The following is a 60948-nucleotide window of genomic DNA, read 5'->3' on the forward strand; positions in this document are numbered from 1 at the left end:
CAATTATATTCTTGGTTTTCTGAGACTCTCTCCTAAGATGGGGAGGGAACTCTCCCCTCCACTCCATTCCCTCTCAGAGGCAGCTGGTAGTAGAGTAGATAGAGCACTGAAGCTGGAATCAGGAAGACCCTTGTTCAAATCCAGTTTCAGACGCTTACTGTCTGAGCCTGGAAAAATCACTTAGCCTCTGTTTGTCTTAGTTTCCTCAAATATAAAATGGGGATAATAGTAGCAAGGTGTGTTGTAAGGATCAAGTGAGATAATATACATAAAAGTACAGTATGCTTTGTATATAGTAGATGCAATATAAATACTTATTCCTTTCCTCTTCTTCTTCCTCTTCCCTTTGTAAGGGAGAAAAATAAGTTAAATGAAAGCCAACAATACAGCATCGTGCCCATTCTGCGTTACCTTCTCTCCCCACCAACTCATGCTTGCAGATTGGGTCTCCAAGAAGGTGATTATCCCCAGTTCAAAGTACTCTCTAGGTCAGCACTTTGAAAACTAGTTCCCCAGCCCAAACAGAAGTGCTTATCTTTAATAGTCAGCCAGTAGATATAATAACTCAAAGTGAAGGCATTTACTGTGATGGTTTCCAAAGAACAACAGTAACAAACCATCCTTCCCATAAGCTTGCACTATTATCCCACAACTATACACAGTGTGAGTGGAATGTCTCTGCTGGGCACACCACTCAATTGGGCTCCCTGGGCTTCCTCCTCTCTGTAGTTTAATTCCAATGGCCAGCCCTGGCTCTCTTCAATTCACAGAGGACACATTCCTCAAAACTGTCTCCTGCCTGGACTTTCCACTGACCTACTTCTTTTTTTCCCCATTACTCATTTGATTTTTAATTAATTTTTGGTCATTACACATTCAGAAACCTTTTACTGTTGCCGAATTTTCCATGACTCCATATAGGGTCTCAACCCACAATTTAAGAAGTGCTGGGCTAGAGGACCTCTTCAAAGTACCTCGTAGTTGAGACTCTAGGATCTTAGACCTATCCAAAGTCTTGTCCTTTGTTTCCAGTGCCTATAACAAGGGCTCTTAACGAGTGTGGTCAGAGAGGAAGCGTCAGGTAAGAACAACTGAGACTTGGGTATGTACAGACCTTGGGAAAGGTCCTTTAGACCCCTGCCTAAAGGCCTCGACCTTCGAAGGTTGTCAAGGGCATTCTGGGTCCTCAACAGCTCTCTGTAATCTTGGGCATTCTGTTTAGAAGCAGAATCTACTGCTGAAACTACTAAAAATGCATATATTTTTAAAAATATTTAAAGAATATAAAAATTATACCTAAGAAAGCAGTGACCACCGATGAGAAATACTCAGTTCTATCAGTTCTAGACAAAGCCATAGAAGCCATGCCATGTAAGGGGCCTGGCCCATGTTTTTCACCCCCAAACACATTCTAACTGGTATGAGAATGGTCCTGTCTGGGAGGACTGGGAAGGGTCTGCCTGAGACCCCATCAGAGACTTGCACTTTACGTTTGACAAGCTGGACTTGTCACACATCTGAACTAGGCAAGAGGTCACACAAATGCCAACAATGTCTGAGCTGATGGAAATATCTCTGGGTCCCTGGAGCTGGGACCCAAAAGATACACAAGAAACCACTCCTTTTAAATGCACAATTTTCAGGGAATGAGAAGCATGTCTAGACAGGGATGTAAATGGCACATATGTCTTCAGACTTTCCCCAGCATGGTCTGGCCACACAGGTGGAAGTTAAAACAAGCTCATACCCATCCAATTCTGGCCTTTCCCTTAATGGCCCACTCTCAACTCCTTGGCTCCCAGGACCATTTTCAACTTTCTGCTCTCAACTGCAAAGGGGAATAAGGATGTACAGGCATTTGGATCAGGCATTTGGCAAGGGTTAGTCAGGGAAGAAGGCCCTAGTCAAAATCTCTAGTCTTAGGATTCCTTGTGGATCAGCCAAGGAGGTCGCCCTAGGCTGGGCTCAGTTCAGATCTCCCAGATGCCACCAGTTACTTCAATTTCCCTAGTGAAACTGGGGAGTGAGGTACAGTCCAGCATTGTGTACTTTGAAGGTGCCATCATGGCGACATCAGGGGACAGTTCAGGTTCTAACTGGGTAGCAGCCATTGTCCTGTAGGGTCTGGTGCCAACACCATCAATTCTGAGCTCCAAGTTGGGAAGGTGATGGGGGCCTGCCTCTGGAGCAGGGTTTGTGGCCTCCTCCATTGGCTCTTCTCTTCACAGAGGCTGGACCCATTCCAGAGATGACACATTCTTCACCATATACAGAATATGCCAGAGCCTCCTCCTCCTTGATAGCACAAGATGGTGGGCTGCTGACATTGAAGTGAGAAAGGTCTCCCCTGGTCTTCCATCTCCCTGTGAAGGAATTAACTTCCTGCTCCAGAGCACTGGGGTCACTAGGCCAAGGTGAAACACTTCCTTTCCTGGGGCACAACATTGGGGGCTTCCAGGGAGCTCCAATTTGAAGAGGGATGAGGCATGCTGGGGTAGAGGAGAGCTCAAAGATACCTCTCTCACTGTGCCTCCAGCTGTTCTTTGTTACTTTGTAGTTCACTGCACAGAGGTGACTAAGGCCAGTCCATGTCCACAAGGTGAGTCAGAAGCAATAGACATAATAATTTTCTACAGGATCTGGGGCCACACACTCTTCTTCCTGGCACCTGGGGGGTTCGGGGAATGGAGGGCAAGATATGTGAGCAGGCCAGGTTGCCCTCTGTTCTCATCATCTTTATGATTGAGGAGCATATCTGAGGTCCAGACAAACCCTTGACTTTGAAGCAGATGTCATGGTGATTGCAGCTGAGCTCCCAGAGTTCCACTGGACAACAGCCATGGCCTTTGATGATCATGAGGACCACCGTCAAAATCTGGTAGAAATGAGGTGAGTGAAATGTCAAGATTCTTCACTGCTTTCAAAGAGAGATCTGGAGAGTGCTGCTCAGGGAAAGCCCAGGTCAAAATCTGTTCAGGTTATATAGGAGTGATCCAAGGACATCAGCCTAGACTGGGGCCAGGACTCATGCCCTGTAACTTCAGGTGTCTGGTGTTGGGGGGACTTGGAACAATCCAGGGTTCAGCCACCTTGAAGCCGGCATCGTGGGGACTTCAGAGGACAGCTCAGAGCCTGGCCGGGCAGAGGCCATTGTCCTGTAGGGCCTCGTGACAACACCACCAAGCCTGAGTTCCTAGTTGAGGTGACTGGGCCTCACCTCTGGCCCAAGGGTTATGGCCTCCTCCACTGGCCCTCCTCTTGTCAGGGACTGGGCCCATTCCAGAGATGACACACTCTGTGTGAACACCAGTATGTGGGAACACCAAAACCAAAAAGCACCTAAGGTGAAACAGATATCAAGGGCAAGGCAGGGATATAGAGGGAGGGCCCAAGTCTTCCTCCCTGTGCTGGCCTCATGAAGGATGGAAAGTCTTTGTCTTCGTAACCTTTCACCCATTTTCTGCTTGGAAGGAAAGAGGGTGAATCTGAAAGTGACAACGAAAGTTGTAGATGAGTCCAAGTCTCTGTCCTTTTTTTTTTCTGTCTCTGTCCCATATCAACCATGGGGTAGGATCCAGGAGGCTGAACTCTCTGTTCTCTCCTAAAAGGGGGAATGGGAGAGATTCAGGGCTTATGATCAGCCATCCTGGAGACAACAGGCATTTGGAAAGGGTTGATCAGGAAAGAAGGCCCTGGTTAAAAAAAAAAATCCCTGTTCTCAGGATTCCTTAGGGATCAGCCAAGGAGGTCAGTCCAGGCTGGGCTCAGCACAGATCTCCCAGATGCCACCAGTTACTTTAATTTCCTTAGTGAAACTGGGAGGTGAGGCACAGTCCAGCATTATGTACTTTGAAGCTGCCATCATAGTGACATCAGGGGACAGTTCAGGTTCTAACTGGGCAGCAACCATTGTCCTGTAGGGTCTGCTGCCAACACCATCAATTCTGAGCTCCAAGTTGGGAAGGTGATGGGGGCCTGCCTCTGGCGCAGTCTTGTGGCCTCCTCTTCTGTCCCTTCTCTTGCTGGAGGCTGGACCCATTCCAGAAATGACACACTCTAACTGTTCCAGGTGCATCACCCTCCTGGGGCCCTGGGGAATGCAGGGCTCTACTCAGGCTATATCCCCCAAGGGCCTGGTGTAAATGGGCCAGGAGAGGGAGGGTGAAGTGGGGCGGCCCTCGAGGGCAGGGCCTCTGCGCTTGGGCTGATCTCCCCCACACCCCATTTCAGGACAGCCAGAAGAATCCATTGACCTACTTCTCGCTGGATATTGTGCCACCTATTTGTCAAATAGTGCCACTACAAGAAGCCCTAGCCAATGATACAGGTGCTAAGGGAAGGCAAAATAGAACAGAGCAAGATCCCCTCCTCACTTTGCGCACAGTAGATATTTAACAAATATTTGATGATGAAGATAATCGAATGGCTCCTAGTAAAACCCCAAGGAAACAGAAAAGACCAAAAGGTAAAGGGTATATGTAGATATAATTTAATTCAAGTTTTTTTAACCAGTTTTTTTTGTCATCTACTTGCTTAAAATATTAAAAGATTTAATATTGTGTAATAAGATGTGTCAGAGGCAAATAGTTCAATGATTCGCAAGACAAAGAGAGTTCTATCGGACAGGGGTGTCATTTATTTTCCTTAATGCCTCAAAATCAACTTCACTACCAAGTACCACCTCCGAACAATCCTAGTAATGAATTAGCGCACTAAATCCTTCATAAGCCCAAAGGATATGTAGACAGAAATGAAGGAAAAAGAGGAAACATATGGTAGAGTGAGGAAAATCATATCCCCAAATCTGTGATTAATAATCTACTCCAACTTTCATCACATTTCCCTGTTAAGTGGGAGTCCTTCGAAGAAAATCACATTTACTTTGATATTAGAAGTATTCAAAAACCTCTGAAGTCAATCAGTACATATTTATTGAGCCCCTACAACGAGCCCAACATGGATGATCATTATAATTATAAAGTTGATCAGAATATTAAACAGAGGCAAGATAGTCTGTTATTAGAAGTTATGTACAGCAAAGGCGGAAATATGGAATAGCATGAAGATTGATAGCTCTGTGGGCTCACCTAGACATTCTGTTCTTCCTCCTAAGTTTATTTGATGCCAATTCAGGAGCATTATGGGAACTGAGTAGGGCCACATTGTCCCAATCTTCCCACAGCTACTGTGGGATTTTTTGGGACAAGTTCCTGAAACACATTTGGGAATTCGGATTGATAATCAGTATTTAACAGACATTAAAAGGAATTTTTAGAGCCTAAATCAGATAGCTGACTTGCGCCAGGGACTTCGAATTGACATTAAAAAAAGGCAATCAAAACAGTAAATTTAATCTTGGTCTAAAGGCTTTGGGGAGCTCATTTAATTAGTTGCCTGCTTTATAATCCTGGGCTAGGCACCGATAGAGCTTTAGCCCCTACCTTGCCAGGCTTAATAGCTGCTATACCCTAGCACATTGTATCGGAGAACAGCAAATGGACCTGAAGAGGTTCGATAGCTAAAGTCAAACAGATGGTAGCAGAAAGCAGGTAAGTGAAATAGAGTCAGATGCATTTAGGGTTAGAGTTGGAGGCACATTTAGGGTTAGGGTTAGGAGTTTACTGGCTAGATTTCTTTTTCAAAGACCAACCCTTAAATTCAATTAAACCCAATGTACTAGGTACCTGCCCAAGCATAACTTAATGGTTATTTTTTGTGCTCTCCTGGCTCAAAGTGAATGTCAATAGTAACTATTTCTCTTTTGGCCAGCAACTCTGGGAGTCTTTCCTTCCCAGTTTGATTTTTTTTTTATTAAAGGGGCCATCCCTTGATTCATTTCTTAAAGAGGCCTATTCACTGAATGAGTGTTAACTCACTCAAAGTGAGAACTTGAAAAGACCTAAGTTTAAAATGGCCATGGTCTCCCACTGCATCCTGGGCCACCTCCAGTTATCCTGATTGATATCTAGTCACTGGACCCAGATGGCTCTGGAGGAGAAAGTGAGGCTGATGACTTTGCACAGCCCTCTTTCACTCAAATCCAATTCAATTGCAAGTCATGTCATCATCTCCCTGATGTCATGGTCCTCTTCAAGAATGAAGGACAAACCACAACCACAACTACAAGTGAAATAACTGAGGAAACAAAGGTTTGAGCTTCTGAGCATATAGATTTACTAAGCAATGCATGCCAATTGCAGAACAAATCGGGACCAACACTTCTCAGCTTGGCACTAGACCCCAAATACAGGGGGAAGACGGATTTTTATGCATTAAAAAGAAAGCAATTAACAGGTTATAAACCAGGATACAAGATTAGGTAATCTGATTTCTAATTGGAGTAAAAGTTAGGAACTTTCCCTATTGGGATGGGGAGAGAAAACAGGTGAAATTCCCTAAAATAAGAAAAAGAGGGTCCCCACTTCCCTCCAGGTGTCTGTATTCAATCAAAGGAACATGGAAACAGTAACTTACTGACCAGTACAGGGTCAGTTTTCAGATAAGACATTTGGGTTGCTTGAGATGTATAATTGTGAGAAAACTCCTCACACAGCCATCCTTGGATCTGACTGGGTTTCTGGTCAGCATGACCTAGGTCCTTAGTTATGGCTCTCTAAGTAGCAGGCAGAGGTGGTCCAGTTTCCCAGCCATGCAAGGCTAAGTTCAAACAATGCAATAAAGTTTTCTCACAGTTCCTATAATTGAATAGAATTTTCTCACAAGGCAGAAATTGGACTAGACCTATAATTGAATGGAAAGGAAAATAAGCTAGCTTCAGAACTGAGTCAGAAGATGGAGTCAGTGTGGTTCACTCCATTCTGACAGAAGTGACAATGAGAGTGGAACACAGTAAACTTTTGATAAATGCTTGTTGCCTGAATGACTATGGTTGGAAGGAAGGGGCATGCTTCGTCACCGCAGCTGTTGTCTACCACTCCAACCCACCACCCAGATCATCTTTCTCAAGTTGAAGTACCTAACTGGTCTTCCTCTTCTTCTTAATCCTAGTCCTTTAAGCTAGGACACTTTATATGCTGATGCTCCCTAACCACCTTAACATACCAGTTTCTTAATCTCTTCAAATCCCAACTCCCATTCCTCCATTCCACCTCAGTCACAGAGATCTCACAGTTACCCAGAAGTATTCCATTGATCACTCCTTGATCAAAAATTCAAACACTCCTCTATGACCATAACCTTCTATCATTACTTCTCTTCCTATGTTTCATCCCTCTTACATCTATTCCTCACTTTTATTGCAACCTCCAATTCCCCTATGCTTCAATATTTTCTCATATTTACTCCTGTCCTGACTTCATTTTCTTCTCTTTCCCATCTCCACAGTATAGTTAATCAATTCAAGTCCACACTATTCTCTACTCTCAAATCATTGGACTCTTCATCTCTTGCTCAGCTCTGACCTTGGATTACTCCTACTGTCTCCTTCCCTCCTATCATTTGCTGCTCTTCAGAGCTGGGGAAAATCACACAATTGAGCTGACTGGGTTCATTATAAATTTATGCTATCTAACCTCAACAGGGCCCTCTGTAGAAAGTACAGTAAATCCTCTTATCCCTCCCTAATTGATTCTCTATCTACCTCTCCATAGAAGCTATTCCAGACCTTCTCTCCACAAACTTCTACAAATTCTCTTCTCTCCACCCTCTCAACTGAGGTTCTTGTCTCTAATTTTACTGAGAAAATCGATGCAAACTCCCTCTTCTGACTTCACTTCAAAACCCTCTGACACCATGCCCTACTCTTTCCTTCTTTCCTCCACTGTCTGAAAATGAGAAGGTACTTCTCACTGAGGAGGCCAATTCCTTTACATAGGCCCTTGATTCCATCCTTTTTATCCTTCTCCAGTAGATTTTCCCTTTAAAGATCTCCCACCTCTAATCTCCAATCAAATCTCTGGCATCCACTTGTTCAATTTCCACCACTTTCAAATATGTTCAAGTCTCTCCCATCCTTAAAACCTTCACTAGACCCCACCACTCCTTTCATTATCTTCCTATATTTCTTTTCCCTTTCTTATCCAGAAAAGCCCTTAATTGTCAAATCTAATGTTCTTTTCTCATTCTTCATCCTTCTTCACCTCTGCTACATGATACTTTGTCTCCTCTCTGTGTTTTCATGACACTGCTTTCTCCTGGCTCTCTTCCTAACTTAGACCACTACTCAGTATCTTTTATTGGCTCATCGTTCAGATAACAATCTGGCAGTGTTCCCCCAGACTCTGTCCTGGGTCCTACTGTCTTCTCTCTCTCCAATCTCTTGGTGACCTCATGAAGTTCCATTGGTTTAAATATTTAGTTGTGCAAATGCTTCACAGATCCATATATCTATCCGCAGATGCTATCTTGAGCTTCAGTCCTACATCACCAACTGGACATTTCAAACCGCATGTCCCAGAGACATTTCACCATGTTCAAAAACAGAACTTATCCTTCGTCTCAAACCCACCCATTTATGCTGAAGGCATTTCAGGTGCATTCTTCCAGGCATCTATATTTATAATCTTAGCATTATCCTCAACAGCTCATCCTCCCACACAGCAAATATTCAGTCAGTTGACAAAACTTGGAGTTTTTACCTCCACAACATCTCTTATATGGGACCCTTTCAATATCCTCACACAACCACAGTTCAGGCTCTCATCACCTCTTGCCTGGACTTGCCTACTCCAAAATCTTCTTCATGCAGCTTGCAAAGTGATTTTTCTTAAGCACAGATCTGACCAAGACACTCCTCTATTCAATAAACTCCAGTGGCTCCCTATTACTTCTAAGATAAAACAGAAACTTATTTTTCAGGCTTTTAAAGTCTTTCACAACTGGCCCCAAACTATCTTTCCAGTCTCATCAAAAATTACTCCTCTTCCCACATTCTATGTGGGAAGTACATTGGGCCTCTCTGTTCCTGACACAGAGAACTCCATCTCAAATCTCCCTGCCTTTATACTGGCTATCCCTCATACCTGTAATGTACTTCCTCTTCACTTCTGCATCATATTTCTGTCTTCCCATGAAGACGCAGCTCAAGCATCATCTTCCACTTGAAGCCTTTCCTGATCTCCCTACTACTAGCACCCTCTTCTACCTTATAAATAACTATATTTTCTATCTACTGCATTATATACTTAAATATATAATATATATGCACAAATATGTGTATGTATCTAGAATTCCATGTGTACTTGTGTATACATGTACGTACACATGCACATATACATGTATACATGCAGATGCATCATGCATTCATATATGGGGTCCCAAAAGTTTTAATGCAGTCTTAAGCATGAATAGTCCAGGCATGAGGTGATTAGGACAAGGACGTGCTGTAGTGACTATGTCAGAGAAGGGGACTTACATGAGATATATTGAGAAGATAAAAATGGCAGGATTTGGCAATAAATTAGATATGTTCAATAAATGAGAATGAGGAAGCCAAAATATCCTCTAGGTTGCAAACTAAGTGACTTTGAATACGGTGAGTACCTCAATAGCAAAGTTCTAAAGAGGGAAGAATTTTGGGGAAAAGATAATGAATTCAGTTTTAGACATGTTAAATTTAAGAGGTACATAGAACATCCAGTTCTAGATGTCTAATAGGTAATTGAGATGTGAGACTGGAAGTCAGGAGAGAGGTTAGAGCTGGATAAAAAAAATTGAGGATCATCAGCAGAGATGATAATCAAATCCATGAAAGCTGATGAAATCACCAAGTGAGAGAATATAGAGGGAGAAGAGATGATCGCCTAGGACAGAGACTTGTGGGATACCCAATGTTAGCAGGCATGACCTGGCTGAACATCAGCAAAGGAAACAGAGAAGGAATAGTGAGAAAGAACCAAAGGAAGATCTCTGGAACATTGGGTAAATCTTCCATTGAGTATTTATTTGTAGAGAGAAATGGACAAGAATTGCCCCAACATGAAAAAGCATTGGTGTCTGATATCTTCAGCACTAGAAGAGGCCCACAATGGTGAGATCATGAAACCATCAAATGATAGCAATAATAATTAACATTGGAGAAAATACTGCAAGCAGCCAGAAAGAAACAATTTGAGTATTGTGGAAACACAATCAGAATAACTCAAGATCTAGCAGCTTCTACATTAAGAGATCGAAGGGCTTGGAATATGATATTCCGGAGGTCAATGGAGCGAGGATTAAAACCAAGAATCACCTACCCAGCAAAACTGAGTATCATGCTCCAAGGCAAAATATGGATTTTCAATAAAATAGAGGACTTTCAAACTTTCTCAGTGAAAAGACCAGAACTGAATAGAAAATTTGACTTTCAAACACAAGAATCAAGAGAAGCAAGAAATGGTAATCAAGAAAAAGAACAAGAAAAAGAAATCACAAGGGACTTAATAAAGTTGAACTGTTTTGTTTACATTCCTACATGGAAAGATGATGTGTATGATTCATGAGACCTCAGTATTAGGGTAGCTGAAGGGAAGATGCATATATATATATATGTGTGTGTGTGTGTGTGTGTGTGTATGTGTGTATATATATATATATATGTGTATGTGTATATATATATATATATATAGAGAGAGAGAGAGAGAGAGAGAGAGAGGGCATAGGGTGAGTTGAAGATGAAGGCATGATATCTAAAAGAAATAAAATCAAATTAAGGGATGAGAGGGGAATATATTGAGAGAGGGAGAAAGGGAAAGATAGAATGGGGTAAATTATCTCGCATAAAAGTGGCAAGAAAAAGTGATTCTGTAGGAAGAAAAGAGAAGACAGGTGAGGGGGAATGAGTGAATCTTGCTGTCATCAGATTTGACCTGAGGAGGGAATACCATACACACTCAATTGGGTATCTTAGCCCACAGGAAAGAAGGAGGAAGAAGATAAAAAAGGGGGGATGATAGAAGGGAGGGCAGATGGGGGAGGAGGTAATCAAATACAAACACTTTCGAAAAGGGACAGGGTCAAGGGAGAAAATTGGATAAAGGCGGATAGGTTAGGAAGGAGCAAAATATAGTTAGTCTTTCACAACATGAGTATTGTGGAAGGGTTATACATAATGATACGAATGTGGCCTATGATGAATTGCTTGACTTCTTAGGGAGGGTGGGTGAGAAGGGAAGAGGGGAGAGAATTTGGAACTCAAAGTTTTAAAAACAGATGTTCAAAAACAAACAAAAAAAAGTTTTTGCATGCAACTAGAAAATAAGATACAAAGGCAATGGGGCGTAGAAATTTATCTTGTCCTACAAGAAAGGAAGGGAAAAGGGGATGGGAGGGGAATGGGGTGACAGAAAGGAGGGCTGACTGGGGAACAGGGCAACCAGAATATACACCATCTTGGAGTGGGGGGAAGGTAGAAATGGGGAGAAAATTTATAATTCAAACTTTTGTGAAAATCAATGCTGAAAACTAAATATATTAAATAAATTAAATTAAAGCATATTTTTCTTTGAAAAAAAAATAACAACAAAAAATAACAATTATCATTTACAGTTTGTAGACATATGAGATTTACAAAATGCTTTCCATGCATTATCTCAGGTCCTTATGACATGCCTGGGAGGTAATTCCCCCTTTGAGGGAATTAACCTCAACTCAAACTCTATACAAATTTTTAGGTGTCTCAATTTTTTCCCTAAATTATAATAACTTTTGAATACTTTTTTTGGCTTTAAATGAAAAAAATAATAACAATGAGGAAATTTTACTAATATTAATCTTAAATAGAAATTTAAAGTCTTACATAACTGAATTCAATTGGAGCTGAGCAAACACAACATCAATCTATTAAAAAAATAAAAAATACAGATCATGGGACCAACAAGTGCTAACCTGATGATCCCTAACTCAACACTAAATCCAGTAATATTGTTGGTGAATCCTTGCCTTCTCGTAAGAGGGAAGTTCTAGAGTTGGAGTTCCTTGTGATTCCACTCCTGAGAAAGAGGCAGGCCCCTTCTCAGGGACTATATAGCCATCCCCTTTATCACTTTTGGGAAAGGATGAAGTGAAATATGTGGTGGTACTCTGAAAAACTTAAAGCCATCAAAAAACACAAGACATATTAACATTGGAATCAGAAGACCTAGGTTCAAGTACTGGGCCTACTGCCTAATAGCTTTGTGACCCCAGATTATTTAATCTCAGTCTGTTTAACCTATAAAATGGGGATAACAAGAATTATGCTATCTTCTTAAAGGGCTATCTGGAGGATCAAGTAAAATAATGTACCTATTAGCATTTTGCAAACTATATACACTAAACAAATATAAGATATTATGATTTTAGGCAGCTGTGGGGAAAATGTCATTAATACACTGCTATAAATTATGGGAAAAGTATCATTCTCCATTGGTAGAGAGAGTTTCTTCACCAGGAGTTCCCTATGCTAGTAATTCACTAGCATAGGTTGTTTTTATCCCTATAAATCCTCACATGTTCTATGCACATCATGAACTCTAAGGTCCCTCCAACTTAAACTAAAGATATCTTTTTAAGCAGGATAAAAACCCTATGAGGTTGGCCCTATAGATATTATGTCCATTTTGGAGATGAGGAAACTGAGGCTCAAAGAGGTTAAGTGACTTGCCTTAGTTAAGAATAGTATATTTGTAGTTGGGTTCAAGTTCTGTTTCTGCCACTTAATAGATGTGACTTCTTAACTTGTAAATGAAGGAAATGAGAAGGAAATGGCAAACTACTCCAGTATCTTTGCTACGAATGTGACCCAAATGGGGTCACAGAGTCGGACATGACACAAACTGCTGAACAACTCGAGATCGCTGACTGTGAGGTACAGCTGCAAAGGAGGATGCTAGCTACTAGGTACTAGCTAAGTTGTTCTGAGGATCAAAAATGTGAACGTGTTTCTAAATTCTAGGGATAGATTCCTCAGGTGGGAAAAGCTTGGATGACATGGATGACAACTATTCACTAATATGTTTAGTCTAAGAGAATTACTCAAGATTTAGTGACTCGTCCAGGGTAACACAGCTAGCATGTGTCAGTGGTGGGACTCAACCCAGATCTTCCTGGCTCAGAAGCCAGCTTGATCATTGTTATGCCATGCAGCCTCTTGGAATCTGACGCCCCCCACCCCCAACTACTTAGTATGTTTTTATTTATTAACTTTATATTTATGCTGTATATGGTTTTTATACGTATTTGTCTCTCTCATTAGGATTTAAGTTCTTTGGGCATAATTTCATTCTTTTTATTTGTATTGCCAGCACCTACCACAGTGCCTGGCACAGAGGAGGTACTTAATAAATAATTGATTGTTCTGAGTTCAAATCCCAGCTACCGACCTAATTTAGGCTGGTTTTGGGGGGAGAGACTCAGGTTCTTTTTCAGTTACTAGAAACCTGCCTTGGAAAGCCCTGGCAGAGATATTGTCCTAGAAAATCTAGGGTGAATTCAGTCACCTAGCCACCACCAGAGATGACTTGGTTCAGTGGGCCAAGGAGGATGTGTGAAGCCCAGCTCTACAGAAGGACTGGAATGGTTAGACACGAGGCAGGGAGACTGACGAGGAAGCTTTTGCCACAATCTAGAGGACAGCTGATGAGCCTCAACTTAAAGTAATAGAGAGAAGAGGGTCAGAAGGGAATAGTGAGGTTGCTGGAATTGATTTGATATATGGGGTGAGGGGTCGTGAAAAGTAGAGGATAATGATAAGACCAAGAACCTGACTCAGTAAAAGAATGTTGGGTTGTTTTGGTTTGGTTTTCTGGAGAGAATTTTTCTTCAAAAGAAACAGGGATGTCTGGAGAAGGGGAAGGTTTAATGGAAAGGACGAGGATTTTAGTTTTGGACCCGCTGAGCTTGAGAGGTCTACCAACATCCAATTCCAGTGTAGAAGTTATCCATAAAAGTAATGGCATTATTAACGCGCACTTATTTTTCTGGGTCACCGCGTCCTATTAGACTGTAAGCTTACTGGCCAGAGGGGATTTGTCTTCACTTTCGACCTGTTCAATGCTGAGATAACTCACTGGCCTATGAGTCTGTTTTCTCACCTGTAAAATGGGAAGAAGGGTGGTCATTCACCTCAGAGGAGGCAGCTTAGGGTCCCCGGAGACAAGGGTTCAAGCTTTCCCTGTTTGGCCATGGGCTATGCCCTTGACCCCTCGGTGACCTGGAAAATTCCCTAGAGGCTCTAGATTCCAGGTGAAATGTCCACTTTACATCAAGGGAGGCAGTTTTCACCCGGGGCATTTTCTCACACCAGGAAAATCCCAACTCAGGACAAAAAAAATCACCTTATGAGGTTATCCTAAGGAAAGCGCTTTGGAGAACACGTGTCCGAAACATTATGACGATAATTACTGTTCTCTTGGCCTGAGCTCTCTTACTATTTTAAATGCGTTGGGAAGGATAACTGCAGACTAAAGAGCGACCTTCCCAGCTCCAAACCCCCGGAGAAGTACCCACTACCGCCCTTTCCCGTTCCTTTTCCTGCCCAAAGCACCCACGTGGTTGGACAGCCTTTCACACCCCACCCCCGCCTCTCCCCTTTCTCACACTCCAACCGCCAAAAGCCAAATCCCCGCCCCTTGCCTCTAACGCATGCGCAGTCGGACAGTCCCGGCGCAGGCTCTTTTTGCTCGCTCCTCCCCCGCCCCAGAACCAGGATCTAGCTTCTCGCGACCGGACTCCGGGAACGCCGCTCCTCCCCCTCAAGGGCTTACAACAAAAGAAAGAAGAGAGGGATTGGAGGGACAACCAGACCAGAGAAAAGAACCAATAGACTTCTTTTCCTTTGCGCATGCTTGTTGGGAAGGACCAGGGCTGAACGGGAGATTAAATCCAGTTCTCCATAGTTTAGCGGTGGCTGAGACCATCGCTAAAATAGAACCGCTCAGGAAAACGAACGCGAAGAAAGGGCGGCCTGGGGCTGGGCTAAAAAGCTGCTGATAAAATACGGAAAGATGGAGCCAGCCTCTGGAGGCGATGGCGCGGCTTTGGACATGCGCAGTAGGCTTTCGACGGGTTCGGGTCCCGGGGTCGGAGGGTCGGGCAGCGAGTCCAAGGGACTCGCTTGCTCCAGTGTCATGTCGTCCCTAGGGGACTGTGAGTTCCTAGTGCAGCGAGCCCGGGAGCTGGTGCAGCAAGACCTGTGGGCGGCCAAGGCCTGGCTGATCACCGCGCGCAGCCTCTACCCGGCCGACTTCAATATCCAGGTCAGGGCCCGGCGTGCGCGCGCGTGCTTGTGTTTGGGAACCGGACGTGCGTGGCGGGGGCGCGCGCTCGCGTGTGTCGGTGCGGCTGTGGGGCTGTCCCTGCGTGCGCACGTCTGGGGGTGGGGAGCAGTCTGTGTATTTTTTTTGGGGGGGGGGGAGGGCGTGTGCGTAAAGTACGTGTGTATTTAGTGCCTGTGTGTGTATATGTCAGTAGTGTGCGTATACGTATGTAGGGTGCATGCGTATGTAGTGAGTGTGTATAGTGTGAGTACATCGTGTGCTATAGTGTGTATTTGGCGTACGTGTGTATATATATGTATACGTGTGTATTTGCATACGTGTACAGAGAGAGGGAGAGGCTATATATATGTGTCCAAGCAGAAGTGAAGATGTCAAGTTCTAGAGCATGGGTTCTTAACCTGTAGTCCCTGAGCTTGCCTTTAGTAGGCAACGGGGTGGCTCATTGGAGCGGGGGAGACCTGAGTCCAAATCCTGCTTCAGACACTCCGTAACTCTGTGGCCTTGGGCGAGTCACTTAACTCCTCTCAAATAGCGCCTCTATTTTGGGGTGTTTCAAGGATTAAATGAGATAATATTTGTAAAGTGCTTTGCAAACCTTAAGACATCATACAAATGCTGGTCATTTTTATGTTATTATTATTAAAAGGGGATAATAATGGCACCTACCTTCTAGGGTTATGGTGAGCAATAATTTTTGTAAAGTACTGAGCTATATAAATTCTATTTATTATTGTTATTATCATTAGTATTACAACAGGAGTATCTGAAGTAATTCCTAGTGGCATCCTGTGGCTCTTCACACACTTCTTTTTCATATCCTGTTGTTTCTTTAGTTTTCTTCTCTAGCTGTCCTCTTCTATTTTAGGCAATGGTGTTCTCTCCTTCCCCAAATTATCAGGTCCTGACTTTGTCCCAGATTACCTGTAGAACTTTGGGCAAGTTATTTCTTTCTGGGCCTCAGTTTCCTCATCTGTAAAATGAATAGATTGAATTAGACGAACTCTAAGGCCCTTTCCAGGTCTAAGTCTGTACGACATTGTGTCTGCTTTTCAATTTGCATGTTGTTTCTTCCTGTAGAATGTAATCTCCTTGAGGACAGGAGACTATTTTTCATTTTTGTCTTTGACTCTCTGATGTATAGCATATATAGCAGGCATCTTAAATTGAAATTGAATCCTACTCCCTACTTCTCTCCCTGCCCCCTCTTCTACTTTTACAATAGCACACATTGCTAAACTCCTCCAGTGAATGGCGGGTCTAAAGGGGCTGCTCACCCATCCACACATTCTATTTCTTTTTAACCACATGTAGTATTTTGTTAAATTCATTATCACTACAGAAAAAAAATCATTCTCAACACTTATGTTTTGTTGACATAAAATGTCATGAGTTCTCCATGTTAACTGACGGTGATAGTTTACACTAAGAGTCATATTGGGAATGAAGCAATGAGGTTAGAAATTAGCTATTGCTGGCCCAGAAACAGTGGATAATGCCAAATGTGAATGGTCTTTGTTTCAGTATGAGATGTATATCATTGAACGGAATGCAGAGCGGACGGCTTCAGCTGGAAGGCTCCTGTATGACATGTGAGTGAAGACAGCTCTTACCCCTGCTTGACTTGACATATTTTCTTCACTGAATTTCTACATGAGGCTTTGCATCTGGGTATGGAACTAGGAGTGCAAGGGTTATCTGTGAGCTTACCCAGGGCACTAGGGTTTATTGTTGTAGGAGAGCTGTTTGTCAGTGTGGGTAACATTTCTTAAAAAACTAAACATAGACTCAGTGTCCATTCCAAGCCATCCTTCCCACACATAACCTCCTCTGCATACGGCATTAAAAACCCTTCACAGTCTGGCTCCAGCCTAAGTTTCTAGGCCTATTGCATATTACTCCCCTTCATGCAGTCTGTGACATTTCTTGACACTGGCTTACATGTGTATAGAAGACAGTCCGTCTCTCCCACCTCCTTGCTCTTTCTCAGGCTGCACCACCTGCCTGGAGATCATTCACTTCTCACTTCAGCCTCTTAAAATTCCTGTTTTCCTTCGGCTCAAGAACCACCTTCTACTGGATGCCTATCTTGTTTGCTTGATAGTGCCACACCCTCCTCCTCCTGTTACTTTGTGTTTACTTTCTTTGTGTGTTTTATATTGGCAGCATGATAGAGTTGTTAAAAGTCCTGCACCAAAGCCTGGAAGGCCTGAGCTTACATCCCACCTCTGCCTGTTGTGACCAGGGGCAAGTCACTTAACTCTGTTCTCTTAGAGAAGACCTGCATTGGTAATGGGAGTTTCCTCACCTGGGAATTCCATGAAATCACAGGTTTATGTACCCCCTTCATATTTCATATTGAGAAGCAGCATAATAACTCAGTATATACGGCCAGCCTCAGAGTCTGGAAGAACCTGGTTCACATCCCACCTCTGACCCCCTGGCAAGGCATCTCAGTGTCCCAGACAACTCTCTATGATTGAAAGTTTCAGGAAAGTTGTTGGCCTGCATTGGCAGAGGGGCTTTCTTCATCGCCTGAGCTTCTTGATACCAATCAAATCACAGGTTCAGACCAAAACATTTTGTCTATTTAGCTAGGCACATGTTGTCTCTTCTGTTCTCCTCTCCCCTCACTCCCATTAGAATGGAAGCTTCTTGAAGGCTTGGGCAGTTCTTTGGTGTTATCTTTTGGCACTTAATAAATGCTTATTGAATGAATAAATGTAAGGCGTAGACAAGTATCCTGAGCTTCATGTGCCTTGGCCTTCTTCAGCTTTCTCTTAAGCAGCCTTGTTTTTTCTTACCAGTCAGTTTCCATTTCTCATTTCTCTTTGAGTCTATTGGTATAGACCTTTCTTCACTTAGAAGAAAGAGAAGTGGTAGGTTTTGTTTTAATCAAAATTATTTTGAGTGCTAATGGTTTTTATAGGCAGATTTCCATCTGAAAGTTTAGAATTCGGGGTGGGGGAGGGTGTGTGTGTGTGTGTGTGTGTGTGTGTGTGTGTGTATAAAAACGTAGGTGTCCCAAAAGTCTTACTGCAGTTTCAAGCTTTAATAACTTCAGAAGTATGTCACAAACTTGCAAAAAAATAACATTTCAAAGGTTAATTCGGTAATATTTTAGACATTGGCATGTTTCTTATTAAAATTCAACATAACTACCATCTTGTGTTATACATTGTTCTAGTAAATTTTTGATCTTTGTAAAAGTTTTCATCAGTAGCTACTCAGTGACTGAAAAGATAACATTTGTCATCCTAGCTTTAAGATCATCCAAAGAACAGGGTTTTGATGCATGCACTGACATGACCCCACAATAAAAAGTCTGATGGAAATAGATCAGGTGAACAAGATAGCCAGGAAAAGGACCTCCTCTTCTGATCCACCAGAATCCAGAAACTATCATATACACAATGCATGATGACAAGATACCTTGTCTTGTTAAAATTAAAATTGCAGATATATTATTCAAAATTCATAAAACTAAGTTTAAAAGACACTTAAATAATTAAACTTTCAAATGATGTTTTTTTATAAATTTGTAACATTTACATTTTTGAAATTCTTAAAACTTTTCTGCTCAAGACTTTTGGGACGTCCTCTATGTGTATACTTTATTTTTAAAGTGTTCTTTTTTTTTTTTTTTAAGGTTTGTGAATTTCCCAGACCAACCAGTGGTATGGAGAGAAATAAGTGTCATCACTTCTGCATTAAGGAATGATTCCCAGGATAAACAAACTCAATTTTTAAGAGGTAAACCGTGGCAATCCTGCATATTACAAAGTAAACTTTCCTGAACTTCAGATTTTCTCAGCAATAAAAATTAATGTTTTTGACCCTTGTTTCTAACTATAGGCATTGTTCCTGGAATCTTAATTTGTTTAGGTGTTGTCAGGCAATCCCATGAGCATTTTCTTGAAGCCCCTTAGCATCCTTGGAGAGAAATGAATTTATCATGTTCCTAAAGAAACATTAGAAGTTAAAGTAGGCTACTACTCAAGTGCCTAAAAGTAAACAAATCACAGAGATGAAGACTGTTTCTTAAGAATTTTCTTTGTAAAGTGTCACTTTTGAAGTGAATGGAAAAAAAGACTATCAGATTGGCAGATTTCTTGTAAAGGTAGTTGAAATGTGGAGGAAAAAAGGTTTAGGTTATTTTGTTTTGTTTGTCTATTTCACCTAGAGGAAGAAAACCTATGGATGTCCAGTAAAAGAAGCCCAAATGATTTTAGGTCCTCATGGAAAAAAAAAAAGTGAGGTTATCTGCCTTATTCCGCTACTATGTGCCAGGCAGTGTGCTAAGTGCAGGGGAGACAGAGAAGGGCAAAAAACAATACCTCACAATCTAATGAGGGGAGACAACAAGCAAACAACTATGAACAGATAAACTATATGCCAAACAAATAAGTAATCAATAGAAGAAAGCCACTAGAATTAAGAAGGATAGGTAAGGCTTCCTATAGGAGATAGTAGTTTAGTTGCCACTTGAAGGAAGTCAGGAAAACCAGGAGGCAGAGACGAGGAGGATGCGTGAGGAACAGCCAGGGAAGAAACCCAGGTCCGGAGACGACATGTCTCATTCCAAGAACAATAAGGAAGCCAGAGTCCCTGGTCTCTATATGAGTATATATGAGGGAAATGTAAAGGATAAGAAGACTGGAAAGGTGAGGGAAGCCCAGGGGCGGGGCAGGGTGGTGGGGCGCGCATTACAAAAGGCTTTAAATGCTGTCTGATTTTATATTTGATCTTAGATGTGTTAGGAAATCACTGGAGTTAGGGGGAGGGTGGGGACTGGGTGGCATGGTCAGACCTACACTTAAGGAAAATCACTTTGACAGCCCTGCTTGTGACCCTAGCAATAGAGAATTTCTATCTTTAGGCTGCTGTTGGCAAGAAATAATAAAAAGTAACACAATAGAATATTCATTTTGTGCTGACTGGTCCGAACTTTAACAAATCTTACATGTTTGCCTCTCTGTCTCTTCTCATTTTCCAAAAATAAGAAAAAAAATTTACTTTGTACAGGTCTGTTTGAAACCCTTCCTGGTCGGGTACAATGTGAGATGTTACTAAAGGCCACAGAACAATGCTTTAATACATTGGAGCGAGCAGAAATGTTACTTCTGCTTTTGAGGCGTTTCCCTGAAACAGTTGTACAACATGGGGTAAGAGAAGATTCGACACAATTGTACCTTAATTAAGGTTCCCATTCAGTTGATAATACTTGCTTTTCTTAGAGCGGAAGTGGAACTGATAGCCAACCAAGTAATTTAAAATATTTTCAGTGTTGACTTTTACCTATAAAAACAGTGTGGTGAATACTAATAATCTGGATTTTAAACTGAGAACCTTAGAAATTTGACATATTGATTGTAAGATGCTAAACTTTGCTTTCTCATGCTAGGGAAACAGTGACTGAACTACGATAATAATATGTGCAAGCAGTGGCTATACAAATTTTATATTACTTGGGACTAAAAAATGTATAAATTCTTAATTTTGGTGTGTTTTGGGAATGGGCTGACAATTATGTTTCAACAGCCTCCATTTGCTTCTGACTCAATCTCCTCTTTGGCCATGTTCTTTCCTTCTGTCTCATTTTACCCTTTGTTCTCTTGACTCTAGCAGGTCAATTCTGTTTTTCCCCTGGCCTGTTTCCTGGCTTGCTGACCAGACTGGCCTATTCTGTACTCCCTCCAGTATTTCTTTTGATTTTAGCTTTTCCTGTTCTGCAGCATATTACTTTCTTTCACCACTGCCATGGTCCAGTGCTTTGTTAAAATGTGTAACCTTTATAGACGTGGGCAAGGTTACTTTTAAGGGCCCATTCAGCTTGAAGCTCCTATAACATTCACTGGGAGCATCAGAACAACACAGGTGTCTTTATAATTTTAAAGGAATTCCATCTGTCCCAGTGTCTTCAGTGCTTGCCTTTCAGAGCTCTTTAGCATTGACTTTTGTGACTATAAGAGCAAATGCTGGTACATTTACTTGTCCCCTACAGAGGAGAGTTTCCCTTCTCTGTGTACTTCTATGCAGTTGTAATGCTCTTCAAGCTCCACGTCTGATGCTTTCTATTAATTTCTCTAGTGATGTTACCAGTTTCTCAGTTTTCCCACCTAAAATAATAGAAATAAATAACAGAAACAGAATGGTCTGATGATCTATTTGGGATTTTCTTCCTGGCTTTGCCATGGATGTCCCATTTTGTTTGTGCTTGCTTTAGAAATAAAAAAGAATTCATCTTTTAATAGGTAACATAAGTATATAAAGACAAAATGTTATTCTGTTTCCTTTATAGGCTCTCAATGTCAAACCTTACTCAATCTGCATTTGACTTTACATTTATTTACATTTTAAAACAGGTTGGCCTTGGGGAAACATTGTTGGAAGCTGAAAATATTGATGAACAAGAATCCCCTGTCAACTGCTTTAGAAAATTATTTGGTAAGAACAGTTTCCTTATTTCAGGCCAAGAAACATCCAGAGGGTTGGTGGGCAGGAAGGCCATGTTATGTATGCCAACTAGTATGTCAGGAGACACACTAGATTAATGTAACCATTTGTATTATGGAATTTTGATGTAGTTGCCCCATTTTCAGTAAACTTTTACATTTTACTTGCCCAGGAAAGTGTTTGCCACAGTTTTCTTCTTAAATAAAAAGCTTGGATTAGTAAATTTCCAGTGAACTTTTATTTTGCTGGTATTCTGGTGGGGAAAATAAACAACCAATTTTTTTTTTCTTTCAACAGTTTGTGATGTCCTTCCTCTAATAATTAATAACCCTGATGTTAGGTTACCTGCCAGCTTATTATATAAATATTTGAACAAAGCAGCTGAATTTTATATTAATTATGTCACTAGGTCTACCCAGACAGAAAATCAGCATCAAGGTAAGTGAACTAGCCTGAAATTGTATTGTTAAGTTAAAAACTGAAGAATGTGTTTTGAGGAATTTAATGTAATGGTGTTATATCTAATAAGCTTAAAAGTTTTAAATATTTTTTTTTGTTTTTTTCTTTTTAAAGAAAAATAATGGAGGGCTTTACTCTTTTTGGTGGGGAGAGAAAGGTGGCACAAATTACAGAGTATGTTTCCAATCAGCCTGTCTTTCCTGTTTGACGTATTAATAAACAAATACTTAATAAAACCTCTCCTCTGTACTAGACATTGACAATATAAAGACAAAAACAAAACAACCACTGCCCTTTGGGAGCTTACATTCTATCAGAGGAGCCATGTACACATAGAAATATATACAAGATAACTTCAAAGGGATAACCTAGCATCTGGAGGAAAGAGGCAGGGTCAGTAGGAAGTGACATTTGAACTTTGAAGGGAATCAGACACCCTAAGAGGCAAGAACAGAGTACATTCTAGGCATGGACAGCAGCCAGGACAAAAGGTGGGAGATGGGGTGTCGTGGGTAAGCAGCAGCAAGGAGTCAGTCTGATCAGACCATCAGATTTGGAGAAGTGTGGAGCCAACTTGTGCAGGGCCTAACATGGCAAACAGAAGAGTTTGTATTTGACCCCAAAGGTAACAGGGACCTTCTAGAGTTTAGGGAGCAAGGGAATGATTATCAAACCTCTGCTTAAGTAGTATCACTCTGGCAGCTGGGTACAAGGTGGGCTGTGAAGGAAAGATCCTCCAAGATAGGTCTGGAAAGGACCATAGAGGCCATCAAGTTCAACCCTATCATTTTACAGATGAAGAAACTGAGACACAGGAAGATTAAGTGACTTGGCTGGACACACAGCTAGTAAGTCTCTGAAGCAGGATTTGAACTCAAGTCTTCCCTATTCCAAGGCCACTGCCCTATCCACTATACTATGCTGCCCCTCAAGAGCTGAGGCAGGGAAACCAGTTAGAATACTATTGCAGTCATTTAGGTGAGAGATGATAGTGGCCTGAAATAGGGTAGTGGCCTTATGAAATGACAAGATGTGGTAACTGATGGAATGTGTGGTATTAGGGACAGTGAAGAATCAAGGATGACTCTGAGGATGCAAATTTGGGTGACGTGAAGAATCATCACAGAGGCTTGGCCTGGCTTTTATTGTCATTCCATATCATTCTTACTGTGCTTTCTTCGAAACCAAGCTGGTTTGGGTCCAAACTTTAGGGATCAGATTGCAATTAGTCGGATCTGAGTCTTTTCTCCAATGGCCCTATTTGATCATAAAGGATAATTTTACCATCTTGGAAAAAGTGAATGAAAAAAATGGAAGTTGAACAGTTAGGGCAAGATGGAAAGCCTTCTGAAGACTTATGAATGCTGGAGAACTGGGTAAATTCAGGGCAGCAGTACTGGACTATGCACCTAGCATAGTTCTAGCATCTTGTGAAGATTAGGGAAATAGGATCGTCAGGAATGTTCAGAGACAGAGATAATGTAGTAAACAACTGACAGAAAACAGTGCAATCAAGTGCCAGAATGTATTTTACAGACAGTGCCATGATGAGAGATCAGAGAAGGATTCATGAAGAGTGCAACTTAAGGTTGACTTTGGAGGACAGATAAAGGGTAGAATTCGAAAGAGCAGAGACAAGCAGGGAAAAATTTCACAGCATAGATGAGAAATGAAAATGGTTTAGAAGTTTCACAGAATCTTTAGAGTAAAAAGGAACTGTTTGTTGATATCTCATTTAGATGTCTGATCCAATCCCCTACCAGCATGGGCACCGTATCTTCCACAGCTCTGACTAGTTTTCTAGTCTTTTCCTATAAATATTTCCAGGGATGGCTAACTGCCTCATTAGGCGATTCGCTCCATTTTTAACAACTTTAATTGTTGGAATGTTTTTCCTTAACTTTAATTGGATCCTACTTCCCTGTACCTTTGCTCTTTAGCCTTAGTTCTGCCCTCCTAAGCAACACAGAGTAACTGCTTCCTCTTCTACACAATGGCCTGTGCACTCAGGCACCTTCCCCTCCCCAAGCCTTCTCTTCTCCAGGTTAAATTTTCCCAGTTCCTTCAACCATTCCTCATAAAATGTGGCATTCAGAACTGAACACAGTATTGCAGATTTGCCTGATCATTGCCGTGTACAGTGGGACTGTTACTTCCCTTGATCTGGACACTACTTGCTGTCATACAACATTAGTGCACAGAAGTTATATAGAATGCAGCTCAAAATTCTGTTCCTAGCTATACCAGTGTGTGACCTTGGACCAAAGACTTCGGGACCTCCATGTCCTAATCTTTCAAATGAAGGTAATGCCTCCTGCTTACCTCACAGAATGTGTGTATGGGAGGGGTGTGGCATGTGGGCTGAGGGGAATTTTTAAAACCAACTAATCTTACTGTCCATAAAATGCAGTATAAGTACCAAGTCATAGTAGTGATAAATACAGATATTTCCCTCTTTACTTTTCAGGAGCTCAAGATACACCTGATCTCATGTCCCCAAGCAAGCGTAGCTCTCAGAAGTACATTATAGATGGCCTGACTGAAAAGTCATCCCAGATTGTAGACCCTTGGGAGAGATTGTTCAAAATTCTGTCTGTCATAGGAATGAGATGTGAATGGCAGATGGATAAAGGAAGACGGTAAGGAATGGTCTTTACTCTTGGATTTGGTATCTGATCTGCTAACTTTGTCATCACAATTCTTTAATGGAGGACAAATGGTGTGATTTGAAAAGCTGGTTGCATGAAGGTGTGTCTTACTTGAAACAAAGTTATGTGATCTGAATTTACATAAAATAAAAGAGGGTATTTGTTTACAAAAGGTTTTTCCACTGAAGTTTAATATGCATCTGAGACTTTCTTCAGCAAGTCTGTCATGTTGTTAACAACTGTAAAACCCATTAACCATATTTAGACCAGGTAACATCATGTTCTTACCCCTTTGCTGTCCTTTTTGTCTTTGTAAACAGTGCTTATCACTGTGCTGTGTAAGTAGACAGTTTAATAAACATTTGTTTACCTTTTGTCTTTCAGAAACCTTGGTGATATTTTGCATAGGATGAAAGACCTCTGCAGATACATGAATAATTTTGACACTGAAACTCACACGAAGTATAAAAATCAAATAGTGTACTCTACAATGCTGGTCTTCTTTAAGAACGCATACCAGTATGTCAGTAGCATACAGCCATCTCTGTTCCAAGGTTAGTCCTGAGAACTTGATACAGGCTTAAAGCAGTGTCCATTGTGAGGGTGGGAGTGGGAAAGATGAACATTGGTTTTAGGAACAACTTTGATGGAAAGTATTAACTGAAATCCTCATTCTTGGATCAGGATTTAACTATAGGTGACATGTTCAGGTTTGTATTAATGTTGGAGTTTTGTTTTTTAATTAGTGTGCCATCACTGGCACACTCTAAATGTGTGTAAAGAAAAAAAATTAAATGCCTGCAGCAGAACTTAGCAAAATCAGAAAAGAGTGAGGGTTATGCTCATAAAAACTTTTTATGAATTAGGTGAAGTTTCTAAGAATACTTTTATTTTTACTTATAGGTCCTAATACTCCCAGTCAAGTTCCTTTGGTTCTTCTCGAGGATGTATCAAACGTGTATGGTGATGTAGAAATAGATCGTAACAAACACATACATAAAAAGAGGAAACTTGCAGAAGGAAGAGAAAAAACTATGGTAACCTTTTCATTTATTCAAAATGTATGCTATCAGTCGCTATGGTGTTTGAGTTACACTTGTATTATTCTAGGTTATTATGGGGACCAACTGGAAATTTTTCTTTTGAGATGAAATAACAAACTTAGATGATGCTAGAAGGGCTTGTTAGATAATTATATGCCTTTTTAGTCTTTTGTTGCATTGTAAAGCCTCTCCTAGGTGTTGCCTTGGTGATTTGAAGGATGCCACACAGTCCAGCTTTCTGAAGATGAAGCCTGGTATGGTGGAAAAAAAATTGGGCTTGGAGTAAAGAGACCTGGGTTCAAATCCCATCTCTGTTACTTGCTAGCTCTGTGAGTATGTAAGTCATGTAACCTCTCTTAGCCTTAATTTCCTCATCTGTATGATGGAGATTATAGAGTTGTACTTCCTCGTTCACAGAGCTGTTGTGAAAATTAGCGATGTCATATGTATAAAGTGCTAAACAGGTGTCAGCTATTCTGGTTAATTTCATCTGTCACTAAGGCTCTTTTAGAGTACCTGAACTCCCATCATCATAGACTATCCTTTTGAGTTGTGGCCTTGACACTAGAAGGCTCTTTCGGAACACAGTGGGTTATCTGAGGAGACTGTAACACAATTAGAGGAGTTCTGTTCTCCTAGCCCAAGGGTTTCTTTTCTCATTACTCACAGGATAGACTTTGGGTTCCTTCTTTATTTCTACCATCCAAGGAGAAAAAGAGAAGAAGGATCCTTGAGAATGTGTACTTTATCCTAATTTCTGTCAGTATCCTTGCCTCCCTTCTCCCTCCATCTTCTTTGTTTTTGTTCATTATACGTTCAAAGAGAATACAAACCAAAAATAAACTACCAATCATATTCTTCATCTGTACACAGTCAGTAAGTTCCTCATCCTGTCATATGTTTCATATTATTCAACTAGCCTAGGACAGATGTACCAGCACTCAAATAGCCTTTGCCGATGTCCCTGTTGAATGTGATTTGAAAGTCCTAATAGGACTTTTCCCAAGTATTGTACTGCCTATTCTTTCTCCCATCCAGTTTCATTTTCTTTGAAGGAAAAAGCAGCTTTCCTGTTTGAGTTCCAGGTCCCTTTCTTTGGTTTCCAGTTGTGACAGCATTTTTCCCACAAAGATGTTGCCAAAGGACATCTTTATACACATTATAGATGAATAAACATTTATTTTCTTCTCTTCTTGGATTATTTACTTCAGGTAAATTCCCTGGAGCAGAATCATCAGGTCAAAGAATGTTTATATTAATTTCAGCATACCTATTTTCTCAGAGCTCCAAAACTGGTTATCACACATATTTTTAAAACAGCATTACAGGCACTCTGTGAAGCACTGAAGATACATAGAAGGGTAAAAGCATGATTCTTGCTCTCAAGGAACTTAGATTCTAATGAAGCAACATAGCAAAAATTGTACATATCGTGCACGTGCACGCAGACACACACGCACACACACACACACACACACACACACTCTCTCTCTCTCTCTCTCTCTCTCTCTCTCTCTCTCTCTCTCTCTCTGTCACTGCATAAAAGTTAGTCTCAGAGAAGAGGCACCACCATGGAGATGAAGGACAAGGAAAAGCCGCTTACAGAAGATAGGGTTTGTGCTGTGTCTTGAACAAAGCCAGGAGACTGAGACTGGGAGGGTGAGTATTCCAGGTATAGGGTCAGCCCATGAAAAAACACGGAGTCAGGAGATAAAATATCATGTATGAGGAGCATTAAGGTCAGTGTTGCTCACAGAACATAGAAAATGTGGAAGGGAGAAAAGTTTAAGAAGACTGGAAAGGGAAGAAGGGACCAGGTTATAAAGGGCCAAACATGGGACTTTGTATTTAATCCTGAAAGTAATAGGAGAGCATATCGCCAGTGTGATACCCACAGTGGCTGCTATGAATATGCAGACATATTTCCAGGATTGAATCGCAAAATATAACAAACTCTCTTCCTCAAAGATGAAACCAAGATATCAAAGCCAAATCCACCATGGTAACAATGAAGATTATACAAATCATCAACCGAGGGAGCACCGACATCCCCAAGCCTTCCTTCCATTAGACCTCCCACAAACAAGCTCCCCTAGGCAAAATTACCCCCTCTCTCTCTCACTAGTTGCTCTGCCTCACTCTCATTTCCTGCTCCACCCATTCGGCAAGCTCCTCCCACCATGGGCTCCATCATAGCAGTCATCTGGCCCCTAGCTCAAAGCAGGTCACATAAGCCTATTAATGGGTGGGAAAGATCTTCCCCTTCCATTAACATTACAGAGAGCCACCAGACTTTATTCAGTAAGGGAATGATAGGGCCAGACTGGAGCTTCAAGAACGTAGCTTGAGCAGCTTCTTGTTGGATGTACTGAGTGGGGAGAGCCTTAAGGTAGGGTGACCAGCCAGAAGACTATTACAAGAATCCAGGTATGAGATGATGAGGACCTTGGGTGGTGGCTGTGTGAATGGAAAGAAGGGGACATAGAAAAGAGATGTGAAGGTAGAAACAGCAAGATTGGATGAGTGTGAGTGAGGATCAAGGAAGACACAAAATTAAGGTGATGGTGCCCTTGAATGAATGAATGAAGCGTTTTTTAAAACCTTTGTACACAAAGAGGCAGCTAGGTGGTGCCTAGCAGATGGAGTACTGGGCTTGGAATCAGCCTCACACTTACTAGCTGTGTGACCCTGGGTAAGTTACTTGACCTCTGTTGGCCTTGATCCATTGGAGAAGGAAATGGTGAATCACTCTAGTATCTGCAAAAAAAAAAAAAAAAAAGCCATGGACAGTATGGTCCATGAGATCATGAAGAGTTGGACACAACTAAACAACTGTATAACAGATGTACAAAGCACCAGGGATACAAAGTAAAAGAGTCCCTATTCTCCAGGAGGTCACATTTTAAAGGGGGAGATAGCACAAGTGAGAAGAAAATGTCCCAGGATCCTCAGGGTGTAGTGGCAAAGCAGATAGTAATGCCTCTTCTTTAATGTCATTTCCACTGATAAAGTCCTACCAGTTTCTGGTGTTGAACCGTTGAACAGTGCCAAAGACGTTAAGTGTCAGGACTTTCTTTTCTGGGTCTTTAATAAATGTTGCTATGGCATCTACAGGACAGGTGCCAAGCTACATCTTCCCAAGGGTTGCTTCTAATTGTGATGGCTGTGGACTCTGAGCTAGAAACAGTATTATTCCAAAGATTCCAGTTCAGGGTCCTGAGGTGTCTCTAACAGAGTCTAAGAGGAGATGATAGTCAAGGTGGTGGTGGTGATTGCTGGTGGTTTGACTTTTCTAGCACATGCTGCTTCCTGTCTTTCCCTCAGGATTCCTTGAATAGAGAAGTTTGGAAGAAGGGAGGAAGCTTTTGTAAGAAAAATGATGAGTTCTGTTTTAGACATTGAATTTGAGGTGCCTACAGGTTATCTAGTTAGAGATGTCCAGGAGGAAGTTGAGATACATGACTTCAGGTCAGGGGAGAAGTTAAGATTGAATAAATTGGATCTAAGAATCATCAGCCTTGAAATGATCATTGAAGCCATGGTTGCTGCTTAGATCACCAGGGGAAAGTGTATAGAGGGGAAAGAGAAAGAGAACAGGACAGACCCTTGAGGGACCCATACTTCTTTGCCTACTTTTCTCAGTGTAATAAGTGTGTAATGATAAAGTTTTAATATGCATTTCATTAAGAGCAAGTGTGATTTTCACATACGATGATAATGTTATCTATTGCCTTTGGTTATTTACCAAATAGAATCTTGGGACTGATTTCATAAATTTCTATCAATTTTTTCCCTATTTTGAGTAATAAGATTTTTTTAAAAATCAGTAATTTTTCTCTTTCCTTTTTCACAATGAAATGCAATAAAATATTAACCATTTTTAAATTTTATGTATACTCAAACACATCCATCTTGTCACTGATAATGTTCCACATTTCTTTAATAATCAAGAATTATCTCCCCTGCATAGCTGGGATAAATATGCTCTTGTTTTATTCTAGTGTTTTAAAAATTATTAATTTGTTTATCCATCAGGAATTTATTGCATTGTATGGCATGAGAGATGGATCCAAGTTCATTCTTTACTGATTTTTGTTTTTTTGCCCAGAACTATAATTTCTTTGTAAGGAAAGAATCGAATCAATTTATCAGTGCAGATCTGTATCTGTTCTACAGTTTATAGTCTTAGAGTTACCTGGGGCACTTAGAGGTGAAGTGACTTGCCCAGGGTCACACAGCCAGTATGTGACAGAAATGTGACAGACTTGAACATAAGTCTTTCTAACTCCGAAGTTGCCTCTCCCTCCACATGCCAGGGGTTGACAAACTATTACCCCAAGGGCCAAATCTATCTGCTTCCTGGTTTTGTATAGCCTCTAAGGTAAGAATGATTTTTACATTTTTAAATACCACAAAAGATTATATTAAAATGTAGAAACCATTTTTGGCCCTCTGGACCAAATAGTTTGCTGATTCAAGGTTGGTTGGGGATATAACAAGATATAGCCATATCTTAGGCCTTCTTTTTCAAACCTTCATTTGGCTCGTACCTTTCCCTTAGTACCATGAGTTCTGCTCCTTTCTTTTATCTCAGAGTCTTAGTTAACGGTGCTAATGAGAAACTTTCATTCTGATTTCCTACGCTTGACTACAGTTCACACAGAGTAGAATACCACAATGCATAAGGCACATAAAATCACAAGAGGAGAAGATTAAGGGTAGAACTGCTAATCCGTAAGTCTTGTGAAAATGCCACTTTACCTAAGATGATCTGACTTTGACATCTGTGTGACATCTGCAAGTCAATCTTCCAGTAATAAGTATTAAGCACCTACTATGTGCCAGGCACTGTACTAAGCAGCTGGAGTTCCAAAGAAAGGTAAAAGCCTCTGTTCTAGAGGAGCTCACAGGAGACCTACATTGGTTGGTTGGTTGGTTGGTTGGTTGTTGTCCTTGCTCTTGAATTTATATAGATAATATTTAGTGTGTTATGTTTACTATGGTTAAGTTTCTATGTTTACTATTAATAAATTTCATTTATTCCTGTGCTTTCTAGAGTTTTTAACAGAAATAAGTACTGAATTTTGACAAAAACTTTTTCGGCATCTATTGATGTTATCATGGGTTTTTTTAATTTATATTATTAACATGGTTTATTGTATTTATAGTCTTCCTTATGCTGAGCCAATACTGTATTCTTGGTATAAACCCAGCCTGGTCATAGTGTATAATCTTTGTAATATGTTGTGGTAGGCTACTTGGTTATATTTTATTTAAAATATTTGCATCATCTTTAGGGAATGTTGATTTTTAGTTTTCCTTCTCTGCTTTGTCTCCCCCTGGTTTAGGTACCAAGATCATCTTTATATCATGGATTTATATCATAAATTAGAAAGGTTTCTACTTTTTGGATTATAAATCAATTTGTTAATATTTGGTTGAATTTACTTATAGATCCATTTGACCTTGGAATTTTTTTTCCTCTTTGGAAGTTCATTTATAAAACGGCTTGTTCAGTTGTATTTATTTCTTTATTTATTGATACTGAGTTAATTAGTCTGTTTCTTCTTTTGTTAACTGGGTATTTTATAATTTTGTAAATACCCATTTCCTCTAAGTTATCATATCATATCATAATTGGGCAAAATACTTTCTGATAATTTCTTTTATTTTCTCTTTGGTTATTGTGGCTTCTTTTTCATTTTGATATGCACAATTTGGTTTTCTTTCTTTTTTTTTTTTTTTTGTAAAAACCAGGTTAACATTTATTTTCTTACTTGTTGTTTGTCTTTCTCTCTTTTGTTAATAAAAGCATTTGGAGTTATAAATTTTTCTCTAAGAATTACTTTAGATGCATCCCCTAAGTTTTGTTATATTGGTTCTTTGTCATTTTTCTTCGGTGAAATTTTCTGTCAATTTTTGTAATTTGTTCTTTGACCTACCAGTTCTTTAGTCTCTAATTACTTTTTTAAACCTTTCTTTTAAACTGTTTGTTGAATATATATATATAATACACACACACACACACACACACACACACACACATACACACACGTATACATATGTATATTTGTATTGCATTGGGATCAATAAATGATGTGTTTAGTATTTCTGCTTTACCTTATTTTTGGAGAGATCTTTTTTTAAGTACCACGCATGATAATATGTAAATTCCTTTCTATTCCCATTTGGTAGTTTTCAGAGATCTATCCTATCTAATTTTTCCAAATTTCTATTTAGTTCCTTAGCTTCTTTCTTGTTTACCTTTTGGTTAGATTTGTCTAGATCTGAAAGGTATATGTTAAGATCATTCACTGTTATAGAAGCTTAATTTTCAAAACTTAATTGCTAGGAGGTGGAGAATTCCCTATATATTATTTTTTATTGTATTTTTATCATATTATTATATCTTTATTTGTTTGCTGTAGTATTATATCTGAGTCATAGGGATATCAAACCTAGTTTTTGTCCACACCTAAACAGAAGTCACTGCTACAGTATTCCTGGAGTTATTATCAGCCTCAGAGCAGTCTCTATACAAGGCCTCTACTTGATCACCTCCACTGAGAGAATCTTATTGCCTTTTAAGACAACCTGTTTAACTTTTGGATAGTTCTCTATGTTAGGAAATTTTTCCTTACGTTGTTCCTCTCTAGTTTTACCCTCTGGGCAAGGCACAGCAAGTTCAAATACTCTTCCACATGATAACCCTATACATACTTGGAGACAGCTCTCATTCTCCACTCCTATCCCCTGCTCCCCCAGCATGATTTTGTTATTAGGGACACAAAATTAAACATGATGAAACCATACAGTAGGAACTTAATAAATCTTTGAGGAATTGAAATTAGCCTCTTATCTAGCCTTCTGTGTTTCTAATCTATAATGTGCTATCTTTGCAACATCCAGAAATGGGAGTAAAGCATTTATTTAAAAGGTGATATGAAATAGGTAAGTCAGTTATAGAAGGTTGAACTGAACATATTATTCATATTTTTTAAAGCAGAGTTCTGATGATGAAGAATGTTCAGGGAAAGGAAGAAGCCGGCACATTGTAGTTAATAAAGCAGAACTTGTCAATTCAGTTGAAGTCCTGGAAAGCTTCAAATTGGCACGGGATAGCTGGGAGCTGCTCTATTCCCTAGATTTCCTTGACAAGGGTAAGGAATGTTCTCACTTTGTACTGGCTTGTGTATGTTATTTCAACAGTGCCTAGTTGGGGCTGTACAAATGATTGGCACCAGTACACCATTTTAAGCCTTTGTTACTTTTGAACAGAAATCGTCCATTGCTAATGTTGCTTTGTGGTTTTGAAATGCTGATCCTTGGCTGCACCTGATGATTTTCAAGAATGTTTTATAAACACTTTCGTATTTTTATCCTTCCCCCTCCAGTTCTTTTCCCTCTTTGCTATGGTCTTTTGTTCTTTCTTATACTCTGATGGCTCTTTCAAGACTTGTGTGATTGAATATACAGTAGAATAAATGCTTAATGCTTTTAGCTTCATTACCCTTTGCCCACGCTTTTTCCTAAAAATAGGCATATCTGTACCTGTAACCTGCCATTTTGAGTAGAGGTAGGGGGAGCAGCTTATGAAAATAAGGTAGAGGGAAAGAGCTTGGCTCATATGTGGTATAAAGAGGAATAGCTAAACATTGTTTACAAATTCCTTTACCATGGATTTGCTAACCTTGATCATTTTTACTGAACTTTTTGGAAGCAGAATGATTCGTTCTTTTACGTTACAGAATAACCAATAATATTCCCCTACTGGCCACCCTTGCACAGCTGTTACTTAGTATCCCTACTAAACTCTTCCAGATGAAATATTCTAAGATTCTTCATCCAATCTTTGTATAAGATCTAAAGATATCCTCCATTGTCCTGGCCACCCTACTCTGTTGCCCAGCTTCCTGGTGAATTCCTTAAAACATTGTGTCTAGAACTCAATACAATTATTTCAGATTTAGCCTGATCAGAGAAGAATACTGTGGGACTATCGTGTACTTTTTTCTGTACACTGTTGCCCTGTCATATTTGATTCTTAAAAAGCTTGCAGTTCACCAAAATCCCCATATCTTTTCAGATCAAATACTATGTAGCCATGTTTCTTCCATCTTATACCTATGAAGCTAATTTTTGGAACCAAAGTACAAGACTGTACATTTATCCCTTTTAAATTTCATCTTAATTCAGCCCAGAACTGTAACTTGTTGACATTTTTGTGGATCCTGTCATGCCACACATTAGTTTTCCTTTCTAGTATTGTATCATTTGTAAATTTGATATGCCTTAATTCAGGCTATTAATAAAAATGTTAACTATTACAGAGTCTGTAACAGGTTCATTTAGATGCCAGCTTCCACAGTAATATTGACCCAATAATATTTATTCTTTTGATGTGATTATTTAACCAATTAAAATTCCCACTTACTTTCCTGTTGTCAGCCCACATCTTTCTATCTTGTCTGAGAGAACAGTATGAGAAATTTTTGTTCAATGCTTTACTGAAGTTTAAATAAACTAGATTCCCACGTTAGAGAATTTCCATGACATACAAATTCCCTGACATTTTTCAAAGGGAAATGAAATTAATCTGGCATGATTTGCTTTGCTGTTTCTTAGTGATTACTGCTTGCTTTTATAGATATTTATTAACTGTCTCGTTATTAATACTATGTTCTAGAATTTTGCCAGGAATCAAAGTCATGGTCACTAATCTATAATTTGAAGACTTTATCTTCTTCCATATTTTTTAAAATTAGGACACTTCACCTACTCTGAGCCCATGGTGTCTTTCCCATTTCAGGCATTGCTGATAGTGGCTCAGCAGTCGCATCCTCAGATTCTTTCTATGTCTTGGACATGGTGACATGAACTCTTTGAGGACAAGTAGTTGCTTTCATCACTTCTCTTAGGTTTCTTCTCTTTATTGTCCATATTCGTTCTGTCCATTCTACTCCAAAGATCCTTAACAGTGAAGACAAGCAAAATGAAAGTTGTTGCTTATAATTGTCTTCTCTCCTCTGCCATCTCCCTTCAATCACTTTATTTTCCCTTAAACATTGTCTTTTTCCTTATTTTTTGTATTCCTTGCCAGGCTCAACTCTTTCTGAGTTTTTTTCTCTCCTTACATTATTCTTACAACATTCTCAACCATAAAGTATTCCTATAGTACTATTACATTTTTGTGTTCATCTTCCATTAACTGCCCTTGCTTGTATTTTCTGGTTTGATTTGGCTTCTTTTTTTGTTTTTTTGTTTTTTTCATCAGAATAGGTTGAGGAGTTTCCTATGTACTGTAGGTAATTCTAGACACTTCCCCTTTTTTCTTCTCATCAGAATTGATTCTTAAATGTCTTTAGAATTTCATGCTTGAGAACTTCTCATAAATCCTGAATTAACTTCCCCTATAAAACTTCTAGACATATAATCTTGTTTCTCCTTTCTTTGAATGCTTTCTCGTAAAATCTAGGGTACTTGTCAGAATCAGCCCATCTTCTTTCTCTTCTTTGATGGATTCTGAGATGGAGCAAGCACTTCCCCTAAAAGTCCAATCATTTCTACTTCACCAACCAACATTACCTTGGTGGTGAGAACCAAGTACCAAAGAGCATTTCTGCCTGTTGCTTGCCACTTTTGAATAATGAAATTTACCATTAAGCAGGCCAGGGAATTATTACTTTGATTTTGAAAGAGAACACCAACAGAAGTCCAGATGACAGCAGCACACTGTCGCTACTCTAGCATGCCTGTTCCAGACATGGCTTATAATCCATTTATCTAATTTTTTTTTTATCTATTTCTGCCTTCTGCCTAGGTAGCCCAAGACAATACTCCCAAGATGATATCATTTCTGTTTTTTCCTCCATTGATCTTTACCCAAACTTTCTTTACCCTAATGCCCACTCTTCCCCACTCCCCATCCTTTTCCTGGATTTCCTCATATCAATGTATCTTCTTAATATGAAGTGCTACTCCATTTCCTTTTCTCCCGCCCCCATCTAAGCCATTTCTTTTCAATAAGGCATACTTTAGAGCCATATTCTAGTTATGAATTTTATCCTACCAAGTATCAGTTGGCACCTGTGAGGTAAAGTTTGCTTCATTGTGTTAGAATCTCCAACTCACCTTGATTGTTCTCCATACTTTGTGTCAGCACCCCCATTGCTGGGGTGAGAGGTAGATGAGTTCCTGGAATATCAGATTGGAACTGTGGAACATGCTTCAGAAGGAAGCCTGGTGTAGCGGATAGAGGCTGACGATCTGGGTTTGGATCATGCCTCTGTCACACGTTGTCAGTGTGTGATCATGGGCAAGTCCTCTAACCACTCTAAGCATCAGTTTCTTCATCTGTGAAGTGGTGGTGACTCACTCCCCACCTCACAAGGTTATTGTAAGGATCAAATGAGGTAATGTATGTATTTTCCAGACTTTCAAGTGCTATATAAATGCCAACTATCACTAATATTTGTTTTCATTATCATCATCATCTTGTTACATGGAGTTGATGCAAATAGTCCAGGAATGAGTCACTCCTACTAGTATTCTCTTATTTTTAATTTTCAGTGAACCGTCAAACAAGTGGCTAAAGACTTTTTGTAGACAAATGAAAATATTAAAATGTAAACCCATATTTCATAAGCTCAATGAACACAACTTCACAGGACAGCTCCACAGGCAGACAAAATGACAGGGGTTATCCTATCAGGATGAATCTATACTTCATCTTTTTCTCAAAGTTACTCATTTATTTGCCTGTCCTGTTGCATACGGTGGTTTTTCGCTATAGTGTTCTTAGTCCAGTATAAGATAAGCAGACTTTTGTAGGATGCCAGCCATAATTTATCATATTCTGTGAGTGTCCTGATCTCCAAAAAGCCTGCCTTCAGACTTTTGGAACATGGCCCATTCATAAATCGGGGACTGGCTGTGTAGGCCTTTGGCTCACATAGCTGTCTGTGGCAGTGGTAAAATGCTAGTGTGAATGTGTGATCAGATTGCTAGCCCATTCTGAAATTTTGAACCAGCACATACTTTGAGATTTTTTTGAATAAGTGCAGACACATACACACACACACACACACACACACACCACCCCACGCCATACCATACGACACCACACTACACAGATTTTTAATTGACAAACATTTATTTTTTCTCTCCCACAACTTCCTTCACGTGCTTAAAATTTTAGTAACATGTAAATGTAACATGATTTTATAAGTGTTGTATAAATTTTAAATTTGGAAGATAATTTGGAATCATTGCTCGTTGTCATTTTTCCTGAATGAAAACAGTCCTGTAAGAGCAGCAATGTATTTAGAAAGATAAGTGAATAGAAATTAAAATGTTTAGTATTATTGTGCTTAATTTTCCTATATGACTAATCAAACATTTAGGTTTTGCCTCAGAAATCAAGGTTAAATAATAATATTCTTTTCTATAAATTTGTCTTTTTGTTTTCCACAGAATTTACAAGAATATGTTTAGCATGGAAAACAGATACCTGGCTTTGGCTACGAATCTTTCTCACTGACATGATTATCTATCAGGTAAATGAAACGCTAAATTCCATTTGTACAGATCTTGCTTCCATTGTGTTTTAATGAGTGCAGGATTTTGTTTTCATACTTTCAAATGGTCTACATGTACTTTTAAATTTTGCCCATTCGTAGCCAGAATAAGTATGGTCCATTGATACAGAGTTCTCAATTCATGTGAACAATAATATATAAATATCTTTTGTTATATATAAATATCTTCCCACTGTGAGGAAAGAACAAACTGTCCTAAACCCGTAACAAAAAAACCTTGGAGTTTTGGTTTGTTTTTGTTTTGGCTTTTTTTGTTTTGTTTTGTTTTGTTTTGAAGTAGAAGAGTGACTTTCTAGACCTTTTTCTACTACGGTATATAGCCTTTGTGGCCTTAGACCTGAATCATCTAATCTTAAAGTAAGGAAAGTAAATGATCAAAGAATAAGATGGAAGAAGAATTTTCTACTTTCAGTAGTGAGAAGGGCAGAGAGGAAAGACAATTAGGCTTATTATGTTTAGCAATTAAATAATTTAAAGAGCTGGGTTTCATATGGACTTGGATCATGTTAACTAATTTTATAAAGGTTCTCTTGCTTCCAGAAAAAATAAGGAAAGTAAATGATCTAAATAAAATGGAGAAAAAAGTCAGAAATGCAGGTGAATGGTCAAGGAATGATAACTTAAAGGAAGAAATTGCTTTAATAATCTTTCGATTGTCTCTTTCTCTATGTGAGCAACCAGCTGTAAAGAAGACAGTGATGGCAACTTTACTTACTCTCACTTTTACATTTATATCTTTTAGCACAGACTCATTTTGGAGATTGTATTTGATCTCAGATCATTGGTTCTTTGGTGGCTTATAACCCTCTCGAGGCTAGAGGTGGCAATTACAATTTCCCAGAGGTTATGTGGTTATATTAAACTGTAAGACTCATTAAATCTAGAAGAGAAAATCTCTATGCCTTTTAGGTGAGATTCTATAAACTCTGCATAGCTTTAAAGAATGCAGTTTCACTCTGTTCCAGAATTGCCTTGCTACATACCAGAAGGTCAAAGCATAGCCAGTTCTTTGCAGTTACTCAACTATTTCTACCTTGATTGATGCTGGAAAATTTTTTACAAAATAAGGTTTTTATCCCTTTCTATAAATAGTATTTCCTCCTTTTGTGGCTTTTCAGGGGCAGTATAAAAAGGCAATAGCCAGCCTACATCACTTAGCCGCTCTTCAGGGATCGCATCCTCAACAGCAGATTACTGGACAAGGAACACTAGAGCATCAGAGAGCACTCATCCAGTTAGCAACTTGTCACTTTGCTCTTGGGGAGTACAGAGTAAGTACTATGTGTTTTGTGAAAGTGCATTTAACCACTTCTGGCACTTTTGTGTTGTTAGACAATGTTACTTTTCTCATTTAGTTAAATGCATCTTTACAAAGTTCTAAACCTTCAGACCCAAAACATTGAAATCATCTTTGACTGTCCTTGCCTTCATTACCAATGTCTTATACATCACCAGTTTTTATCTCCTGCATTTAACACAGTGTCTGGCCTTTAGTGGGTATTTAATAAATGTTTGTTGATTGATTGGGGAACATGGAAGTATAAAACAACACGGTCCTTGCCCTTAAGAAGCTTATAATTTAGTTGGTGGACATAGATGCCCCACTTGAAACCATTAGAAATCCATGTAAGATACTTTTCAAATGGAAAGTCATATGGTATAGTCTGTGAATATAATTGATGATGAGTAAAGGAAAAGATCGCTGTGGTTGGCTAACGTAGCCTATGGTAGGTTGAGTAGGTAAGACTGGAGCCCTTGAAGGGTAAAGGATAAAATTTAGAGAGGAAGTAATCATTTCGTATTGTTAACCAGATCAAGGTGAAATTCATAGGAACAGAGATTGGAGGATATTTAGTCCAACCTCTCAGTTTATAGATGAAGAAAGTAAGGCCCAAAGAGGTCAAATGTCTTACTCAAAGTCACATAGTAACAGAGAGGAGATTTGAACCCAAGTCCTCTGATTCCAAATCCACTACTCTTTCCATTATTCCAGTCTGAGAACTGGCATTCTCACTTCCTGCCTTAACCATCCAACGTTACAGCCCTGTTTTCTGATATGCCTGTAGGCAGCTTATGTTGCAGTGGATTGAATACATGACCTGAAGTTAAGAAGACCTGAGTTCAGATCCAGCCTCAGACACTTACTCACTGTGTGACCCTGGGCAAATCACTTGACGTCCGTTTGCCTTAATTTCCTCTTCTTTAAAGTGGAGCTGTACCATGCAGGACTGTTGTGAAGATCAAATGAGATAATCATTGTAAAGCAATTAGCATAGTGCCTGGCTCATAGCAAGTCCTACAGAAATATTGGCTATTATTACCATTAATGAGAACAGCAATAATAATAGGTGTTTGCTAAAGCCTGGAGTTGAACTGAATCGAGTGATTGTCCTTGTTAGGGAGGCACCGTTGTGTAATGAAAATGGTACTGAGTTTTGTGTCATAGGGTCTAGATTGGAGTCCTGCCTTTGCCACTTACTAGGAAGGAAGGAGGGAAGAAGAGAAGGAAGGAAGAGGCCAGTGTTGCTGTGTCTCTGAGTACATGGGGGGTGGGATGGTACAAGTAAAGTAGAAGAAGATTAGAAAGGCCAGAGGGGACCAGATTGTTAAGGACTTTGAATGACAAACAGGGGATTTTATGTTTGATCCCACATGTGGCAGGGAGCAAGTAGAATATATTGAGGAGGAGAGGTGACGTAGTCAGACCTGCACTTTAGAAAGGTTAATTTGATAGCTAAGTGGAGGGTAGACGGGCATGGGGAGAGACTTGAGGCAGGGAGACCAACCAGACACTTTTCCTGTCTAAACCCTGTCCATCCTTCAAAAGGCTATTTCATCATCCCTTCCGTGGAATTTTGCTCTTCAATTTTACTCTGCACTGGATTTTCCTTTGCTGAACTAGAACATCTATGGTTATTGCTGTACACTATCTCATATTTTGTATGTCTTCTGTGAATAAATGCCTACCTTATTAAGTCATTGTGAGAAAAATACTTTTAAAATCCTGTTAGATTGCTGTAGAAATGTGAGAGTTTTTTGATTCACGTAGCTTACCTACATATGAAACAGTAAACATTTGTTGGTCTCTTGGCTTATATATTTTAATGTTTTGGCATTGTTAGTCCAAAGAGTGGATGTTGTTCCCTCAAAGAAGAAAACTAGGCTGATTTAATCTTAGTCTTAGTTTCTTCATAAACAATGTGATAGTCCTGTAAAGAGAATACACTGTCCTGGGACAGGTCCAAAGCCTTCAGATACACATTTTTTGCTCTGCGTTTCCCTTGATTTGTGCACTACTAATATACAATTTGAGTCATTTTTTTAGGGCAACTTCAGATTAATATATATGTATGTATTTACATGTGCCTATATATATAGACACATCTATGTAAATATACACCGTACACTTTTAACATTTTTTTCTATTTAGTTGACATGTGAAAAAATTCTGGATCTTATGTGCTACATGGTACTTCCCATTCAAGATGGAGGAAAACCTCATGAGGAACCTTCTAAAGTAAAATCCAAGTTTAGAAAAGGTATGGTTGGAAAATTAAGTTTGGATTTTATTTTTGTTAAATTTTAAGTTTCAAGGGAATTAAGGACACTTTTTAACAGTTACTAGTAAAATAAAATTATTATTAGTCCTGCAAGGCTTGACAGTTTTGTGTATTTGAATTGCCTTAATTTTTTTTATAGCTTACAACCCATCTGTGACTTAGTAGATAAATCCTGGGAAGTTGCTAGAGGCATATAGAGGTTAAATGCTTTGCACAAGCTCTCACAGCTAGTACGAGTCAGAGGTAAGATTTGAACCCAGGTTTTCTGGACTCTTGTCCATCATGCCACACCTCTCTGATAAGGGAGAGGGGCAGCTAGGTGGCACAGTGAGTAGAGCACTACCCCTGGAGTCAGGAGGACCTGAGTTCAAATCCAGCCTCAGACACTTGACACATTAGCTGTGTGACCTTGGGCAAGTCACTTAATCCGAATTGCCCTGCCTCCCCCCCTCCAAAAAAAAATTGAATTAAGAGAGAGGCAGTGTTGTATGGTGGGAAAAGGACCATTCTTAGTGTCAGAAAGACCTGACTTCAAATCCCACCTTTGACATTTACTAGCTGTGTGACCATCATCAAGTCACTTGATTTCTCTGTGTTTGAGGCAACTCTCTGAGATTACAAATTGTAGCCATGTTGCCAGTCTGTATTGACAACTCCATTCTTGAAGGAATTTCCTTATCAGGAGTTCCTACCAATGAAATCACAAATCTGACACACACACACATACCCCAAATGGACACTGCTTAAAGTTTGTGATCCCTTTGAACACTATAATAAAGATGGTATTTGGAAGACTTTTTGGAAGTGCACATGTAATACTTATGCCAGTGAGCTTCTGTACCGTGTACATATTTCTGATGGCTGCTAAATGAATGTGACTGTATTTCCCCCTAAAGCCCAGAATCCCCGATAGCTAAGGTTATAGCTAATCCATGTTATGCTTCCCCTGGTGGCTCCTATCCTGTTAATAATAGCTGAAATAATAATAGGTTCCATTTATAGGTTTGCAAAACACTTTACAAATATTAGCTCATTTTATCCTCACAATAACCCTGGGAGGTAGGTGTTATCATTATATATCATTTCCCATTTTATAGATGAGGAAACTGAGCCAAACAGTTATGTGACTCCCAGTGTCACACAGCTAGTATTCGAGGCTAGATTTGAATTCAGTTCTTTCTGCTTATAAATCTAATACTCAATCTACTATGCCATGTAGACCAAAAAAAAAAAATCTAAAAAGTCTATATGTGGGATAAAGAAGAGTTGGAAAGAAATCTGGTAGCGGTAACAGTGAAGAGGTAGACAGGAAGTATTATGGGCAGAACCTAGCAACACCCTGCCTACAGAGGAGTCAGTCCTTTTTTTGTGGAACTACATTTCAACATGGGAGAGCACATAAAGGGGGCAAGGAGAACAAGGGAACAGAGAGGAGTGAATGATGTGCCAGTGCCAACTTGGGGGCTAGCAATGAAGGAAAAATGACCTCTATGGTCTCAGAAAGAAAAGAGTTTACAAAGGACTGTTTGAAGAGGAAGGGGAAAGATTGAAAAGGTGGGAAAGGAAGGAGACCTTACTTTGAAGGAGGTTCCACTAATAAATGCTACTATGAGTGAGGTGAGATGGTCAGTCACTAATGTACTATTGGTGGAGCTGTGAACTGATCTAACCATTCTGGAGAGCAATTTGGAACTATGCCCAAAGTGCTATAAAAATGTGCATACCCTTTGATCCAGCAATACCACTTCTAGGTCTGTATCCCAAAGAGATCATAGAAAGGGGAAAAGGACCTACATGTACAAAAATATTTGTGGCAATTCATTTTGTGGTGGCAAAGAATTGGAAATTGAGGGAATGCTCATCGATTGGAGAATGGCTGAACAAGTTGTAGTATATCAATGTATTAGAATACTATTGTGCTATAAGAAATGCTTAAGAAATAAGCAGGTTTCTGAAAAACCTGGAAAGACTTACATGAACTGATGCTGAGTGAAGTGAGCAGAACCAGGAGAACATTGTACACAGTAACAGTAACATTATGTGATGATCAGCTGTGATAGACTTAACTCTTCTCAGCAATACAATAACCCAAGACAATTCCAAAAGATTTATGATGGAAAATGCTATACACATCCAGGAAAGAACTATGGAGTCTGAATGCAGACAGAAGAATTCTATTTTCACTTTATTCTTTTCGTGGTTTTTTCCTTTTGCAAACTGTAATTGTTTTGCAAAATATTTCTTTTTTCACAGCATGACTAATATGGAAATAGGTTTTATATGGTTGCACATGTATAATCTATATCACATTGTTAACATCTTAGGGGAAAGGTTACATAAAGAGGGAGGGAGAAAATTTTGAACTCAAAATTTTATTAAAAATGAATGTTAAAAATTGTCTTTATACATAAGTGGAAAAAATAAAATACTATTTTAAAAGAGAAGGGGAGAAAGCAAGAAAGATGCTCAGTGAAGGGAGATGAAGACCTTACACTGGATCAGACCTGGGGAATTTGGTGTTTGAAAAGTCTCCTTGTCCTGGTAGTGGGGGAGTTGGATTCCCTGGAGGAGTGGGAGAGCATGGACACAGGGAGAAGGTTTCTAAGCAAATATAGGAAAAAGGGCCACTATAAGAAGGTATACACCTGTGGTGGGGGATGGACCCTACGTGAGTCAGTGTCCTCTCTGATACCTGCAATAATTGCCATTCTGAGAATGAAGCACAATGGCAAAGAGGAATCCATGGGGCAAGCCCTATGAGCAATGGCAGAAAGCACCTAGAGGGAAGAACCTAGAATGGATATTTTGGACATTATGATTGTATGAGCGATAAAGACCAGCTAATTATATTGGTCATGAATGAGAAAGTGAGAGTCTAAAGTAAACAAAAAGAGAAGATGGATATTGAAAAGAGTGAGAGAAATCCTTTTTTGGACAGGGGTGCAAAAAAATGAAATTTAAAATCGAAGGAACAGGACTAGATAAAGGGGAGGAGTGGAAGGGGGAGTCTATTGAGAGGAAAAAAGGGAGGAGGGGGAGAAATATACATAAAATCAGGAGAGAAAAGGGAACTAATAAACAAAACCCTAAAGGGAAAGGGGTATCAGACAAAAAGAGGGGATCAGGAGTCAGGAGAAGTAAGCCACTGAAAATGTGACCTTCTTTAAAAAAAGTAATGAAAGGAACATAATATAGTGTTTACAGCAGAAGTGGGAACTTGAGCTGAAAAGCCGCACTAATGCATCTAGGATAAGGGAAGTGGTCAAAACGGAAAATAATCTTTGTATCAGATTTCTCTGATAAGAGTTTGATATCCAAGATATATAAACAGTTAATAGATATCTATATGTAAGACTAATAGTCATTCCTCAGTAGATAAGTGGTCAAAGAATATGAATAAACAGTTCTCTACAGAAGAATTGCAAAGTAGTCTCAACCACAAGAATGTGCCAAGTCACTGATAATAAGAAACGCAAATCAAAACATCCCTGAGGTTTTACCTTACATTCTGCAAATTGGCAGAAATGACAAAAGTAGCAATAAGTCAGTGTTGGAGGAGTTGTGGAAAAATAATATATTGCTCATAGAATTATAAGATAGTGTAACCACTTTGGAAAGCAATTTGAAATTATGCAAATAAAGTGAATAAAATGTCCATACGCTTTAAGCTCAAGATTCCATTACTGGGCTTATACCCCAGGGGAAGCATTGATTTAAAGGGAGAAAAAAGTACCCATATACTCCAAAATATTTATAACAGCAGTTTTTGTGATAGCTAAATACTGGAAACAGAGTAGATGCCCATCAGTTGGGGAATGGCTAAACAAATTGTGGTACAAGAAAGTAATGGAATATATTCTTGTGCTGTAAGAAATGATGTGTGATAATTACAGAGAAGTATGGAAAGATCTGTATGAACCGATGCACAATGAAGTAAGCAGAGCCAACAGCTACAGCAAGGTAAATGGAAAGAACGACACACCAAAAATTCAAAACTAAATGTAACAAAATTATACAGATGAAGTGGGACTCAATTAAAAAGATGTGAGAGAATATCCCCAACCTTAACTTTATATGGAGGTGGGAGGTCTACAGATGTCACATATTGTGCATGTTTTCAGACTCTTTCAATATATTGATCAGTTGTACTTTTTTTTCCTCTCCAAAAAATTCTATTTGTCTTATGACATGGCTTTCTGAGAGGAGGAGGTAGGGCAAAGTTACATATGTGAGATACAGTGGTAATGTAAGAAACAAAATATCAGTAAAAAATTTATTTTTTAAAAAGCTCTACCAAAAAAAAAGTCTGTATGTTCTAAAAGTACTTGAAGATGTTATTTACATTGAGATATACTGCTGGATATGATATGGATATTAAACATAGGCATTGAGAGGTGGAGCCAAGGTGGAGGCTGGAAAGCAGGGACCTGCCTAAAGCTCTCCCCAATAACCCTCCAAACACCTATAAAAATGGCTCTGAACAAATTCTAGAACTGCAGAACCCATGAAATAGCAGAGGGAAGCAGGACTCCAGCCTAGGACAGCCTGGATGGTCTCTGGGTAAGGTCTGTTGCACGAAACTGGGAGTGGAGCTGAGCAGAGCCCAGCGTGGGCTGCGCCCGGACCAACCAGACCCGGAGGCAGGTGGAACAGGCCCTAGCTCCCTGAACTTCTCAACCCGCAAACACCGAAGACAACAGAGAAGGATAGTGGGAAAAACTGCAAGGCAGAGTGAAAAGAGTTCGCAGTTCAGCCACTGCCCCAGGGACAGCGGGGGTTGATGCAGCTCTGAGGAACTACAGCTGCAGTTGCTTCTGGCCCCAGGCCCACCTGGTGGGAGGAATTAAGTGGCAGATCTGAGCGGAAGTGCAGAATCTGCTTAGGTCTGAGTCCAGTCTGGGTTTGTGGTTCTTGAAGGAGGAGGAGCACTGGTGTGGCAGAGCTTGCTGTGTAGAAATAGTTCTGAAAACAACAGTGCAGCCCCTCAAGCTTGGGACAAAGTACTCTCCACTCTACAAGCAGTCATACCCTGACAAAAAACGCAAGGGTCAAGTAAGTTGGCTGGGATCATGGCCAGGCAGCAAAAACAGACTCAGATTCAGACTCAGACTTTGGAATCTTTCTTTGGTGACAAGACCAAAACATACAGCTAGAAGAAGTCAGCAAGTCAAAGAACCTACATCAAAAGCCTCCAACAAAAACGTGAACTGGTCTCAGGCCATGGAAAAACTCAAAAAGGATTTGGAAAAGCAAGTTAGAGAAGTAGAGGAAAAATTGGGAAGACAAATGGGAGTGATGCAAGAAAACCATGAAAAACAAGTCAATGACTGGCTAAAGGAGACCCAAAAATACTGAAGAAAATAACACCTTAAAAAATAGACTAACTCAAATGGCAAAAGAGCTCCAAAAAGCCAATGAGGAGAAAAATGCCTTGAAAGGCAGAATTAGCCAAATGGAAAAGGAGGTCCAAAAGACCACTGAAGAAAATACTGCCTTAAAAATTAGACCAGAGCAAGTGGAAGCTAGTGACTTGATGAGAAATCAAGATATTATAAAACAGAACCAAAGGAATGAAAAAGTAGAAGACAATGTGAAATATCTCATTGGAAGAACCACTGACCTGGAAAATAGATCCAGGAGAGATAATTAAAAAATTATTGGACTACCTGAAAGCCATGATCAAAAAAAGAGCCTAGACATCATCTTTCAAGAAATTATCAAGGAGAGCTGCCCTGATACTCTAGAGCCAGAGGGTAAAATAGAAATTGAAAGAATCCACCGATCGCCTCCTGAAAAAGAGAAAGATCCAAAAAAAAAATCATAACCATCTCTTATGCTAACTTTCTTTATTGCTGCTTCATCCTTCGTATTTTGGTGTGCCATGTAGCTAGCTCATTAGTGATTACAGCAGAATTTAGGATTGGGGAGAAAAAGAAATAAAACTATTTCTTGCTACTTGTAAAAAAAATTTAATTTAAGACTATACCCCTATTAAAAGGTTTAGATGAGACCAAGGTTGGCTTTTGAATTGTCCCTGGAGATCAGTTATCAGTCTCCTATTACCATAGATAGTCAAGAGTTGTATGTCCTTAAAACTGTGACTTCTTTCATCTTTTTGACTGAAAATATCTTAAATATTTGCGTCTGTAAAGTTGCCTTTGTTGAAGCTAACAAATGTATTTTTCTTTTTAAGGATCAGATTTGAAACTTCTGCCTTGTACTAATAAGGCTATCATGCCCTATTGTCTCCATTTAATGTTAGCCTGTTTTAAGGTAAGCCTAAAGATATTTATTGGGATTCTTGCTTAATTTAAAATACTTTGTAATTTTTTAAAATTTTAATTATTTTTTAAGTCAGAATACATCCTATAACATTTAATTACATGTGTATTTAATTATGTACAAAGAAGAACCTTTCTGTAAGGAAGAAATAATTTTCTTTCAAGGAAATTTTTTGTGTGCATATTAGTATATTTTTCAATATCAAGTTTATTTTATTTTCAGGTTTGCATTCTCTCCCTCCCACTTTCCACTTCCCCTTATGGAGAAAACAAGGAAAACATAGCCCCTCTTACAAATATGTATAGTCAAGCAAAACAAATCCCTACATTGGCCATGTCTAAAAAATGTCTCCATCTTTGCATGTAACTTTTAAAATGTTAAAATTTAGAAATAAATGATGTGCTTTTCACATCCTAATTTGCTGGGGACAGGGAAGTTGGGGGAAGTCTCTTCCCAGTGTTGTTTGCTTAGTTCCCAGAGTGCTCTATCTGTTAGAAACCTTAGGGATCATCTATTCTGAATCCTTCATCTCTAAGAAGGACCAGATCTAGCAGGGATAAGTGACTTGTTAAGTAGTGAATAACAGGGCCAGAATTCCCATTACTTGCTCAGTAACAGTTTAATGGTCAAGCTGGCTCTACAGCAAAGGCTCTAGCCCAGAGCTTTCAAGGTCTTCAAGTAATGATGGGAATTACCAGGTTAATAATAATTTAATGCTCCAGTCATATGAGATGATGGTCATCAGAGGTGACATCCTGTATGGTAACTGCTCTGATTTGGAGGGCCTGCCTCCATTCTTAGGCTGGTTGGGAGTTGTGGAGTTAAGTTTCAATTCTGCTGCCAGTGATACTTTCTCAGTTTGAGCTCATCACTTTACTTCTGGGACCACATCTTCCTCATACTGATGAGGACAGGGCTGGACAGAATACCATTAAGCCCTCTCCAGCTCAAACATTCAGTTCATAATTTCATGCTTCTTTAGATTGATAGAATCTATTTCCACGAGTTTGTGAGCTTCTTGAAGGCAGGAACTGTCTTTCGCCTTTTTTTGTATCACAAGCCCTTAGCACAAAGCCTAGAACTTAATAGGCACTAAATAAATTATTGATTGTTAATAGTAAGTTATTGATTGACAAACTGACTTCTTCACAGAAACTTGCTGCATAGTTTCTAAACATCATTTCTACAATATAAAGGTAGATTTTTTTTTTAGTGGATTTTTTAGATTTTTCTCCCTTTCAAAATCTTTGGAGACCTTGTATTACAAGACAGAGCCTCTGCTTTAATGTCCTGATGGGGAGCCCTCTAGATAGTTTTTCTGTGGGAATGGAAAGTTAAAGTGTTATGGCCTCAGAGTACAACTTAAGAAGTGAATTCTGTTTGTTCAACTCATAAAAAGTGAGAGTATACTGCTTTGTTCCCAGATATTCTGCAGGTTTACAGTATGAAACAAGGGTATATTAAGATGGTATTTTTTTTTATAAATTTCTTTATTTATTTTTAGTTTACCACACACGTTCTACAAAGTTTTGAGTTCCAGTTTTTCTCCCCTCCCTCCCCCCTCCCTCCCCAAGACGGCATGAAGTCTCATATAACTGTCATGTATAACTTCGCATTGAATTAATTTATGCACTAGTCAAGTCGTGGAGAAGAATTTTGACCAATGGAATGAATCATGAGAAAGAAGAAACAGAACCAAAAAAAAAAAAAAAAACCCCAAAAACAAAAACAAAAGAGAAGCAGAAAAGGCGAGCATGTAGTGTGCCTCAGTCTGTATTCAAACTTCGCAGTTCTTTGTCTCGATGAAGATAGCATTCTCCATCGTGAGTCCCCTGGAGTTGTCCTTGCCCCTTAGGTTGCTGAGAAAAGCGCAGTATGTCAGGGTTGGTCCTCACGGAATCCATATATCTGTGGCTGTGCACAACGTTCTCCTGGCTCTGCTCCGCTCACTCAGCATTATGTCGTGTAGGTTTTTCCAGGTTGTTATGAAGTCTGCATCATCCCCATTTCTTATGGCACAATAGTATTCCATCACCTTCATATACCACAGCTTGTTCAGCCATTCCCCAATTGATGGGCATCCCTTTGATTTCCAATTCTTGGCTACCACAAAGAGAGCCACTATAAATATTCTTGTACATGTGGGTCCTTTTCCCATTTGCGTGATTTCTTTGGGATACAACCCTAGAAGTGGTATTGCTGGGTCAAAGGGTATGAACATTTCTATAGCCCTTTGGGCATAGTTCCAAACCGCCCTCCAAAATGGCTGGATCAGCTCACAACTCCACCAGCAATGCAACAATGTTCCAATTTCTCCACATCCTTTCCAGCATTTATCATTCTCCTGATTTGTTATTTTAGCCAATCTGACAGGAGAGATGTGGTATCTAAGAGTTGTTTTGATTTGCATTTCTCTAATCAGCAGCGATCCAGAGCATTTTTCCATATGCCTGTAGATAGCTTTAATTTCTTCCTCTGAAAACTGCCTGTTCATATCCTTTGACCATTTCTCAATTGGGGAATGGCTTGTATTCCTATATATTTGGCTCAGCTCCCTGTATATTTTAGAGATGAGGCCTTTATCAGAGATACTAGTTGCAAAGATTTTCTCCCAATTTTCTGCTTCCCTCCTAATTCTTGTTGCATTGGCTTTTTTTGTACAAAAACATTTCAATTTGACATAATCAAAATTATCCATTTTGCATTTTGTAATGCTCTCTATCTCTTGTTGGGTCATGAATTCTTTACTTTTCCACAAATCTGATAAGTAAACTATTCCTTGCTTTCCCAAATTACTTAGAGTACCAACTTTTACTCCTAAATCATGAACCCATTTTGACTTTATTTTGGTATATGGTGTAAGATATTGGTCTATACCCAGTTTTTGCCCTACCATTTTCCAATTTTCCCAACAGTTTTTGTGAAATAGTGAATTATTAGCCCAGAAACTGACCTCTTTGGGTTTATCAAAGAGTAGATTGCTAAACTTGTTGATTTCACCTACTTGTGTACCTATCCTATTCCACTGATCCACACCCCTGTTTCTTAACCAGTACCAGGCAGTTTTGATGACTGCTGCTGTGTAGTACAGTTTAATATCTGGTGTGGCTAAGCCACCATCTCTAGCATGTCTTTTCATTAATATCCTAGATACTCTAGACCTCTTGTTTTTCCAAATGAATTTTGTTATTATTTTGTCCAGCTCAGTAAAAAAATTTTTTGGTAGTTCGATTGGTATGGCACTGAATAGATAGATTAATTTAGGTAGAATTGTCATTTTTATTATATTAGCTCGGCCTAACCATGAGCAACTGATATTTCTCCATTTTTTTTTAAAGTGACTTTTTACATGTTTTTTTTCTTTTTTTCACATGGTATGAATCCTTGTCTTACAGCTAAGAGCTTTCACAGATAACAGGGATGATATGGCTCTGGGTCATGTGATCGTGTTGCTTCAGCAGGAGTGGCCACGTGGAGAGAACCTGTTTTTGAAAGCTGTCAATAAAATTTGTCAGCAAGGCAACTTTCAGTATGAGAATTTTTTCAACTATGTTACAAGTATCCTTTTTGCATACTACGGAGCCTGCTTTGCCAATTTTCAGATTCTTTTTCAAGAATGACTTTTGTATTGTATATTTTATTTAGCACTGAATGTTTAAAAATTTGTTTTATACTTCATATTCTCATCAATCCCTTTTAAGGAAAACTATCACTAAAGAATAATAGAGAAAATAGGACAAAGATTTGAAAAAGATTGTCTTCTCTTGAACTTTTATTGAGCTGCTCTAGAGCAGTAGTTTCAAATTGAAATAGAAACCGATCCCTGCAGACCACATATTGACTTACAAAACCACAAATTAACATAAATTTTGTTAAACACGTCTCAGTTATGTTTTAACCTGGTTCAGACTGCACTGGCTATTTTCTAGTTTTGAGATCTGTTCTCTAGAATATGGCCAATAGGGAAGATACAAAGATGAATAAAAACATGGCTCCTGCTTTCATGGGGTTTACAGTCCAGTACAGAAAGTGACATATTAATATAACTGTAATATAAAACAGAATCTGATCATCGCATAAAAGAAGTGATAGATCAAAAAAGGAAAGATTATTTATGGGGCATTGGGAAAGGCTACATCACATGGAAGAAGTGGCAGATGAGCTGGGTTTTAAAGGATTCATAGGAGCTTAACAAGTAAAGATAAAAAGGGAAGCATTAAAGGCTTAAAGAACAGTGTGCACAAAAGCAAGAAAGTATGGGGTGTGAAAGAAGGAGTAAAGGATGTCAGAGCAGTGATCCAAAGGTCATCTTTTAACAAGAAGCATCAGTACTCTTCACTCACATGCTGAGATGTACAGTCTGTGAGTGCATGCACTATAGCCAGCCCACGCTCTTCACAGGAATTGCTTTTAATCAAGGGGTGGCTCTCTGCCTTGCATCTAGCCACAATGTGCCAATTTTGTCATCTGCTAGGATATTGGCTACCCCTTGGAATGTAATTAACTGTTTTACCTTATGGTACCCATTCCTGACATGGAGTATCCATCCCCTAAAAGATTCTGTTAAGCTACTCATCATTCCTTTCTTTAATAGCTATTGCGGTTTTTTGCATGTTCATTGTTATTTGTGAGCTTTTTTAAGTTGAAGTTCGTTCATTCAAGCAACAAACATTTACTAAGCTTCTACTATGTGCTAGGCACTGGGCGGGACATACTTTCTCTAAAGCTACCAGTGGTTTCTTAATTGCCATATGTGATGGTCTTTCTTCAGTTGATCTGCCTACTTGCAGCATTTAATGCTATTAAGCACCCTCTTCCTGGTTACTCTCTCCTCTGTTGATTTTTGTGACACTGCTCTCTTCTGGTTCTCTTACCTGCTTGAAGATGCCTTCTCAGTCTCCTTTGCTGGCTCAGAGTCCAGATCACGCCCCTTAATGAAGGCTGCTTCCCAAAGTTTTGCCCAGACCCTCTTTTCCCTCTTACTAGCTTCATCAGTTCCCATTGGTTTAATCAGCATCTCTGTGCAGATGACTCATACCTGTATATCCAGCCCTAGTCTCTTAAGACCCTGAGCTTGAGTTTTATATTATCAGCTGCCTATCAGACATTTTAAACCAGGTATCCCAGACAAATCTCAAACTAAACATGTATAAAACAATTCATTTGCTTCCCCCTCTGCTCTCACTTCTTCTAAATTTCCCTCTTTCTTTCGAAGGTACAGTCTCCAAGTTCATAACTTAAGCATTACACTGCTGCCAGAGTAATTTTTCCTTAAACATAGATCTGACATTGGCATTTCCCTGCTCAACACCATTGACTTCCTGTTGCCTCTGGGATCAAATTTAAACTCTTCTGTTTAGCTTTCAAAGCCCTGTACAACCTGGCCCCGACTTCAAGGGTCAAGTGAAAAAAATTTTTTTTATAAAGCAAATGAAATCTTTTTTATTATTATTATTTATTTATTTGAGATTTTTAGTTTTCAGCATTGATTTTCACAAGAGTTTTGAATTACAAATTTTCTCCCCATTTATACCCTCCCCCCCCACTCCAAGATGGCATATATTCTGGTTGCCCGGTTCCCCAGTCAGCCCTCCCTTCTGTCACCCCACTCCCACCCCATCCCCTTTTCCCTTACTTTCTTGTAGGGCAAGATAGATTTCTGTGCTCCATTGCCTGTATATCTTATTTCCTAGTTGCATGCAATAACTTTTTTTTTGAACATCTGTTTTTAAAACTTTGAGTTCCAAATTCTCTCCCCTCTTCCCTCCCCACTCACCCTCCCTAAGAAGGCAAGCAATTCCACATAGGCCACATGCATATCATTATGTGAAACCCTTCCACAATACTCATGTTGTGAAAGACTAACTATATTTTGCTCCTTCCCATCCTGTCTTCAGAGGCTGATGTAAAGGGTAAAAGAATAAATGATCTTTTAGATATGAGTTGAGGGAAGAAGGTACATGTAACAGCCTTTCTTCAGTAATGTAGGAGGCAAATTATTCTGTTTGAGAGGTTTTAGGATAGTGGAAAAGGTTAGTCTGCTGCTAAAGAGATGGGGAGATAAGCTGTTGAATTATTACATAAATAGAAGTAGGTTCTTCCAGTGTCCTTTGGCTTTGGCCTTGTCATTTCTAGCTCAAAGGTACAATGTTTTTTTATTCATTAGCTACATAGAGAGCTAATTTATTATTGCTTGTATCACATGCAAAGTTTGGTGGTGAATCCTGAACTTAGGCCTACAGATATAGACATGCTGGAGGAATTTGCCTATTTGAGGACCCAGGAAGGTGGCAAAATTCATTTGGAATTACTTCCCAATCAAGGAATGCTAATCAAGTAAGTGATGTTGAAGCCATTTTAAAATTTAAGTGTTTCTTGCTGTAAGGTTTTGTGTAACAAATAACTGCTTTTGGTCGTTTACTTGAATTTTTTGTGTGTGTATTTGTGGGAGATATGCTTATAATAATATATTTCCGATATCTTTCAAACAGAAATAAGTCCAAACCTGAGTCTCAGCTTTTTGAACAGAATGAGGTTTGGGAGATATTTGGAAAGGCTTAAGCTTTCACAGTAACCTCTGTATTTCTAATATGATATTCACTATTTTAATGGTGTTGCTTCTGTCATTTTTGAGAGAGCTTTCACTATGGAAAGGTCTCGTTTGTAGTTTCTTTTACTTTTCCTCTCTTAAATTTACAGAATTAATCAAAAGAATCATAGACCTTTAGAGCTGGAAGGATCCTTAGGAGGTCATCTAGTCCATCCCTCTTGTTTTATAAATGGTCCATGAGAAAAAGAGACTTGTTCAAGGCCACAGATGGGTAATAAGGAGAGAAGCTGGGACTGAAACCAAGATCTTTTGACTCTTCTTGCCACCAGCACTGTTCACATCTCAGTTCCTTTTTTGGTCAGTGGAGCATGTCATGTTTTTTAAAATGGGAAAAAATTTTTGCTCCTCTTTGCAAGAGGCAAAAGCTCCCAAAGAGTAGCAACTGTCTCATAGATACAAATTGCACTTGAATCATAAGTTTTACTCAGTAAACTAGAATTTATTAAGCTCCTGCTGTGTGCCAGGCACTATGCTAAGTAACTATTCTAATGTAGCACAGAATAAATAGTTCAGCCTGGCATTTCCTGGAGAAACTAAAATCTTATTAGAAATTTATTCTCTTCGATTAATAAATGTTTGTTGATATGAAGAAGACCCACCAGGAGGCGTGATTCTCCCCCCGCCACCCCCCCTTCCCTAACTACCACAACCAAGTCAGTGACCCTCAGGATCATTGAATAACTCATGGGACTTTCTACATTTGCAGCTCAGTACTGATTCTAGCTTGAATAATTGTGCACTCTGCATTTTCTACTATTTTTTGTTTTCATTTTTCCCAGAGGTCAGTATTATGGTCACCTTAAGAAAATGAGTCCTCAGTTAACATAGATTGAAAAGGTTTAGATCCCTGGCTCTGGTCAAGATTCTTTTCTTCTCTGCTGTGGAATAAATGGGTTCCCAGTGAAAAGAAGGACAACACTTTTTCCCTCTTCTTTCTGCCTTTCCCCCTGGACCCCCTATGCCCTAGATTCCTATTCTTAATTTCTCAGGGATTGAGAGTGGAAAAAGAATGTTCTCTGGAACCCTAAGCCCACTGACTAATTCAGAAGGTGGCAAACTTTCCAGCAGCGTCTGTGCCTCCCTTCCCTTCCCCACACTTAGGGACCACAGGAAAGAAGTAGAGCTTTGCAAAGAAAGATACTGGAGATACAAAGAATTAGTAAGAATTAAGTGAGGCATATGTGTTTTCCCCACGCTTTTTTTAAGATTGTAAAATAGACATTGCAATTGATTTTTGACCCTGATCCTCTCAGTGACAGGAGAGTATCTCCCAATGACAAATGTTTACAAATAAAGACTATCGTTTTGATTTGGGAGATAGGAAACCACCAGTGTTGTTTTTCACTGTGATTTCCTTTCCAGAATTATGATGCTGCACACACAAGTAGATGTCAAGATGTCATTTAACAGAATAAGACTTTGTTTAGTTAATAGCAGATATTTATACAGACAATTCCTTTTTATAGACAGTTTAATTATCATTAGAAATGGGACAGAAGTAGATTGTTTAAAAAGGAAGACCTAAAATGAATCCCCAAACCTCATTTTAACTATTTACTTTAACCTTGTCAAGTCAATAAGCATTTATTAAGTGCCTACTTATATGCTAGGTACTAAGTGCCAGGGATACAAAGAAAGTCAAAAGACAGTCCCTGCTCCCAAGAACCTCACAATCTATCTAATAGGGGAAACACCATGCAAACAACTGTGTTATAGACAAGATATAAACAAGATAAATTAGATAAAATCTCAAAGGGAAGGCACTAGTATTAAAGGAGATCAGAAAAGGCTTCCTATAGAAAGTAGAATTTTAGCTGGGAGCTTAAGGAAGCCAAGAATTCCAAGAGGTAAAGATGAGAAGAAATCATTCCAGGGATGGGAGACGACCAGAGAAAATACCCTGAGCCGGGAGATGCAGTGCGAGGAATAGCCAGGAGCTGACTAAAATGTTGTCACCCCAAAATGATTTATTCAAGCTGAACAAAAAATGACATGGGAGCCATGCTAGAATGCAGACTTCTCCAGACAAGGAGGGAGAAGCAAGGCTCAGGGTTAGACCCAGAGAGGATAGATCCGCAAGGGGATCATGAGGATAAATTAAGGATCTCTACCCCTAGCCCATTAGTATAATTGAGATAGCTAATATGTATATAGTACTTGAAGATTTGTAGAGTGTTTTATATGCGTTTTCACTTGTAATCCTCACCACAAACCTGTGAGATTCATGCTATTTTTATCTCCATTTTACAGATAAGGACAGTGAGACTTGGAAGGTGTTAGATACTTGGTCATGGTCACATAGCTAGTACATGTCAAAAGTGGGAGTCAAACCCAGAAATTTACTGATGCTAGGTCCAGTATCCGTTCCAGGACAGCATACTTCATTTTAAGAGCAACTAACATCATCTCCTACAAGCTGGGCTTTGGTTTCAGCTCTTGAAAACAGTTAGACAGCAAGTTATCAGAATTGGAGACAGGACTGGGGAGGATTGGCCTCATACTTCTGGGAACTTTACTTAATGGAATTTGCCTAATATACTTTGTAGAGTTCTTACAGTGTTTTGAAAATCTCTATCTGGGGGCAGCTAGGTGGTGCACTGAGTAGAGCACCAGCCCTGGAGTCAGGAGGACCTGAGTTCAAATCCGGCCTCAGACATTTAATACACTTACTAGCTGTGTGACCTTGGGCAAGTCACTTAACCTCAATTGCCCTGCCTTCCCCCCTGCAAAAAAAAAAAATCTCTATCTGGTTGTAAACTGCAGTAGTGGAAGGACAAACAGGTGAGACAGGGGAGCTAGAATGGCACCTGAATAAAAATGGACACTGGCTTCCTTTGAATTGTAAAATTATTTCAGAAAGCTGTTCCAGATGTAGAGAAAAGTTGTTTATACCATCTTGCACCATTAAGATACATGATCATAATTTTAAAGTGCAGAACTAATTGAGGACCTGTGATGAAAATAACTGAGAAGATGGTAATTAATATAAACACCTGCAGTAAACTGTGTAGCCTATCTTTAAAGTTGGGGAAATAAGATATGGAATATGAGCGCCCTCTGCAGAAAACATCCAGCTTGCTCAGGTCGTTTAAGCTAAATGAGAAAAACTCCAACCTTAAGCATAGATGAGAGGTAATTGCAAAAATATCTAGGCCACACGCGGATTGACCCGGCGTATAGTCACCTCCTTCCATTACATTCAGAAGCTCTAGGGTAGGCAGTCTAGACTGAGTAGCATATATAATATGCTTCATGCTGTTAACAGCTTTGGACATTTTGTTCACTCCTCCCCTGGCTGTAGGGTTGTCAGAGTTGTTGCAGATGTGGTACGTGCAAAAAGGATGAAAGATGATGAAATGAGAAGTACCAAAGGGGCATGGCATGGTTCCTAGAGCCAGAAAGAGATATTCTTTTTATTCTTAGACCAGGGGTTCTTAACTTTTTTTGGTCAAGGAACCCCTTTTGGCAATCTAGTGAAGCCTGTGGACCCCTTCTCAGAATAATGCTTACTACCTACATTCATAAGTGAAGGAAATGCTACAGTTACGGGCTAGTGAAAATAGAGATGTGATTTCTTTTTCCCATCTAAATTCACGGAGGGATCCCTTGAGGTCCATGGACCCAGGGTTAAGAACCCATGGCTTAAAGGTTTTGCTCTTACATATTTATGAGAGGTTTTTTATATTAAATGTCTGTTGTCCTTTTTTTAGTTGGACCAAACTAGAATGAAATAGACAGTATTGGTATATTTATACTTTATTTTCAGTGGAATACTGTGTGTGCCATGATGTGGTCACTCAGCACTGAATTATCTCCTAACCAAACCTTGACATAATTGCATTCAAGAGAGTTTGTCAGGGTGTATGTCTGGACTTTTGTAAGAAAAAGTAAGAATGAATGGGATTTAAAAATGAACTTGTTAAATGTACAGTTCCTTTCCCACTGCAAATTCATCATGCTCAGTTTCCTCACTGCTCTCTTTGAACACCATGCCCAACTTGAGACTCAGTTCAAGTCAAATTCTAAGTCAGACCTGGACAAAATGCCATCAGTAGGCATCATGGAAGTAGATGATGGCTTCTTCCCTTCTTCCCCCTTCAGCACATAGCTGGATTAAGGTGGTTGTTGCAGGTTTAAAAAAAAAAAAAAACGCGCTCATATGGTCTCCTTCCAGCTCTCTCTTGTATTTTCTCTGGAGTGTTTTACAGTACAGGGTGAGTCGGTGTGGGTGTTTGAATGCTGCTGTTTGCTGTTTTTTAAAGGCCTTCTAGCCCTCCCATGGGGTTACTGCAGCAGGAATTCATACCTGTACTACAGCCCAGCATACAGACTGCTGACAGGTACCAAGTGGGAAAAAACACACCTGCTCATAGTGTGCTGTTTCGTCAACATGTTGTACTGCCCATGGTTTTCAGCTCTCTGTTCCCCAGTGCCCTCATCCATGCTTTTCTTTTAATTTATTCTGCATTCCTCGGCAAACCATCTGGTTGTAATATTGTAACATTTCTTATTTTTATCCATAAGTTGACAATGTGTGTGTGTTCAATTTAATATTCACCACCAAATTAAAACTGAAATGAAGGTGATATGAAACTGTTATTAGATTGTACTAGTTTAAGTGCCGATCCAAGATGCTAGCTTTTATAACAAGTCCCCTTTCCTAAGTATAGGTAAGAATACCACTTTCATTTTGGCTACACTTTTAGTCTTTTCTTTTTCCTTTTCTTCTTTTTTTTTTTTTTGTGTGTGTGTGTGTGTCCCTTATCTAAATAGAGCTCATAGATTCAGAGCTGAAAGGGAGCTTACGGGTCATCAGGTTTAACTCCCTTATTTTTAAGATAATGAAATTGAGGCCGTAAAGGTTAAATGATTTGCCCAACATAGATTCAAATCCAAGTTTTCCAAATCTAAATTCACTACTTTTTAATAGGCTTGATTACAGCATTTTTTTCCAAGCCATTGACAATTTCTTTAGAGTAGGCAGTTCCTAATTTAAAGTACTGAATAGGATAGAATGCTATAGCTTTTATCATTACCTACTTGGAGATTTTTCTAGCAGGGGGGATGGGTTTCATTCGTAGCAGCCCTACATTTGCTTTGTTACTGCCAGAATCAACATTTTTTTCAAAGTTGTAACCTTTAAAAATCAGGCTGCAGTTAGTCTGTGGCACTGGAACAGAGCTTTTCTTGATGCCAAATTAACTGACCTAGAGTGGGATTAGAACCTGTGACCTTGATGGATGTTCTTAGTACTGTACTCTAACCAAACTCAGCTGCCAGTCTCAATTCTGAATACCTCGAATGGAGCAGCGCGTTTTCTCTGTGGAGCCAGTAAGGACTCATGTGAATTATGCCACAGACTTCCTACCATGAAACTACTTCCCTGAAGCTAGCACCTTAAAGCCTTCTGCTTCGGCTGTAGTGTGACTTTTGATTGTGGCATCTGTACAGTTATTATGACTGAAGTTATTTTTACTTCACATCATAGAATAAAAATAGTTTATAAGCATTTTTCAGTTTTTAGTTAGGCAAATGCACAGATTCATTCTGTTCTATGTCGCTTTTATAATAATGGAATAAAGGTGGATTCTTATTTGAATTTATCCAAATCTGACAAATCAGTGAACTAGTAAAGTTAGGACCCATTTCCCCTATAGCTATTGATTCCTGCTCATTTATTTTGTTCATTGGTAAGAATTTGTTTTATTAGATTTCCTCTGTTCTTTCTCTTCTTCTCTAAGGGTCTTTTGAATATGCTCTTGATGGCATCCCAAAATGTTACACCACCTCAAACTCTCCTGTTCATCTCCACCCCCAAGATCTCACAAGTGCTAGGTCTGTGGCAGTTTGGTGAAAGATTGTTAAGACCTGCTGCCACGCCATTGTATTACCTAGCCTGCCACCCTCCCTGCTCGATTTGCCTGGTTTTTGCTCAGTGTCTGACCTCTTTGTCAGTTGTCATTTCTTTTCCAAAACAGACCTAAGTCAGATGGTTCCTTTACCTGATGGCTTAATGTTCATTGAGCTCCCACAGATGACACTGAGGGCCTCACCTAGTTAAGGAGGATCTCCCCCTGTTGGATTCAGGAGCCTCAATTGTTTAGAAGAAGCAGCAGCAGCAGGAGACAAGCATTAAAAAAAAAACAAAGCTCAATTTTAACCAATCAGATGTTCCTGTGCCTTTTTTTTAGGGGGAAAATGGTGAAGATAACTTTTGAAGATGCCTATCTATCTTAAAATTTGGGGTAGCAATTTATTTTGTATTGTTTTGGGTTTTGTTTTGTTTTTAAAGGAAATCTTTTTATTTTTCTTTTACTGGCTTCCTCTTAAATAGAAGGCAGATTCATATATTAGACTCTATCCTTCAGGATTAATATGGCTTCAGGCATAGGTGATAATCCCATTTTGTCTTTGTTTTCCTGTTGCTAACTTCAGGCACCACACAGTTACCAGGGGTATCACCAAAGGTGTAAAAGAAGATTTCCGCCTGGCTATGGAGCGCCAGGTATCCCGCTGTGGCGAGAATTTGATGGTCGTACTCCATAGGTTCTGCATTAATGAGAAAATCTTGCTGCTTCAGGCTCTGGCCTAAATGAAGTGATCCCCATGAGCACAGTTTTCTTTACTAGAAGTTGTGATCAATAACAGTGTGGCTTTATGACTCTAAAAAGAAATTATCTGAATGATAACTTTAGTTGCTTTTAATGTAGAATACAAAAGTCTAAGAAGGTATTTCTATTTTTAAATATAATTTTTTGTAACTTTTATAAGCGGAGAGTGAAATCATTTTGTAAATAAAAGCCATCCTTAAAAAAACTTTATGAGTGAATGAATAAGTATGTATTATGTACCAGATACTGTGCCAAGCTCTGGGTATGAAAATACTTTTCAAAAGAGAGAGGCCCTTCCCTCAAGGAGATTACATCCTAATAGGAGAAGACAACACACAAAAGGGAGGGCTAACTGGAGAAGAGTGTTTTGTCCTGGAGAAGTGAAGGGGTGGGAGAAGAAGAAAGGGGAAGAGGACTCACAAAACCCAAGGCAGATGGTGAGAGAGCCCGAGTAAAGGTCTGGACAGGGTGTAGAGCTGATACAAGAC

The 60948-nt window shown here is 39.4% G+C and overlaps 1 protein-coding gene across 10 annotated transcripts; it reads left to right on the forward strand.

Annotated features, from left to right (window-relative positions):
- The first annotated feature begins 14618 nt into the window (after positions 1-14618).
- Positions 14619-60658, forward strand: INTS10 (integrator complex subunit 10). 10 transcript variants are annotated; one of them, XM_036750580.1, is made up of 18 exons: positions 14635-15176; positions 16719-16786; positions 18844-18947; positions 20220-20359; positions 21560-21641; positions 21948-22088; positions 24348-24413; positions 24577-24748; positions 25142-25311; positions 25661-25794; positions 32804-32960; positions 37273-37355; positions 38516-38668; positions 40828-40936; positions 47151-47230; positions 50635-50797; positions 53482-53575; positions 60285-60658. In XM_036750580.1, the coding sequence occupies exons 1-18, from the start codon at positions 14925-14927 to the stop codon at positions 60439-60441; spliced, it is 2325 nt and encodes a 774-aa protein (XP_036606475.1). In that variant the 5' UTR covers positions 14635-14924; the 3' UTR covers positions 60442-60658. The 10 variants fall into 10 exon arrangements, with proteins under 10 accessions (XP_036606479.1, XP_036606475.1, XP_036606476.1 ...); XM_036750581.1 differs by having other exon boundaries at positions 32807-32960; XM_036750585.1 differs by lacking the exon at positions 24348-24413 and adding an exon at positions 58112-58189 and having other exon boundaries at positions 60285-60650.
- The last annotated feature ends 290 nt before the right edge of the window (positions 60659-60948 follow it).

This window comes from Trichosurus vulpecula, chromosome 3 (genome assembly GCF_011100635.1).
Source record: "Trichosurus vulpecula isolate mTriVul1 chromosome 3, mTriVul1.pri, whole genome shotgun sequence".
Lineage (NCBI taxonomy): Eukaryota > Metazoa > Chordata > Mammalia > Diprotodontia > Phalangeridae > Trichosurus > Trichosurus vulpecula.

Coding starts and splice junctions, on each gene's coding strand:
- INTS10 (XM_036750576.1), top strand. CDS start 14,925: ATGGAGCCAGCCTCTGGAGGCGATGGCGCGGCTTTGGACATGCGCAGT. Junction 25,795..32,803: donor AAGGAAGAGAAAAAACTATG/GTAACCTTTTCA, acceptor TATTTTTTAAAG/CAGAGTTCTGATGATGAAGA. Junction 37,356..38,515: donor CTGACATGATTATCTATCAG/GTAAATGAAACG, acceptor GTGGCTTTTCAG/GGGCAGTATAAAAAGGCAAT.